Raw genomic sequence first — 69,237 nt, 5'->3', positions numbered from 1 at the left:
AGATTTCTTTTTATACCTTGGGTGCTCTGCCCGGGTACACCATGCCTTGGGGATTGCACCAGCCGGGCGTGCGTGTGTGTTTGTGTGTGTGTGAGCACCACGGCGGGGGGGGGGACGACACATTTAGCAGGAGATGGCTACACATGCCGCGGTCAAAACCCAAAGCGCAAAACTCATCAGAAGGCACGTTTGCATCTTCGGGCAGCTCTTAATGTAAAAATAATCTCCCAGCCATCCTCAGTTCTTAGGTTACAGCCAGCCGTGGTTACCTTGTGACTTTCCTTGGAGAAAGCGGAGCTGGAGGAGGGAAGGAGGGGGGGAGACGGCTGGGATTAGGCACCCAGCCCCCCGGGGCGGGGGGGGGCACCACTCCGGGCCCCCACATCGTGCTTCGCACCTGCCGGCCACCTTTCGCTCACGTATTGTACACATTCCCCAGCCTGCCAAGCCTTGGCCAGGGGTGGACGGAGGAACGGGGAGGGGGGGGTGTTGGAGGGGTGGGTTTTATTATTATTATTTTTGATCTCGCCTTTTATTTCCTTGGGCTTCTCCTCCTGGATTACAGAGAGCAGTGGGGAGGACTGGGCGGCTCGATCTGGGTGTTTCTAAGGACTGCGGGGCTTGGGGGTTGTTTCTTTTTTTTTGTTTGTTTGCTTCTTTTTTGTTGTTTCTTTTTCTGTTTCTTTCTTTTTTGTTTCTTTTTTCTTTTTGGTTCTTTTTTCTCTTTTTGCTTCTTTTTTTTTCTTTTAGTTTGTTGGTTTTTTCCTTGGTTCTTTCTGGTTTTGTTTCTTTTTTGTCAGTTTTTCCCTGTTTTTTACTCTTTTTTTTTCCTTTTTAATTGTTTTTTTTCCTTGTTTTTTACTCTTTGTCCCCCTTTTTTTGGTTTGTGTCTTTTATTTCTTTTTTTTTTTCTTTATTTCTCTTCTTTTTTTGTTGTGTCTTTTGGGGTCTTTTTTCCTTTGTTTTCCAGAAAGGAGTTTCCACTGTTACTTTCTCCCCCCCCACCCCACCCCAAATCTTAGGCGGCGGGTTTGCGGGTGGGCAGCCGGTCCTTGCCACGCGTGGGCGGGCACCCAGTTGTGCCCCAAATGAGGGTCTCCGTGACCCCTCCCGGGGGTCTGGGGGGGGGTGTCCCGGCGGCTGCGGGAGCCCTTCCCCGCCGCATCTGGTTCCAATGCTGCGCTCGGTAGTTTTATTCCTCCTCGGCGGTAAAATATAAACTCTGCTGTTACACTATGCGCGGCGCAGCCCGCGTCCATCCCGGGCTCCCCTTGGCAGCTTCATAAAAACTTGGGATTTGAAGAAAACTTGCCCAAACCCCTCTGATCTGAGCAAGGCGGGGTGGGGGGGCAGTTTGTGGTCCAGCTCCCTCTCCCCCCTCCCCAGTCCCCTCCGGGAGGGGGGTGCAAGCTGTTGACATGACTCTCCGGGATGCTGTGGTCCAGGCTACTCCTTTATCTTGTCCGAATCCCATGACAGCGGCGGTATGTCACATTTATTTCCTACAAGGAGCTAAAAGAAAATCACTTTCGCTTCATCCCATGTCGCCTGCGGGAACGGGGAGGGAGGGGGACCGGGATGGGAAGGGGGTGCCACCAACCCCGCGGGGGCTGGGACCGGTCAGCGGCTCCGGAGCCTGCGAAAGGTGGAAGCGAAGAAACCCCCCCAGGTCCCCAGCGTGTTCTTATTAAAGGGGTTTTAAAGCCTTTGTGTCCGCCAAATTTTCGGTGTCTGTCTCCAGCTCCTGGCGCTGGGAAGGCTGGAGGAAAGCGGGGTGGTAATGGTGAAGTTTGCTGATGCTAGGAACTGATTATTTTATTTAAAAAAAAAAAGGGGGGGGGGGAGGGGGGAGCTTTCCTTAATTATTATTTTAAGCGATTCCATCTAATTTTGATTAAAGCGAACGTTGTAACAGTTCAATACAACCTCGTCTCATCTCTTTAATAGCTTTCAGAGCGTCTGCGGGGGAAAGATACCTTAAGGAAGTTAAAGGATGTCAAGATTATTTTTCATTACTACAGTTTTGTATAGTTAGAGAAGCAACAAATACTGTTAATCTGGTTCAGTGAGGGGGCAAAGCCTTTAACTACAGATATTTTTTTTACTCATTAAGTTCATTTGTGCAAAAATTCTTGCAGTGTAATTGCATGTTTATACTACCTTTGCTCGTTTTCCTTTTCTTTTTTAACCCCCATCGAAAAAAAATCACTGCTGCTGAAAATCGCTGATTATCCTGACACATTTCCCCCCCTCCTCCAGTGGAAACGGTGATGAGTTGAAGCACGGGGAATAGGAAATTCTGACGGGAGATCTATTGTTTTTAAGAAAGGTCTGAACAATAAATGTCATGTAAGGCTCTGCGCCTGTATATGTGTTAATTAGAGGCTGTATAAAGAGATGCACGTAGGTATATAAGTAGTTTCCTTAAGTTTGCAGAGCTGGGCTATAGATTATGTTACGAACAAAAGAAAATTCAGGGTTTGGTGTGGGGTTTGTTTTTTTTTTTAATGCCAGCACATAAAACCTTCTCACTTTTCCCAATAGTGCCCATCCAGCCCTTCCTGTCTCCCTTTCCCTCTCCACCCGCCCCCCCCAAAAAAAAAAACAAAAAAACACCCACAAAAAAACAGGGAAAGGGGGGGGTAAGCGCGTTGCCTGGAGAGTTTGGGATAGTTTTAATTCCTCCCCGCTTCCTTTACAGCCGAAATTCCCGCTCCGGAGCCCTTCGCACAGCCGCGGGGGAGGAAGGATGGGGGCAAAGCCCACGCTTTTCCTTATTACCTGGGAAAGGAGAAGGGGGGGGGGAGGGGGGAGTCCTAGCCAAAGCGGTTTTGGGGTGGAAACGCTGAATTTTGGGCTGTCAGGGTGGCACTTTTCTCCCTTTATCTCTCCCCCGCCTCCCCGGGGGGGTTGGGGGGTGCGGGGACTCTGTGTCCCTCGTCCCACCGCCCGGAGTTTCCACCCCACAGCCGGGCGTCCCCCTTTCGCACCAAAAAAATAAAAGCTGGTTTTGTCCTAGAAACCAAACCGCCTGCCGCAAAATAAATAAAAAAAAAAAAACCCCAACCCTTGGGATGAGGGACCCGTCGCAGCCCCCCGTTTCCCACCTCCCGCAAGTTCCTATCGATTTTATTCCTTGCCCAGAGCCTGCTACAAAATCGCATTTACTGGGGTGTTTTTCCCCCGCGCAGCCCTGCGTATTGTCACTCAGCGGCAGAGCTCCCTCCATCCTCTCCCTCCTTTTGTGTCCTTCCAGCCCTCTGCCTAATTGTATTCCCAATTGCATTTGCTTTGATGGATTTACTTCCTTTTATAATTTCCCAGTTATGGACCCTGCTTTTGCCTTCCCAACACTTAATGTGGAAGAAAAAAAGAAAAAAAAAAAAAAAAAGTCCCTTCTGTGCTCAACTTGAGGGGAAATAGCTGGCTTGGAAGGTCTCTGGGAGGATGTATTGGGGTTTTTCCCCTTTTTATCAGGCCTTGATGTTTCCCCCACCCCTCTTTTCAGCCGATCTGTTGTGTCTCCCCGCTTCGTGCTTGATGGTTTTCCATAGTTATAACACACATAGTTATAACAGACACACACCCCCCCCAAAAAAAAAAAAAAAAGGCAGTGAAAGCCTTGAGGAGAAACACGAGGAGAGAGTGCGGAGGAGACTAAAGCAAAGTCCAAGAGTTATTCCAGGCGGAAAAATGGCAAAAACGGGACGATTTGCCACTCGCTGTTGTGTCCCCGCACACGCGGCTCTCCCTAGTGCTTAATGCATAAAATATATTGTTATGTAGAGCGATGGGGACGGGGGGAGGGGGGGGTGCGCTCGCCCTGGGCGCTTAGAGAACGCGAAAATCCTGCTGTGGATGGAACGAGTTTAGGGATTCACTAGGCCGGGGGGCTGGGGGCTGGCGGGGACCGGGGGGTGTCGTGTCCATCCCCTCCCCGGGCTGGGGGGAGCTCCGTGAGGAGGGGCCGTTTCTCCCCGTTTCCCCCGGAACGTCTCCGGGGCGAGTCGCCGGGAGCATCCCCAGCCCGCGGCCGCTCTCCCCGGGCTGCCGGGGGGGGCAACACCGCCTTAGGGCTGCGAGGAGCGGGGCGGGGGAACGATAATCCCTTAGGAGCCGAAGAACCATCGCCCCTAACGCCGGTGCTTAGGAGCGGCAGGCCCTGCGCGGCCAGGCGCGGAGCCCCGCGGAGCTGGGTTAGCGGAGGAGGAGAAGGGACCTGCCGGCACGGCCTGCCCGGGCGGGGCGACCCCGCTGCCGTGACCTTGACTGGGCTTGTGGGTGGGTGGGGGGGGGGTAAGGTAGAGCCGGGGCCGACCTCCCCCCGCGGAGGTTCCGCTCCGCTCCGCGGGCGAGGAGTGTTTTCAGGCCGCTAAAAAGCACTTTGAGCGATTTTTGCCCCGAAACTTCCATCCCTGGGAGGAAGGACTGGAGCGCTTTGCTCTCCAGAGCCTGTCCGTGGGGCAGCCCCGCGGGGGGGGGGCAGGACACGGGGTGCGGGGTACACGGGGATGCGGTGAACACACACACCCACACCCCCCCGCCCATAAAAGACCCGAGTGCCAAGGGGCACCAAACCCTTATTCATCAGGGAGGGCCGTAGTTGAGGGGGGAGAAAATCCCCAGGGATGGGAGCGCTGGTTATATGGGAGCAAGGGTGCCGGGGGGGCAGAGCCCCCCCCCGGATTCAGGCGGCTCCGGGCGGGGGGAGCGCTCCTCTCGCTGCCTCGGAGGCGACGATTTCGTTTGCGTCCCCGAGGAAACAGAGGTGTGATGCTCGCTAACCTGGAGATAGCGGTTCTTCTGCTGCTTTCCCCCCCCCCGTACCGGAGAGCGAGTCGGGGAGCGGAGGTGGGGGGGACACCGCACCCCCTTGGCCGTGGTGAGGGCGGGGGATGCTGCGCTTGTGCCTCCTCGGAGCTGCTGCTGCTGCCTTTTCTTTGCTTTTGGGAAGATGCCATTTCTCCCCCTTCTAAGCCCGGTGCCGTCCTGGTTTTAAACATTTACAACATTATAAATCCGAGACCTTTTTTTTTTCTTTTTTTTTTTGGGGGGGGGGCTGTTAGACGCGGGCTAAACTGAGATTAGCGGGGAGGGCGATGCAGCGGGAGGAGGCTGGGGGTGCCCGGCTGCATCCAGGGTACCGGAGCCCATCATCCTCTGCCCGAGCCCGGCTCCCAGCCCGCTGCCGGCTTCTCCCAGCCTGGGGAGGGGGGGGCTCCCTCCCCCCTCAACTGTGGCAGCGGCCCCTGCGTGTCCCCCGGGCTGGCAGAGAAGGCTCGAAGTGAGCCTTAGTGACACGGGTGATGGGCGGGTGGATTGGGATGTTACTAGGGCTGGGACTCAAAAACGGTAGAGAACCACCAAAAAAAGCGGACCTGGGGGGTAAGGAAGGGAGACGCGGCTGCTCTGCGGGTTGCTTGGGGCAGGGGGGGGACATCTCCGCGGGCGCGGAGCGGCTGCTGGGCTCACAGGCGGCTCCCTGCGGGGGGAGGACCGGCAGCAGGAGCAGAAAAAGGCAAAATATTCCCTTCTCTCTTTTTCCCTGCGGGTCCCCTGTGCTGAGCGGGGTGATCTGGGGCTCGGAGAGGGGTGCAGCGTTGTGGGAGGCGGGGGGCTGAGCCCCTTTACCCGCTCTGTGTCCTCCCCCCCGATTTCACGAGTTCATTCGCAGGCGGAGGTGGATGCCCCGATGCTTGGATAAAAATGTAAGAAAAACTCCATAAGCAGCTTTTTTCCTAAACTCACTCCCTTCCCTCTTGGGTGAGCAGCTCGGGCAGTGGCCAACCCACCCCCGGTGAGCTCGTATGGGAGAAAAGGGGTCGGGAAAAGCAGGGGGGGTGAAAGGTTATTGAGGCAAGAAATAAATCCCAACACCTTGTTCCCCCCATGTCTCTTCTCCCCCCCCCTCCATGTATCAACAACAACAATAACAGGCAGGCTGACACTCCAGCTGTTTGGAGAACAATCCTTTTAATCGGGCAATAATCCACAGGACACTTTAAAGAAAAGATGGAGCATTAACCCTGTGCCCCAGTATAATTCTTCCAAGAAGCATCTGGTACTTATATCACACCGTGGGATTAGCTTTCTCCTCACAAGTACACAAGATCAAAGGGGTTTTCCCGTGCTCTGTGGGGACCTTCGCGAGGTGTCCCCTCTCCTCCTCGTCAGTGGCAGGCGGTGCCCCCACCACCTGCGGGACGCGCGTGGGTTTCTGCGAGGAGCAAACAAACTGTGGCGGGCCCAGCCGAGCTTTCTGCGGGGGCAAAAGGGAGGTTCAGGTCTTGTCTGGGTGGGGAAGGGGTGCAGAATAGTTGGGGGTTTGTTCCATCCCCTTTTTTGTGCTGCCACGAGTCTCTTCTGGGCATCACGGCCCCAAATTTCGCAGGTCTCTCCAGCCCGTTGGGGATCAGGGATGGGGAGAGCAGAGGAAGAGCTGGTCTTCTTCGGTCCTCGCTCCCTTACTCATCCTGCTCTGCCTCCAGTTTAGGCCTCACCGGTGTTCCTGGGCTGGGTCGTAAAAAGATTTACAAGACACTGTTAAACCAGCAATAAAAACAATTAACTTTAATGGCACCTTGGTTGGGGTTTTTTTCTCTCCTCCTTTCCCCCCAGAGCCTGCAGCAGGCCGAGGGCAGCACCGAACCTGCTGCTTCCCGGGGACAGAGACGCAGGGGGGGAGGGAGGGAGGGGGCAGCCGGCACCCAGCACCCTGCCGTGGGTGTCTGAGGAGGGCAAGTCGGACAGCCTGGGTTTTGGGGAGATTTGGGGTTTCCCCCCGGCTCTGGCAGCCCCAAAGGAGCTGCTGAACGCTCCCCGCCGTGGAGGAAGGACGCAGGAGATGCTTTACAGGCCCTTCTTGGTCGAATACCTGTCGAATGCCCCGCGGTCCTGGGCTCCCTTCGCAGCCAAGAGGGTATTTTTCTTTCTTTCAAATAAGGGAATTAATTTCGAAGAAACTGGAAATGTCAATGGCAGATATAAATCAGAAGCGACCAGAGGATGAACGTTATCCAAAGCGAAGCAATTTAGTAAAATCATCCCTTTCCCTTCGTCTTTTCCCTCCTCCAATGAAAATCAAATTATTAGCCTAGCAGTATAAATGATCGTGCGGCACCAGTTAGAGATGCTGTTTGGGGTGAGTTCATTAGATAGATGGCATAGAGAAAGATTTACAAAAACACAAATAAAAATTGATGTTTACTTCTGCTGATCGCCAAGGGCGGGGGGGGGGGTTATTTGTTAGTGATGCGATAGCAACTCGATTTCTTGTAATGACAGAAGAGAGGGCCTTCTTGTCTTGGAATGCTTCTATATTGGTATTTGAACATCTGGACAAATTGTACAAAACGTTCTCTGAAAACGGCATTGCTTCGTTGATCTCAGAAGTTATTAAAAATAAAAGAGCTGGCAACAGAAACGAATCATAAGGTACATTTGGATTTCATATGAAATTTCCACCCCTGAAATAAAACTAGTATTTTACCGAAGATGAGCGATACTGACCAAGTTCGGCTGCATTAAAAAAAAAAAAAAAAAAAAATCCCAAACTCAGCAACCCAAAGGTTTCAAATATTCCTAAATAATTCGCTTCTCCAAAAGCTTTGCTGGTGGAGAAACACGGTTTGGGAATGTAAATCCCTCCTGGGCACTGCTGGAGCTGGCGTTCCCGTCCCGAAGCCTTGCTCTTACGTCTAAGACCCCGTGAACCGCGTGTTGGGAGGCTTCAGCCCCGAGTTTCGCCTGTGGGAGGTGGATAAGGGAGGCTTTGACAGGGGACGGGTTGACTCGGGTTGGAACCCTTCCTTAGCGGGGACACCCGTACCCCTAGGATGAGCGGGGACGACGTTTGTCATCCGCTCATCATCCTGCTTTTTTCCAAGGCCCAGCCGGCTGATTTCTCACGCTCTCCCCGGCGGAGGCATCTTATTAGCACACAGATGCCACCAAGCAATTTGCTTTAGGTTTTGCGCCTCCAGCTTCGCCTCCGTGCAAATGTCCAGAGAAAGGGAAGTATAATTATCCGGCTACGGCTCTGCTGACACAGGGGCCGGGCCACGCCGACAAGCCGCAGCCTGTCAGCTGCTCGGCAGTAACTGTCCGTGGAGCTGCTCTTGCCCCATCCCGAGTGGGAAGTCACCCAGAGCAGAGCCTCCTCCTTCCCTTTTCACCCCTCGTAGCTTTTTCTGCCTTCCCCCTTTCCTAAGAAATATTTGTCACGCTTCAGAAACGCTTTGGAGGCATCGCTGTGAAAGAGGTAGATTAAAGATAACTATAGTTTTCCCCGGAGTTGGCAAACCCCTCGTCTTCGAGAGCCGTAGAGCTTTGTAGAACATCTTTGGCAACGTAGAAACTTTCCTCTGAAATGAGGATATTAATTCCTCGCTTATTTATTTCTTTTTTCCCTTTGGGTGTCCTTGCGCCGCGTGTGGAGCAGAGAGCGGCTGCTGCAGTCGGCTCCGTCTCACACCCGGGGAATAAAAGCAGGGCCGGGTCCGTTGTGTGCAATTAAACACCAGGAGTTCGCGCTTATCAGTGGGGCTGCCGTAACCGGCTGGGCGCCTGCTCTTGGCGTGCTCTTGGCCCAGGGATTCCCGATTCCCGTCTCTGCCCAGCCCTCTAACACTTTGCGTTTGCCCCCCCCTCCCCCCCCCCCCCAACTGGGTGCGGATCGCCAAGTTAGTGGTTTAAACCCTGGTGACAAGTGGTTTGTTTTCCAGTTCCCTTGGCAAAACCCTCTCCGAAACCAGCTTTTACGCTCTTGAGGCTGGAAAATGCCGCCCCAGCCCGTTCCCGATACAAATATAACGAGTTTGCCCCGAGTTTCTGTAGGGAGCGCGCACGCCGGCAGTTAATGCGGTTCAGCTAACGAGCAGTAACTCGTTAAGTTTCAGTGACTTAGTCCTTTATGTTTGCCTGTCTATAAGGGAGACCACACAGGAGCAGCAAGAGCAGCCGGCTCGCCGTGGCCCTGCTGGCCAGAGTCAAGGGGGAGGTGATAATTATTTGTTTGAGCTCTCCTGGTTTAAGGGGGAGTCGCTGTTTGTTTATTTTGAAGCTGATGGAGGGGGGGGCTGAATCGTGTTTGCCATGTGGCTGGCGAGAGAGCAGGAGCATCGCCGGCGGCGGGGGCTTCGAGCAGCACGGCGGGGCCAGGAGCACGGAGGGATGGACGGGATGCGGGGACGGGACCGCGCTGGGAGTCGTCCGGGAATCTCGGCTAACGATAATAATGGTGTCTCGGAGGCTGGGGAAGGCAAGCGCTCCTAACCACTCTCTCTCAAGTGGGAGGGGGATTAGGGGGTGGCTTTATGGCATTTAAGGGCCCTTTTTCCCTAACTTCATGACAGATAGCTAAAGGGAATAAAAGGTGTTCTGTTTCCGCGCGCTGCTGGCGCTGGAGCTCTCAGCCAAAGGGAGACAAAGCCCAGGCTTATCTCCTAAGCGTTTCCCACCACCTTGCTTAGCTCTTTGGCTCCTCTAATTCCAGCTGTAGCCACCCCACCCCCCCTAATTCTCCTCCGGTGTTGTAGATGGGGCTGGAGACAAGGCCGGCCACTTTGCAGGACCCCACGGCTTGACCCATGTCCCCATCTCCCGCTCCCACGGCAGGGACGTCCGCATCAGGTGGGGAAAAAGCTGGAGCCGTGGATGAGGCGCGCGGCTGCTCCTCGCTAGCAGGACACTCCGGGTTCCCTGTCACCCGCCCGCTGTTCCTGCCGGTAACTCGAGCCCAAACTTTCTTATCACCTCCCATGGGAAGGCAATAGCGGCGTCATACATAACTCCTTGGGGCAGGGGAGCGACAACGTTGAATCCCTACTTTAAAAAGCCGGTCGCGAGATAACGCTTTTCTGCTTTTCCTTGGCTGGTTATACGAGCACTACTTAGTGCGGGGAGTGTGGGGGGGGGAAACCCCCACACGTTGGAGACAGGCTTGAAACAACTGCACTCTGCTGGAAGAGCGTGCGTGTGAGATACGGAGTAGATTACAGCTTGACATGGCACGTAAAAACACTCTTTCCTTTTAACACCTTTATTGCAAGTTTTAAAGGGTAATCAAAATATGTTCGTAGCTGTTTGCTTCTATGCTATAAAAGGACACGCGTACCTGTGAAATCCTGTGACCTACAAATAGTAAAAATTGTGTATTTTTTTTTTGCGCTGGTGACCTTTTGAGTGAGGCTACATCAATAAAACGTAAGCGAAGTGTTGGAGATGCGTCGTGTACCAGGAGGGTGGTGGGGAACAGTGCTGGTTTCTCCCAGAGTGAGTGAAAAAAAGCGTCATGAGCATTTGATTTAGGAAAATGAACCCGGGCCCGGGGTAGCGTGGTTTCTCCAAAGTCAGTGGAATGATGCCAGTGTGCGTTTGGCCTCAGAGAAATGCGCAGTCCTGCTCGGAGGAAGGCACCTGTGTGCGCTCTTCGATCCTTTCCTGCTTCCTAAAATCTCCATCCCAAGGTTTTCTTTACTGCTTTATCTCCGGGAGGTCTGGGTAGATGGATTCAGATCTGCTGGGTTTAGGAAGGAGTAAAAGAATGGGTGGAAATCAAAATATATATACATATATATATATGAAACCCAAATGACTGCTACTAAGGCTCCTGCCACCACGGCCCCTTGGCTGCAGCCGAAGGGAGGTTCCATCCAGCAGGGAGTTGCAGTCCCCCCCAGTTTGCCCATTCCTGCTTCCCCCCCATGCCCTGCAGAGCCCCCGCTGCCCGTCTTCCCGGGACAGAGCCTTTCCACGGTGGGCAGCGACAGCTCACAGTGCCCCCGCCACCGGCCCCCCTCCGGGCAGGAGGGAAGGGCAGCGACATTCCCCTCCCTGCAAACTCCGGTCCCTTTGGTATTATTTTCATTCCTGATACTTTGTGCGTTCGTGGGTTTGTTGTGGGTTTTTTTGGTTTTTGTTTTGTTTAGTTTTTTTTTTTCCCCCCTGAGTCAAACTCCATGAAAGTCTGAGAATGAAGCCGAACAAGTGAATTTTGTGGCCTTGCCTACACGAGGTCATGAGATTTTGCAAGAGAGCAGGGGCTGGAATGCCTCGAGCTCTCGACGGCAGCGCCGCGCTTTGATTCCTCAAGACCCGCCGCGGCTCGGGCGGGTGGTTGGGAGTAAACAGGGCTCGTACAGGTACCTGGCCCTGCTTGGAAAAAGGTGCGGGAGCGGTGGTAGCACTGGTTCAGCCGGATGGAGTCTGACTCCATCCCTCTGTCTGGAAACGAAGCAAATGCCTCTGCCCCCACTATCAGCTCTGCGCATCATATGATTCATGCTCGAGGAGTCCCAGAATTACAGCTGGAAGGCACATTGTGTTTAGGCTGGCTAAAATCATTCTGTCATAAAAGGGCTGGCCTTGTGGGCGCACTGGGGAGGGGAAAAAAAATAAAAAATAAAAAAAATAGAAAGACTGACAAAGACGAGGCCGGCAACCAGCCATCTTGTGCAGTCAATATTCCTGCAACCGTTTCCTTGCTGGGAGTCCGGTTCTTTTAAGATGCCAAACACCTTCTCGCTGGGAGCAGCGTGCCTGGCTCTTCCCGGGGGCACGGGGAGGGCATGGACCCAGCGGGAGCATCCATGCCGCCTCTCCTGCCCGTGCACCAGCCGCATCCGGCCTTTCCCTTCCCTCAGCATGCCTAAAATGGATCAATTTTCATTTGTTTCTAAATTATGCCGGGATCGCATGACTTGATTAAAGGCCACTTGAAACGTACAGTGCAATCTGGTTCATCTCCACGCTGCTGGTTTTTTTTTATTTTTAATTTCTGTGGATAACAAGGGGCTGGACTTGGTGCGAAGGATCTTTTTTCCGTCTCGGAGCAGAGCTGCTGAGGTGGGGGGGCAGCCAGCGTGCGGGAAGCATCCCGGGTAGTCGATGTTTTCCCATGTTTGGGAAGTGGGAAAAGAGCATTTCACCATCATCTTTTCTACATCTGTTTTGGTGAAAGACGCCTCGAGTTTGTTCCTGTGCCACCTGCAGAAGCTCGACATCTCCTGGCATCGCGCGGGAGAACGATTTCGGTGCCAAGTAAATCCCCATCCTCGCTCCTTGCAAAGCACTTTTGGGCTCTGGAGGGCTCCTTGCCCGAGCTACGGGCTGGCCCCGGCCGGCTGAACAGCCGAGGGCTTGTGGGGGCTCCTTGGGGGCAACGGGAGCAGGTCTCAAGGTGGCAGGACCACTCCTCTCTCATCGCTTTCAAACTCAGGAGACTGACTTAGGAAAGCCTAGTTTAGGCTGATACCTAGGTGCTGGTATCCCACCCTTCCATATAGTATTCCTGGATCCCCCCAGTATTTGCAAGAATTCTCACCTGGGCTTGACATAACTAAATAGTTTTGATTTGCCGGCGGAGCACGCTGCGCGCTTTCCCCCATGGGTGTTTCTCAGGCTGTGGGTCGCAGCTCAGGAGAGGCAGTCGGCGCAGGGAGGGAGAAGTGAGGGGGAGGGAATCGCTGAAAACTTTATGACAACCGAAAGCCAAAATAAAAAATACTGCTCCTCCGCTTTCCCGGTGCCAGGTATTCTCTGTCAGGGCGCTCTCGAAATGTCTGCCCGCGGAGGGAGGGAGTGTGGGGACGGCGAGGTGTCGTTGAAATGTTTCTGTTCCTGCTTTGATGGGGAACGAATGGGAATAATCACGCTTCTTCCCCCCCCCCACCCCCCGAAATAATCAAAAAAGACGGATGGGTGGTTCTAGATCAGACTCTTCTCTGCAGCACACGCAGGCAGTGGGTATGGGATCGACGTCGTTAGTATGCTTCTGTTTATTATTCTACCAGGTCTACTTGCTATTAGTCATAAAGTCATGCTACAGTTAACCACTTTCCAAATTCATCCTGGGGACACCTCTCCTAAATTATTTCCATGCTGGTCATTTGCCATTTATTTCCTTCTCCTCTGTTTTCTGTCTCAACAAGTTTTTAATCTATGACAGCACTTTATCTCCCAACCCCATGATTATAAAATTTCCTTCAGAGACTCTACCGAAGGGCTTTATCAAAAGCCCTTTGAACCTCTCCATAAATTAGAATCTCTGCTCTCCTTTTCCTACTATTTTGTTAACTCTTTCAGGGGTTCATAGGGATAAGGAAGATTTAATTCACCTTTACCAGCACCGGATTCCGCTCCCTCTTCCTTTACTCACGGCAGTTAATTTACATCGCTATTTTGGCGTTATTTTCTATCACCCCTCTCTCTCCCTGCCCCACACATCCAGATCCCTGGCTCGGAACTGCATGTTGGTGCTCTTGGAATTGGGGTATGGCCTTGACAGAGCTCACAGCTCCCCTCTCCTCTGCCTGGCACTGCCGATGGATAACGCGGGGCCGACCCTGCTGGTGCTCGATGAGCAGAGCCCTGGCTGATGGGGGACCGTGCTGACGTACCGCATGCGACACCATCGTTGTTTTTTTTTATGTTGTTGGCGACAGACCCTTCATTCTCATGAGTATTTGGCGTTCTCAGATGGTCTTCTCTCGGTATTTCTCCATTTGTTGCTCTTTGGCTGCTGCTTCTGGGTTTGATAGGAGGTGGCCCTTGCTCCCTGGCGTGATGAAGAGATCAAAGGGGTAGGTAGGAGCAAGCTTGTCTGAAGGACAGAGCGTTGGGCTGGCGCTCTGGAGTCTTGGATTATTTCTCCCTGCCTCTATTCTTGACCAGATAAGTAACCCGGGGTGAGTCAGTTCAATTGGCCTTAACCCTCCCATTTTGCCTCCCACACTCTTTCTGTCTCTGTAGCTTAGGTTTTAATATATCTAGTGCAGGAAATTGTCTCTCCCTGTGTGTTGGCCTATTGCAATGAGATCCTGGAGGAAAAAATTATAAGTCAACTTGGAAATCTCTGCCTTGAATATCTGAATCTCCTTTCCTTCTTTGATGGATTCTTTCCTGCAGCTTCTTCTCTGGCTGTATGTGGATAATACACAATTATTCCTTTTTTTTTTTTTTTTTTTTCCAGGCAGTTGCTAAGAAAAGGAGGTTTAAGTGGCTTTGCCCTTCCCTTCCATCCCCTTCCCCTTGTATCTTTTGAATGCAAATGGTGGTTTCACTCCAAGTTGACCAAAGGGTGAAAGTTGTCTAAAACGTTTGTGAAAATAGACGGCAGCAGGACAGAGGATGATTCCCACTAAAGCAGTGGGTATTACAGCAAGCACTCATTTCAGGGTAGAGGCCTGAGGATCCGCACTGGGGACAGCTGCTTGGTACCCAGAGTAGGTGATAAAGCTGTTACTGGTGTCCAGGCGTCAGTCGACGCTGGAGAAACCACTCAACAGAGAGTCCATCCCTTGTGCAGAACCCCTGGGGCCCAAGGAGGGTTGAATTCATGCCTGAGCCTTGGTGTAACCGAGTTAAAAGGGGAAATCAACCATGGATGCAGATCTGCTGGAAACCAGGCCGTGTTTGTTCTGTTCTGGCGCTCCTGGCCCGACGTGCTGCTTGCAACAGAGGTGTCTCCTGGCGAGCGCGGGCACCGAGCTGTTTGGAAATACCTCCCTTCCTCCCACCCTTTGCCCACACACTGAGCTCTCGGGCAGAAGAGGGGGAAGATATTAACCTGCTTTGCTATTTTCCCCTCTAGATATCTCTTCAATGGAAACGCAGAAAGGTTGAGATTCGGGACTCATTAATAACACACCCTATTATCAGCGGAGTGTAACAAACCACCAGTTTTGGATGCCCTGATTTTTTCTGAGTGGGTGGTTTGGAAGATGATGGAGTTGACTTTCTGGAGCGCTGCAGAATCCTTCCGCCAAATATTTGGCTGCTCAGCAGCCCTGAATACTGAAGCCTTTAGGGCATTTTTGAGTTGGGAGTGTGGAAAACGAGGAACCCTGAATGAACAGACTCGTGAAAATTAGAGGTTCCTCTCTGCTGTGCCTCAGTTTACTCATAAGTAAATTGGGCAAAGTAATCCTTGGGCTTTTTGCCTCAGGGGCCCCCGAGTCAAAATTCTTCATGCTTCAAAGTCCTTGAAGGCACTTGAATGAAAGACTCCGGACCCGGTAATTACAGAGCGTTGTGCTTGCATGAGGCTATGAGATAGGGAAACCTTTGCCAGGCGAGGTTTGGAGGAGAAAATCAACCTCGAGCTGCCAAACCCTCCGAGGGGAAAAATGGCAGATTTACTGTTGCGAGCGTCAAAATCAGCTGTTGTCATTTAAGGCCATTGCAAATGGATTTGCGGCAAGACTTTTATTTGCAAAAAAAAAAACCAAACCCTGGCTACCAGGAGGAAAAGAGCAGGCCTGCCAAAGCGAGACTGGTGGCGGTGGGATTTGCATAGGAGCAGGTCGGGAGGCAGCGCCTGCCTGGCCAAAGACAGCTCTGCGCATTTCCCTAAGCTGGATTTTTTTGGCTTCTTTCCTTGAAAAACATCTTCTCCGGGAGAGAGAGAGAGAGAGAGAGAGAGAGAGAAAGAAAAAGGAGGTCAGCTGTGTCAGAGGATGTTTTGCCTGTCTCCCTTAGGACTCGGTTATGGATTTAACAAGAGATTTCCTTAAAGCCCTGGGAAAAAAAGCAGGCTTCAAATTGTAGGTCAAAGCTGTGATTCACCCCTTCATTTCTGCTTTACTTCGGAAGGGAGGAGAAGTAATTTTGGGCAGTTCTGCCCTCTGCGGGGGCATCTCCATGCCGTGCTGGCTCCGACCGGGCCGTGGGATGCGGGAAGGAGGTGGGAGTAGGGCTTTTCTGCCCGCACTACTGCGTCTCATCCCTCTTGCCCTTGAAGAGGGAGATGTGGCCCTCAGAGGTTGCTTTTCGCCCCCTGTGCTGTGCCTGCCATCGGAGATAGACTAGAGAGGAGAACGGAGGGTGTCCGATATTGTCACTCTTGCCTGTACAAAGGCACATAAAACATTCCTCGGGTCTTCCCTTTGCTTGACTGTAGGAAAAGCTACAAGACCCCTCACAGCTCATTCCGCTGAAACCTCTTTTAGAAGTGCCATTCAGAAGCTTTCTGCATCAAGGAAGGTGTCAGCGCAAGATGATAAATGACGAGGTGCCTGCGTTATTGCTGAGGGCCCATTAAAAACGAGACACCTTTGAATTCGCGGGGTAATAACAGGCACGGGGTATGGGTTATTGGGCTCTTTTTTTCCGCGGAGAAATGATAAATGTTCCTGTGGAAAGAAGTGCCACACCCCCTCAAACAAGACACCCCTTCCCTCTCCCATCAAAATTCCTAGGTCAAAGGAAAGGATTTGATTTCACTGTTAGCACTCAGCCACGAGAAATATGTGCGAGGTGCGAAAGCCACCTGTTCTGGGTGCAAACCTGGCAGGGGAGATGTGCAAAGAGCGGAGGCTGCGAGGCAATTTGGCTGTCACTCATCTTCCCGGGAACTCGGGAGTGAGGGGTGTATGTGTGCGGACGTGGATGTGCAAGGCACACACACGCCTCTAGGAAAACTATCACTTGTGGTGAAAAGTGCAAACAGCTTCTTTCACCGTTGCCTTTCTTTAAAAAAAAAAAAAAAAAAAAGAAAATCGAGAGTTGCCTCATTGCAAAAAAAAAAAAAAAAAAGAATTTAAAAAATCTTGGGTCGATATTTTTTGGCCCATCTACTTGCAAGGGGCTGAGCGTGGCCCTTGGAAATCCCACCGCTGATGACTTTGCTCAATGCTAATCTCCAGGTCTTTTGATCTTTATACATTTAGGGCTTGACCTGAAGTCTGGAGAAATTAATGGGAGCCTTTCTCTCCCTCTCAGTGGGTATTAACTTAGGGACTGATTAATTGATTTTTAGGTTTGTTGACTGTGCCTATATCATGGACTCAAAGTACACCATGAAAGTTTAATGAAATATTAAAATAGGATATTTGTTGACAAGAGTGACCCTGTGTGTCATGCAAGAAAAACTGCACGTTCGGAAGTGTCTTCTGAATGTCCTTAACGTCCTCCAAATCTGATGTTTCCCAGCCATGTGCTCCATCTTCAGGGCTTCTTTGGCTGGACAAAACTATCTGATCGTGGCAGGTCTTGAGTAGGCTTAGGAAATGTCTGAGGCTTCTGAGCACACCCTTTTCCGTGCCTGGAAATTATGCCTGGGCTGAACGCATCCAGACTTCCCAGACGTGGTCATTGCATATATGCAGATAGGTTGTGGCTGGGAGAGATGCAGCGAACCCGGCACTGCTGGGATGCCTCGGATGTGTTGCCTGTGCTCTGCAAGAAGGGGAGCAGTAGGAGGAAGGAAATGCAGCATGTCTGGGATCTGGCAGGGCAGAAGGTGCACGCCTTCCCATCTGGGAAATCCTTGATGGAGAGAAAAAAAAAAAAAAAAAAAAGTGGATTTCCACCAGGAGGTGACCACGTCCAGGCTTTGGTAAATGGAGGTGAGAAGTGGGTTGTCTCGCTGAGGGCCTCTCGCCGAGCAAAGCCTGCTGTCAGCACTCTCCCCTTTGCAACCTCCTCCTGGTGTCAGCTCCAGGGCCTTCAGTCATCCCAGCATGCGGGAGGGGAAGTGGTTTCTCTGAGAGGCAGGGTCCAGGTCATTTAAAGCAATGAGGACTGGACCTTGAACTTGACTTTGTGGTTGACCCGAGATCACTGAACGCAGGTGTAACGCACCCTCTGTCTGAAATTCTGGCCGGCAATGGCTGAGTTTGTACCTCCGTGGAGAGGTGCACTGCGGTGTCTAACCCTTGCGTGGTCACGCACCGGGATTGATGCCTCCCTTCAAATAGTCACCCCAGCAGCTCCAGAGTGGCTGGAAAAGAGACGATTCAAAATAGCGTTGTATTCCGTCCTCTTCTTCCCCGCCTGCTAATCCCAAAGAGCATCTCTGCCTCTTCCCCGGGAGGCATTTACTCCACAGAGTAGTCATATGCAAATGGCTGAGCTGAAGTATTCACATCCCAAATGAGAAACCAGCCACGTTTCTGCTCCTCTGCTGCTGCTCTGCTGACGCTGTTACCTGGGCATGGGCTCATGCCTTGGGTTGTGCTCGTTGTGCCACGCCTGCAAAAATGGTATCCAGGGAAAAAAAAAAAAAACATAATGGAAAAGTAAAAATCACCCAAAACAATTTATTTTTTTTTAAATTTCCAAAGGATATTCTTGGCCTCATCGCTTCCTGCCATCTCTTCGTTGGCAGAATCATCCCAGTAAGCCTCAGCCTCCGAAAGGGAATGCAGCAGGGAGAGTCACCCCAGCTCCTTCCAGTCTATAAAAGGCTTAAGTGTTCTCCCCTTCCTCCATGCCCCCTCGTGATATCCTCGTCCATCTTCTTCACTGGGGTGAGTTTTACCATGGAAAATATTCTCTCGTGGTTGCTGCACAATAATGGTGTGTATCATCCCATCCCTGGAGGGGTTCAAGGCCAGGTTGGACGGGGCTTGGAGCAACCTGGGCTGGTGGGAGGTGTCCCTGCCCAGGGCAGGTGGGTTGGAACTGGATGACCTTTAAGGTCCCTTCCAACCCAAACCATTCTATGATGCTATGATCATTGGTGAAATGGTGAGTTATTAATCTTGATTACCCTGGAGAAGGCACTCCGAACTTGCACAGCCTATTTTTCTGGCCAGAGAATCGAAACTCGGCTATTAAGAGGAAGCAAGCTGTGAAATCTCTCTCTAGGCATCTGAAGAAGCCTTAAGAGATTTTCAGAAGTGCCGAACCCTTAGATGTTGCCAAAGATTTTAAAGGAATCTCGAGTGCTTGCCCCTGGCTATAACCCCAGCCCGGGGCTTAGGGCTGTCACCATGAGCAGAGGGACCTGTTTGCACATCCCCACACTTGCCTCATTTGGGTCAGGTTCTCTACACTTTCCTACCCCCGGGGAGGCAAGAGTCCTCCTGTGAGGCATTCCCAGTCTTTTCTGTTGAAACCGTGTAATTGGGAAATCATCACTGGAATGAGCCTAAGAATAGGCACAGGGAGATGAGAAACTTTCTCTGGTTTTGATTGGGGTTTTTTTGTAAGAACGGGTGACTTTGGCTCCGTGTCCTATTGCAGGAGAAGGATTGCAGATGGAGATCCCGAGCTGAATATGACATCTATCAGACTTCAGATGAAGATGTTTAGAGCTGTTTAGGACCTGGTGTTACTTCTGTGCAGGGCATCCTGCATCCTGTGCATCCCATGTCCAAGCACGTTGTTGCCCAGGAGCTCTGTCCTGGGAACGTGGGCACCTAACATGGGCAGGTGGGATCCATCAGGAGACCTCAGTGACGTGCTGCCGTGTCGTGTGGCTTTTATATTTGGCTCTTAGAATATAACTTGAGGCACCCGTGCTGGAAGAGAGCATCCAAAAGTCCTGTTAAGTGATGTTTGCATGAGGTTGGGTGATGAGATGTTGGGCTGGGTTGCTTGCTCGCAAGATGTTTTTTGACTAGGGGTTACCGAAACTTGTTCCACCGATCTGCGGAGGGGACGGGACCCTTGGCAACAGCCCCCAATGCCCTCAGCCTGAATGGCTGCAGGCAGCCCTACGTCCAGGAGTGCTGAATGCCGGACTGAGTGGTCCTGGCTCCACCAGACGCCACACTTGAGAGAGCTGGCTTTGAGGAGGGCTTTCAGCAGGCACTAGGAGGTGGCAACAGGCCCTTGGGCTGGGAGATGGGGAATGCAGCCTTTGTCCTCTCCACAGATGAAGATGGCAACCGGGTCCGGCCAGATTCCAGAGGCATCTGGACAGACTCTGTCATCGAGGTGGGATGACTGGGGAGGGGGGGGACAGGACATAAGGGGGGTTATCTCCCCTCTGCCTTCTTGGCTGGGAGGGGACAGCTAAGAATTGGAGGAGGCCAGCGATGAAAGGGCATCGCCTGGCTGTCTCCACAGGTACAGCGGGGAGGCTGTAGTGTGGTGGTCGTGGAGCCTGGGCACCTTTTGCCACCAAGGACATGCCAAGAAGGGGCTCCACAATATTTGTCCTCCTGGGGCAGGGGGTGGCTGGGGGGAGCGTTTCAGCGGGGGCAATCTCTCTGTGCTTCACGTCGTACCATAAGAAAAAGGGGAAAGGGAGTAAAAAGCAGGAGTGGGGGGTGGAAACAGAGAGGGAAAAAAAAAACAAAAAAAAAAACACAACAAAAAAAGCAGAGTGAACCTGCTGGCTTCCCCAGACTGCACGGCACCACTGGTCATTTCTGTAGGCTATAGGGGTTGTCAGAGTAAGCTGTAAGGACAGGTGTAAATCTGTCCTGTCATTCCACCCTTCCAGCGTCTTCTCACCTGAAGGGCTCCCATTTATTGCAGAGAGCAAGCAAATAAACCCAGCCATTGCTTTGACTCGCAGAGGGCATGAAAAGACGCCCCATGCCGCCAGTTAACCTCCGTCCTCTGCCTTTCCCCTCCCGTGCGGGGCTTTTACAGCCAGCCTGAAAGTAACCCACCCCCCCCCCCCCCCCCAGCCCCAGCTGTTTGTTAAAGCAAAGCAAATAAGGGCTATTGCAGCTCAGACCAAAATCCACTTGTTTGCAGTCTGATTTTTAACTGTCATTCGCAGCAGAGAGAGGGCAGGGGGAGGGCTGGAGGCTGGCCCCAGCCCAGGGCAAGAGGGGCCATTTGTCTGCCAGGAGGAGAGGGGTTTCGGCAGCTTCAGGGCGCTCTGGGGCAGGCGGGGAGGGATGCTACGGGCCTTTCTGAATCGGGGGAACATCTGCGAAACGACCCCAAAGTGTGTGTCAGGTGGGGACGTGACCTCTGGATGCGGTTTCCCTGCTCGACCGGGCAAAGTGGGTCCCTTCGCCCCAGCTCCCTCCTCTCCTTCTCTTCTTCCCTTTGCAAATTGTGCCGTTGATTTTTGTCCTGAAACCTGGAGCGAGGCTTTTCTCTCCCTCTTTAAGAAGCCATCCGCAGCATCAGTCTCCCCATGGTTTTCATTAAGAAGGGGATGGTGTGTTTCCCATCAAGAGCGACTTTAATCTTGACTGAGTTCTGAAAGCTAAAGGTTTGCAGTTTTCTTCGGCCACCTTTGATTATTACTTCTTCTTGTTTTCCAACTCAATATTATAGATCCTCCCTCCGGGCTGAAGTCCTTAATGGCCCGGTCCATCCCCACTCCCCCAAATACCCATTCTGTGGATGTAGCAAACTCTAATTAATTATAACTTATCTCATGACTTGTCAGCATCACATGTTTGATCCTGTTTAGAAACCATATTCCCAGGGGACGGAAAGACTCGGGAGTAGGTTGATGCTACTCAACGGTGATTTAATGGACGCATTAATGCCGAGACAGATAACTGTGTAGCCATGTTAAGTAATACATCAAGAATCTTTCCAGAGAGGCAACTTTACAGGTCACTGCAGAACTGCTAACTGATATTAACCCGCTTTGCATTGTGCTGTGCATATGGGCGCTGGGAGTTCACACACTTTCTTTTGTTTGTTTTTTTTTTCGAGCAGCCTCTTCCCATTCCCCCCTGGAAGCGATGGAGATATTAGACGCCTAATGACAATGTTTCACACGCGGGGGTGGGGTGAGGAGGACAACAGGCTTGTTAGCCGGGTTGATTTTAAGCACACCCAATTACCGGCCCGGAGGAGGCCGGGAGCGGAGGCTGCCGCCCGGCCGCGGAGATGCTCCGGGCTGTGCTGGCTTGTCGCCGGCCCCGCGGTGACCGCACGGGAGCTGTGGGAGATGAAGGGCAGCTCCCGGGCACGGACCGGGGACGCCGTCTTTATTTATTTATTTTTTTTATTTTTTTTTTTTTTTACAAAGATTCTCTTTCCTTCACCCCCGGGAGGGTTCCTCTCTCCCCCTCCTCCGGGAGGGATGCCCGGCGCAGCCCCCCCGGGGTGCTGTCACCCCTCTTCTGTCAAGCTCCGTCTCCGATGACGGGGGACGACGGCGACTTGCCCCGGTGGCCCTGGAGGCCTGTGAGCTGGCCGGGAGGACGGTAGCAGCGCCGGGGAGCGGTTGACGTCCCCGGGGCCAGTTCTTGCTCAGCCCCGGAGGGGGGGTGCGGTGTCCCCGGAGGACGGGGCTGGCCCTCTGGTCCCGCCGCTAGCTACAGCAGCGGGGTGCGGCGGATTTTATCGGTGGGAAAGGTCCGTCTGTCCGTCCCTCGGGCTCTCCCAGCCCTACGCGGGATGGTAGGGTGCCTGGCCCCGAGGTCCTACCGTAACCATCTCCTCCCTGCCCGCCAGAGTCCCGCTCCCCGGTGCCTCCCGGCCCGGTCCCTCTGGGTTACCGGAGCCTGGGACACGGAGCGACCCCCCGACAGATGTCCACAGAGACACCCCTCGCTTTGCCCCCTCCGTCCGGGAGGGAACAGCGGGGTCCCCTCCCCACCTGAGAGCACGCAAAGCGGCTCGGTGGGGGGGGGACACACACCCAGCTGCGAGTTCCCGTGGGCTGAGGGCTCCCCCTCTCTGCTCCCCTCGCTCCAGCCCGGCCAGGCTCCGCGGTGGCCCCGGACAGCACCGGGGGACCTCGGCGTGCGGCTGCCGCCCCCGGAACCACCCGTGCCCGGGGCACCGGCACGGCGGGGAGTAACGTTTGCCTCCGATGCCGAAAGTTTTTCCCCCCCCGTAAGGACTCCTCTGCCGCGGCTGGAGGGAAGGTGCTGCGGATCCCTCGCTCTTTCCCATCTCTTTTTCCCTCTTCCCCCCTTCTCGCCAGCCGGGACCCTTCAAGGGCAGACGGTAGAAGGAGGGAGAGTGCTTGAGTATTCACCTTGCTGAGGGCGAAGGGAAAAGCCCCTTTTCCAGCCGGGGTGACGCCCTGGCGGGGGCTCCGCTGGCCCGGGCCCACGGGATTCCGCGCCTGCCCGCCCGGGGAGCCCCGCTCCCGGCCGCGGGGACCGGGGGAGCAGCGGGTGACAGAGCCGTGACTTCCTTAGAGGAAAAGCAGGCCGGGGAGGAGGAGAAAACCAGCCGGCCGGCCGGTGCCAGGCTTTCGGCGGGGCGCGGCGGCCGAGGCTGCTCCGCGGGTGGGCAGCGGGGGACCGCCCCGTCCGGCTCCGCGGGGAAAACTCCCTCCAGGCACGGGCCCGGCTCCTTCCCTGCCCTTCCCTTCCCTTCCCTTCGGGGAAAAACAGAGCCCGGGGGAACGTGGAGAACCAGCCCTTCAAACACAACCACGGGTGAAGCCACACGTGTCCGGCTGGGGACCAGCTCCGGGGGCGCTCCGCCGCCGCCTCCAGCTCGTCGGACGGTTTCACCCACTCAAGAAAGGGGGTCTATTATCATTATTATTTCCGCCCCCCCGCCCCTCTTTCGGAGCGGCGTCTTGCGCCGGCGGGCCGTTTGCAGGGCGGAGGGAAGGGAAGGTGGTGTGTGGTTTGCCCAGGTTGCGAGGGGAGGATTGTGTGCCACTGTTGATTAAACGCTCTCCCCGAAAGATGGTATCCGACATGAGATAATGAGGCTCTGTGACCGGCCCCAGGTTCCCTTTAAGTTTTCCCATGGACTCGAGCTGTCGCCAGTTCACAAAACGACAGTGTAAGACAGCACCACGCTACTCAGATCCAATTTACGGCGCACAAAAGCTGATCCCCAAATCCCCACTAACAAACCGGGACCCGCAGACAATTCCGATAATGTTTAGTTTTTATTCATTTCTCGACTAATTAACTGGAATCCCACCTCCTCTCCCCCCCTCTTGACAGTGCCCAATTAATCCGCAATGTATGTCAAAGGTCTGGAACCCACTGTAAACTGGTGAACCTTTGCAAAGATTTGTGTGTCTCTATATTGATCTGATTAGGACCGGGATGCTTTTTCCTCGCTATTACTGCATGCAAGATAAAAATGTCGCGCTTTTTTTTTTTTTTGTCCTAAAAGCTTTACTTTCTTCAACTCTAATAGGATTTCTCCAAGGCGCCTTCAAACCTCCCTGGGTGCTCATGAAAAGGCTTGGGTTGCTTTTTTTTTTTTTTTTTTTTTTTTTTTTTATCAGGGGCTCTAAAGGGAATCAAGCGAAATGAAGTTATCTGCGAGACAGGAGGGGAGCGTGTGTGATGGGGAGGGGGGGTTGATTCAACGTGGATTCGCTGCGAAATGGCTCGTCTTGCGAAATAAACAGGAGCAGGGAGGGATGGGAGTGGGATAAGCCTTTTTGGGGGGGGGGGGATAAACCTTTTTTTCGGGGGAGAGGCTCGGTTGGTGCCGGGGTTTGGGGAGCGCGGCTGCCGCCCGCCCCGCTCCGCTGTCGCTGGGGCAGCTCGTTTCTAATCTTCGGAGGGAGCGAATATAAAAGAGGAATTTATTAGCTTTCAGGCCATCAGAGGAATAAACATTGATTTTATTGACCTAATTATGGGCCAAATGACTCCTTCCATCGATCACGTAAAATACTTCATTTGGAGAAAAACAGGCGCATGGGCGCCCGGAGGCGGGGAGGAGAGCGGGTGGATGTGCTGAAAAAAAAAAAAAAAAAAGGGGAAAGAAAAGCAAAAGCTAGAAAATGTATGGAAGGGTTTTAATGCAGTTAACGTGCCCGTCGCGCTGGAGCTCAAGCCCTGTCTCCCAGACGTTACAGTGCGGATGTTTTGCAAACTAAAGCTTTTATGTCGAATTCCAATCCGGCCAGTCAATTTGGCTAAAATAGCATTAAACAAATGGACAGCGGCTTATTTATATTCCCCTCCACATACACACACACACACTGTATTTTATAGACAGAGAAGAATTACTTGAAATGTATTTTACAAGCACAAGACAACACGTCGTTTCAGCCCGAGAGCACCGATTTCTCGTAATTAGAGTAGGCTCGACACTAATAAAGAAGCAAACAGGCTCTTTTCTCTGCTTAAACCCAGCTACTGTCCCCAGCGCTTTGTTGGGATCGTCGTTTCATAGCGAGGAGGGGGCGAAGGGCGCACCTGAAGGCACCTGCCCGGGGACGGGGGCAGAGGGGGGGGCTCCGGCGCCTTTCCTGGTCTTGCCAGGATGAGCAGAGCTCATGAAACGCGATTTTTTTTTTACCCCCTTGCTGGCGGGTGGCAGCGAGATCTTGGATTTATGTGCTTGAGATGTTTTTTTGGGGGGGTGGTCACAGTATTTCGGGGGAGGAGGCGGTGCGGGACGAGAGACGCTGTTGGCAGGGTGTTTGCTCCCTTCTTCTGTCACCTGAAATATTAGATCTCGTACACCTTCACCCAGCCTTAACTCTTAAGGAGGGGGGGGGGCGGTGGATATTTTTAGTCGAGCTGTTTTGCAAGGCTGGATCTTTCCCTTCCCGGTCCCTAAGCTCGGTTTAGCGCTTCCCTTGCCCCCGCCGCGTTATTCCTCGGGGGCTGCCAACTCTGACGGCCAAACTCTCACCGCCGGGATCTGAACTCCCCCGATCCCCTTCGCCCCCCCTTCACTCTCCTCCCCACCACCCACCCCCGGGACCGGTTATTCTTCGTGACCCGCGGTTCCCCGGCGGAGGCAGGGATGCTCTCCGCCGTGGCACGCATTGTCTCTCAGCCCATAAACGCCCGGCTGTCACTTCTAATAGCTCTTTTATTGCAATTCGTTAAGATGAGCGGTGCCACTGCTCCAGCCCCTACCCCACATCCGGCCTCCCAAGCCCACCCTCCCCACCCCGGGGGGCAGAGCCGGGGCTGGGGTCCCCCGGGGGTCGGGCCGAGGGAGCCGGGCCGCCCAGGTGAGCCCGGCTCCGGCAGGTGAGAGCGGGCGGCCCCGGCGCCATCCCGTGGCCGGAGCCCACGGAGCGCTCGGAGGGGCCAGCCCGACCGTCGGCAGGGCGAGTCCGGCCCTCGACGGGGCCAGCCCGGCTCTCGGCGGGCCCTGGCGGGGACCCTCGAACCCTCTCCCCGCCCGCGGTGGGAGCGCGGAGCGCTCGGTTCAGCCGGCGTTCACTCTCTCCCTCCCTCCTTCCCTCTCTCTCTCTCATTAAGATAGGGCTTTATGCAGAACATCTGTAAGGGAAGGCAAAATAAATGACAACACTTTTACACCACTTCCTACTTAACTTTTCTTTTTATGTGGCTGCTCTGGATTTTCCGACGCTTTGTACTGCTCGAATCTTGTTTGGATGTTTGTACATGTAATACTCTGCCCACTTCAGCTCTTGGGACGGGCTTGTCTTGTATTTTCTTTCTCTCTCTCTCTTTTTTTTTTTCCCCCCTCCTTTTTTTCCCCCCTCTCTCCCACCCCCGTCCCAGCCTTGCAGACAGACTCTTTCACAATCTGCTCCTGTTCACTTTGCTGTCGGGGGAGGGGGGAAGAGCAGCAGGATTTGTGCTGCCTCTTGTAGCCTGCGCCAGGGCAGGGGCAAACGGCTGCACAAGTGGCGGGCATTAATCACGCCTTGTCTTTGCCGAAGGTGAGCTCCGTGCAACGGGGCACCCACTTATTCCCTCTTAAAATCCCCCCTTCTCCTTCTAGCCCGTCGCCTTCCTGTCTCCACTGAACAGCATTTTTCCCTGACCTGGGATCCGGACAATTGTCCTAATGGTCTTTAAAGAAAACACGGATTAAACATTCATTAATGCTTTTCTCCCTTATTTAGACAGTAACCTCCGAAGCTGGGGTGCCCTGTGCGCGGAGCGTGTGTGAAGCCTCACTCCAACGAGGAAAAAACTATTTGGGGGGGTAGGGAGGTGGCTCCCACGGACCCCGAGGTGATTTTGATGTACTTTAAGAAGGTAGAATGTACTTTTAAAAGGGTAAAAATATCTTTTTGGGCGCCTGGATGCACTTGATGAACCGGGAAGCACTTTCTCGGCTGAGTTGAAGCTCCCAAACCTCCTGAGAACTGGGACCAAAGTGGTGAAAAAGTGCCTGTGCTCTCCGGGAGCGCATCCCCCTTTTTACCCAGAGGATCAGAAGTGATGTCCTGGCTCCCGCCGTGTATTTTGTCTTCCCCCATCTCCCGTTTAACAGGAATAAATTCCCTCCGCCGCCGCTTTTCCGAGACCGCCTTGTGAGCGTTTTAGCTTCCCTTTAAGTCCTTGCTATTAAAGAAGCGGCCGCAGCGACAGGTGAGCGGGGATTTTTCAGGGGTAGGAAGGTGGTGGCCGGTGGCCCCCGGGGGGGGCTGCGGGCATCGAGCCGCCCAGGCGCGCATCGACCGCGGGGAAGGATGCTCCGGCGCCGGGGTAAGCGGCAGGGGCGAGCCCGGCGGTTTTCCAGCAAAACCCGCTGCTAGAAAATAAAACCCCCAGACCTTTCTAACCCCGGTTGTAGGCTAGGGAAGGATCCGTTTTGGGGAAGCGGAGCGAAAACTTGCGCAAATATTGTTTACACCTGCGACGCGAAGCTGGCTGTATTCTGCTGCGCTCGGCTTTAATTGGAAATCTTTTCCGTCTGCCCCAACTCCCGGATCATCTGGGTTTAATAAATTTTCACAACACCCCTGCTGCTCCAGAGAAACGCTGTGGCAGAAGTCGGCTCTGCCCGTGTTTCTGAATCCCAGCAGAAGAGTAATTACCGTAGGAGCAAGAGTGGCCTGGGACTTGTTTTAGGTCCAGGGGAAAGGGTTGGGGGGCCGGGGAGAGAGAAACCTGGCCATGAAGTGGGGGGCTGTAAAGCTTATGTACGTGTATACACACACATACGTATATATAGAAAAGCAAGGAGCAAGTGCAAGATCGAAAGCAGAGCCTGTCTTTTCTGCAGCCACGTGTGCCATTAAAAGCAAATAATTCAAAGTAGTTTTAAACTATAAAAACATGGGATCTTTCCCCTTCTGTTAGTTTTGGGTTTGGGTTGGTTTTTTTTTTTGGGGGGGGGGGGAGGATACAGATCCCGTCTCCCCTTCTCAGATGACCTCGAAGGACCGGTTTTTTCACTTTCCCATGTGTGCGCGTTTGCGCTTTCCGGAAATCAATCTAAAGTTTGTCCAAAATACGAAACTAAAATAAAACAGCGCTGCAAAACCTCCCACGCCCTACAGTCAGAAAGGAGCCCCCATATTTTTTTTTGCCTTTTTTTTTAAATTATTATTATTTATTTCCATCTCATGCTCCCCACGGAAATGATCTCCGGAGGGTTGTTTTTTTTTTTTTGGCTGGATTGTGCGTGGATGTGTGAGCTTGTAGAGAAAGGAGGTTTCTGGTGAAGCGCAGCGAGCTGCCGGTGCCCCGACGTGCCGGAGGGCCGGGGGCTGTCGGTGGGGCTGCCCCCGGGGACGGGGGTGAGGGTCTGGGCTGACGGTGTCGTGTGTCCACTCACCCCACCCCGGCTCCACCACCGGCTGCCCCCGGCCGGCTCAGCCCCCGCGGGGAGTTTGTCCCCTGGCAGCAGGGAGAGTTGGAAGGCGGTGGGGAAGGAGGAGAGAACTTTTCCTCTCTCCCGGAGCGCCGCTCGGACGGAGCCCGCAGCCCCCTCCCCTGCACGTCGGGGGTCGGCTTTAGGCTGGCCGAAACGGCCAAGTTCTTCAGCGAAGCTTGCCGCTTACCCAAAAGTTTCCCAGGGCTGAGCCGGCAGGTTTCGGCTGCCTTTTTGCAGCCCCCGTACGAAGACAGGACGGGTGAAACCCTTCCCTCGCGGATGCCAGGGGTCAAACATACAGAGAGGAGCTGCAGGGGATGACAAAACCTCTTCCCAGCCGCCCCGAAACCTCCTAACTGGAGCACTGAAAAATATTAAAGCTCTTCCCTCCTCCCCAAGAAAATCGGTGGGGTTTTAAAAATGTCGTTCCCTGCGCTGGGGATGGTTTGGGCTCTGTTTCATGCGGGAGGGAAGGAGTGGAATGAAATTACTGGGGACACGGTCACGCCGTGGGTCCCCCCACCGCAGCCACCCCGGAACTCCTCCGCTGCCCAAATGCGTCGGGAATATCCACTTTTAACGGGTTTTTTTTTTGAGTCCTGCAGCCCACGGCGAGAGCTGCAGCCGGGGCGGGGGGGGGCAGTGGACGGAGTGGTGGCGGTCGCGGGGTCCCGCTGCCGCCCCCCCGGGGACACGGCGCTGCCCGGCCCGGGGTCGGGGGGAATTCGCTTGAGCACGTCAAGGGCTCGGGGCTGGTGACAAACGTCGCGACCAGACAGGAGTTGTCCGCTGCCTCCTCTTCTCTTTCATGTATCTGCCGCCTTGGGGTGTGCGTGTGGGGGTTACAGCTCTTTTTAATTGAAACCTAGTAAGGAAAATAGTAATGGATACCAGGCTGCGATGGAGAATACGTGTCCGCGGCTACATGATGAGTGTTAGTTCAGCAGACTTAAGAAGCCGATTCTTCTTCTCTGTCATTTCGCTATTGACAGCAGCCCCTATTAGATTTACCATGTCCTTTTGCAACAGCTGGTCCTTCCCCCCCCCACCATCCCCTGCCCTCCCCTCCCCCGGGCCGAGGTATCAATCGATGGCCGGGTGACTTGGTGGCATCTTGAAGAAAAGGGGAGCAAAGTGCGTGTCAAGCGTCGGTGCCGGAGGCTCCCGGTTCCTCTCCTTGCTCTGATGCAACCCGGCGTCTGCCGTGTGCCCGCTGGGGGCTCAGCACCGCCCGGGCTCCAGCACCGCTCCGCAGCCCCCCGGGGGATGCTGCCCGCCCACCCCCGCGGGGAGAGGGGCGCGGAGGAGACCCCGGGGACGGCGGGGGGTGGTGGTGGGGGAATGGAGATGGGAAAAGCTTCGTCTCTGGGTTGTTAAAAGAACACGGCTGATGGTCAAAGTAGATAAAATCGGTTACTTTGCCGTGTGCTCTCGAGTGCCTTGTTCTACTGGGTCTGCAGGGAGGCGGGGGGGTGGGGGGGCGATGTCGCATCTGGAGAGCTGGAGGGCTGCTGCGGGAAGAACCGGCCCTCCTCGGTCCTGTTGTTGTGTTGTGTGTGTGTTTAAATAATTGAATAAACGTATCCACTCCTTCTCTCTTTCCCCCTCGCACGCAGGCACACACACACAAAGACAGCATTGAAAAGATAGATCTGTTTGGCTATAGGAAACGACAATTAGTGCTACTTCCTGAGCGGCAAAACTGTATGTATATGCCCGGCTATTTTAAGAAAAAAAAAAAAAAACCCTTGTCCAAATAGTGAACTCTATTTCTGCTCGGCCAACGGTGGTGGAAGCAGAAGGATGGGTGTAGAGAGGGTGAGGGAGGGAGCGGGGCTTTCATTTCGCCTCTGCCAGCGACACACCGGTGAGAACAAGACCGGGGGGGTGTGGAAAGGGCCGTCGGGGCTGCGTGTGCAGCGGGTGATGCTTTGTGGCAAGGAGAAACCGAGTGGTACAAAAACAGCTCGAAAAGGGTAAAAGGGATGCGAGCTGGGGAGGGAAGAGGATCGGCCCCAAACCGTGCTGTGCCCCGAAATGCCCCGGTCGGTGAGGCCGGGCCCGGCCAGGAGGCGGAGGGGAGAGCTGCGGGAGGCGGCTCTGGGTGCTCCTTTATTTTCTTTTCCCGTGAGTGGCAAAGTGGAGGCGACTGGAGAGCGTCAGAGCCGGCTGGGGACGGGGACAAGGTGAACACATGTCTTGCTGTGGGGAGGGGAGGAACTGGGGCAGGAGCGGTGATCTGATCACGAACGATGATTTGTGAGGGGAGCAAAAAATCATAATCCTGGATGTTAGGGCTCCCACCAGAACCGGCACCCGGTAGGAGCCAGGAGCCAGGCCGGGGGGGAGCTCAGGAGGAGTGCGGAGCTGGGGGCTGTTTGCGGCAGAGGCAGGCAGGGAAGGACAGCTAACTGCCAGCGCTGCGGAGACCCCAGGCTGGGGGGACACGGCTACCTGACCCTGCAGCGGCTCTGCCACGGTCAGTGCCACGCTGCTCCCACCGGGCTGGGATGAGCTGTGCTGGGGGTGTGGGCAGCCTTTCCCAGGGGGACACATCCCAGCAAGGGCTGGAGGGTGAGAAACCTCTCCAACTGCTGCTTTTCTCTGTTTTTTTTCCCCTGTGCTCCAACAAGGCATGTGTAACACTGTCTCCAGGCTCCCCCCAGCCCTTGCAAAGCCCTGAGCTCGGCTGTGCTGGGAAGGGGACCTGACCCCCCCTGCTCCCCCCCTCTACTTCTGTTGGGAGAGATGGGAACAGCCCCTTTGGTTGCGGTGGGACACGATGGGGCCCAGCCTCCTCAGAGAGAGACGTGTGTTTTTTTTTCTTCCTTGCTATTTCTGCTGCCTTGCCGTGCTTTTTTGGGCCTGGACAGATTATTTTGCAAAGTTTTCGGGCCAGGCGTTCCGTGAAATTCAACTGTCAATTGGAGGAAGGGCTCTGCTAAAGTGAAAGGTAAAGAGCTGCTGTAGTGACCCCCCCTCTCTCTGTAGCAGTTTATGTAGTCTGAGTATATAGACTCGCTCCCTAAGGGTCCCGTTTCATTACATTTGTGGCCTGCAGTGCCACTCTGGGATGGAGCTGCGTCAACACGGCCCTCGTTTACTGACACCTTTTGCTGGGCCTGCACAAGGCGGGGAAGAGTTTCCCTCGGAAGAAGCGTGTAATCGCCGCTCACCAGACGCCCCCCCGTGCTCCAGCCAGTATTTACTGCAAACCTGCCAAAGTAAACCAGCCCGCTGCGTTTTATTTCGGATAAACACAGCGCAGCCACGGTGGGGTGTTGCCTTCCGAAGGGCTGGAGACGGAGCAGAGGCTGCGGCGCCAGGGGAAAGGGAGGGAGGAGAGGGATGGATCCGGCAGGGTGCGGGGCGGCTGGCAGGCAGGATGGGCCCAGGCCCCTGGGGATGCTTAGGACCAGCAGCGTGATAAGGAAATGCATAGATAGGATGCAAAACCCCACTTAGGTTGCGCACGTTGGCCCTGCTCACCGGGCCTGTCCTCTCCTGCAGGGCACCCAGCACACGTAGGGGGTGCAAGGGACACCTCAGGTTTTGCCGTCGGAGCAGGGATTTGCGATGTACCCCAGGGCACAAATCCCTCCTGGTTGCACACACCCACGCAGCATCTCCACGTACGCACACAGAGGCCGTGTAGCACACACACAGCCCCTCCACGCACGCACGCCTCGGAGCTGCTCCCGCAGGCCTGGGAGAGGACGTGTGGGCCCGAAAGCTGCGCTGCCTTTATTTTTCTCTTGCCTCCTTCCTCCAGCTGGCTGTTCAGGCCACCGGGAGAGAGCCAGAGCCTCTCTCCTCCCACACCTCCAACACACATGCATGGGGCAGGCTCGCTGCACGCCCCGAGCTCTCGTGCAAACGCTAAAAGTTGCTTAGGAGGGTGAAATCTGAGCAAGCGGGGCTCTCCCAGCCGCTCAACCACCAAAGGCCCAGGGTCTGGCCAGCTCCGCTTTCCCCCCGGCCTGAATTGAACCAGGGCAAAACCAGCGAGGTGTCGGCAGTGGCGGCATCAGGGAGTGGAGGAGAAATGGGGAAGGTGGGAGCCGCTACCCCCCCCCCCGGCCTTTGGCTCTTGTGCTCTGAGATTAGAGAGCCCCGGCCTGGCCGCTCTCCGGGGAGACAGCGGAGACCTTTCATGCCTCTTTGAAGAGCCAAGATAGTGTCGGCCTTGGTGCAGCCCAGCCTGCAGACGGGCCGGGAGGCGCGGGTTCAGCCGGCTATCTTAGCGTGCTATCACCCTGCCTCCCCCCCGCGACCAGCCCCATTCCCACCTCCACCCCGCTCCCCGGCCCTTCGCCATCGGCCGCTCTGATCTCCTCTTCTTTTTTTTTTTTTTTTTTTTTTTTCTTCCCCCCCCGCCCCCCCCCCGCCTTCTTCCCCACTGCTTTGCCGTTCATTTCTGCCGGCCTCCTTATTTATTTATTTCTGCTCCTCGCTTATTTATTTATTTCTGACCAAGAGGCGGCTAACAAGTAGCTGGAAGCACTGGCCAATATTTAACTAAGATGGCTGGCCATCAGGTCCCTTTTGTTTGCTTGCAAATTAATCATCCAGCGCGCAGTCGGCGCCAGGGTAGATTTATCACACACAGAAGGGGGAATGAGGCGGCCGAAGGGAGACAAAGACTGTTCGCACCTTCCCGCTTTTGATCTTAGATTAGTGCAGCCTCCCTTCATAATACGAGTCTCCAGGGGGCTTCGTCGGGGAGGTCACTCGGAACTGGCGGAAGTTTGCACGCCATTAGCCAGACGCCGAAATTGGAAATCATAAGCGGCAAACATTTTATTTTCCTACGCGGGCCGCTGCGCGGGTGGGTGCCGAGCGCGGTGCAAGGTGCGGGGCAGGCGCGGAGGGCGACAGCGACTCCGGCCTCTGCCGCGGCGCCGACGGCGCGCACCGGCGGGGCGGGCGCGGGGGCCGGGGCGCGGCGGGGCTGGGAGCGGCTGCGCTTGTCCTGCGGGAGCCCGCGGGCACCTCCTGGTTCCCGGGAGAAAACGGCGGCCCGGTTGGGGCAAATTGCCGCAAACTTCTCGAAGCCGCCGGGCGTTTGTTGTGGGCTCTGTTTAAGGGGAAGGTATTAGGGTTTGGGGGTTCTCACCGCGGCGGCGGCTGGAGGCAGGAGCCCGAGAACCGGTTCCGAGCAGAGGTTGCAGAAAAGACTCGCTCCCTCCGTTGATAACTAGCTGAACAGCCCAGCCGAAGCTCCTGGCTTCGTGAAACATATCAGACTTCCCCCCTCCCCGTCTTCCCCCCCCCCCCAATCTTCTTTGAACGCATTACTCCCGCTTCCTTTCCTCCCTCCTCCTCTTTCCTCCATCCCCCCCCCCCCCCCCGGCCCCCGCCCCTGACCAAAGGGGAGATATTTTGGTGAATGCAAAGCGATCCTAGACGCTGGTTACTACAGGGACTTCACCAAGCTGGCGCCAAGCGCTCTTAACCATGTGCGTCAAAAATGCAATGTTAGAAGAGCTAATCACTTTAGAGGTTCCGCTCCCATCTGCGCGCAGCCAGCGCCGAGCCCCCGCGCTCCGCCGCTCCGCTCCCGCAGGATTATCTTCCCCCTTTCAAACAGGATCGGGGGGTGTCGGGAGATCCCCCAGCCCCCCCCCCCCCCCCCCCCGGGGGACTTAGAGGGGATGATTCGGCACCTCCCAGCGCTGGGATATCCCGCCTGCCCGCCCCCCCCCCCCCCGCCCCGTGCCCTGCATGCCCACGGCTCCCACGACACGCACAACCGCCAGCCCCCTCTTGCCGCCCTGCACTGTCACTCCCCCAGGAATATGTCTCCCCAAAAACTTCCCAACCGGATCCCACCCGCCTCTTCCCTCTCCGTGGGGCCGGCGCAGACCCACGCGTGATGCCTTCCCCGGGGGTGTGTGTGTGGTGGGGGTGGCTGGTTCTATGCGAGCCCGGGCAAGGGGGTAACCCGGGGATGGGCCCCCCCCTCCCCGCCCCGGCGCTGCCCCGGCCCGGGCGCAGGGAAAGCCGCACTTCCCGTCTCCTCCCCGCGCACCTCATGGAAGAGGAGGGGTGTGGGAGCGTAACCCTCTCGGCGCCGGTGCCAGCCGAGTGGCCTTAATCCTCAGCGCCAAAGAACGGGAGAGAAGAAAAAATAAATATATATATAAATAAATAAGTAATAAATAATTTCCCATTTTCCAGCCGCCCCACACACCCCTATCCCTCGCCCGCCGCGATGAGCAGCCGCCGGCCCCGCGGCTGAGCCCGGCGGCCCCCGCTCGCCCCGCCGCAGCCTGCAGCCGCCCACGACAACAATAATAACGGCGGCCGCGGCCGCTGGGGCAGCCGGAGCCGAGCCCCGAGCCGGGGGGGAGACCCGCAGAGCCCCCTCTCGGGCCGGCTCCCACCCCCCCCGGGGCTCGCCCCCAGATTTGCGGGTGGGGGGGGGGAAGGAGAGCTCCCGGCCCCCTGGCCTGGAGGTCCTGTCTCGTTTAAAGAAAGCAACTTTCCCGTGGAGGTGGCGGGGGGGCAGAGGAGAACCGGGTTGGGGGTGTGTGTGTGTGTGGTGACACCAACCCCGGCGGCAGCCGCGACGCGGCGGGGATGGGCGTGCGGCGCGGCGGGCCCCCGAGGTGGGTGCGGAGCTCCGGGGGGGGGGGGGCGCGGAAACGCAACCGGGGTCGGCAAGCGGCTGCCGGGGCAGAGCTCGCAGTGCCCGGCCCGGGGTGTGCGGCGTGGGGATGGAGGGGCACGCAGCTTCGGACCCCACCATCATGCGTGGAGACATCCCCCCCCCTCCCCAGCCCTCTCCCAGCGCCCCGGCCGCCTCTCCGGGGCTGCTTTGGAAGCTCCTACCGGGGAAGGCGGCCGGAGGAGAGCGCACTGGAAATGCCCAGGCTGCCATCTCGCCGGGGCCGGGGGGCGAGGCGGCCCCCAGCACCCCCCCCTAGAGGCGGGTGCTCCCGGCCGCCCTCCCCGGCGCTGCCTTGCTCCCTCCCCTCTGATCATGTTGACATATTCACACGGCCCGGAGTACTAGTGATGCTTTGCTGCAGCGTTACAGTTTCCGACACCTTCTTTTTATAACTCGGCTCTGTCCCCCTTCCACTCGACCTGTCAAAACCACGCCTATGGAGCCACACAATTGGTCCGAAAGCGTCAAAGAGCCAATCAAGGAGGCTCCAGCTCCCTTGTAACCCACAACACATCCATACAATCTGGTGCACGCAGAGCACAGACTCACAGGGAATTCTCAGAGCTGAGAGGCTCCTTCTCCCTCTCTCTTTCTCTTTTCCTCTCTTTCTCCCCCCCCTCTCCCCTCCTTTTTTTTTCCCCTCTTCCTTTCTCTTTCCCTCTCTCTTTCTCCTTCTCTCCTTTGCTGGAGCGGAGACAAGAGTGTAATTCTCCCAGATTTTTTTTTTTATTTTTTTTTTTTTTAAGGCAGAGTGAAGAGAAAGAGAGGGGGGAAAAAATAAAAAGGAAAAGGAGGAGGGTGAAAGAAAGAAGAGATCCTGATGGAAATCAGGGCACCCTGACCAGCTCCTGCTTGGAGAGGGGGAAAGGCGAGGCGGAAACGAGATTTCCCTACAAGTTTTTGCTGCTGAAGGTTGCTCAGGAGCCTTCCTCGGTCGGCGAGGGGGGGTGGGTTTGTTTGCTTCTTTCTGCTTTCCCTCCCTTCCCAGCCTCTGCTCTGCAGCCTGACCGTACGGAGGAAAGGTGGAGGGGTGGGGGGGAGGGGGGGGGGAGAGCCAGCCACCCAAAAAGAAAACCCAGCTTCCAGCCGTCACCCTCCACCGCGAAAGAAGAGAAGGGGGATCGAGACTAAGAGAAAAAAGAAGAAGAAGAAAAAAAAGGATCTCGGCTTGTCCAGCCCTTCTGCGGCAACAGGAACAGACAGCGAACCCGGTGGATTTTTTTTTTTTTCTCCCCTTCTTCGGCGTTTCTTTTCCAGCGCAAGGACTTCCACTCAGGAAAAAAAAACAAACCCACAAAACAAACCTGCAGAGACCGAACACACAAAAAAAGCAAGACTAATAATGAACAATCCTGTTAATCCGCTGTCCCGAGGGCTGGGGATGTGCCCCGGCTCGGGAAGTTGTAGGCTGTAGAAGTTCTGCCTCTCCCCCATGTACTGTGCTGTCTAGAGCTTGTTTCTCCCCACCCTATTTTTTTTTTTTATTTTTGGTGCTTTATTGCTGTTATTGTTATTATCTTAATTTTTCTTCTTCATGATGTGCTGTTAGAAACCACTCCGGGACTACTCCAGCAGTAGGAAGACCGAGGAGTGGAGTGGATGAATATACCGATGAGAGATCCAGTAATCCCTGGGACAAGCATGGCTTATCATCCTTTTTTACCTCACCGGGCACCGGACTTTGCCATGAGCGCTGTGTTGGGACATCAGCCTCCCTTCTTCCCGGCTCTGGCTTTGCCTCCCAACGGGGCAGCCGCCCTCTCCCTTCCTGGGGCTCTGGCTAAACCCATCATGGATCAGTTAGTGGGGGCTGCAGAGACTGGTATCCCCTTTTCTTCCCTGGGTCACCAGGCGGCAGCCCATCTGAGGCCTTTAAAAACTCTGGAGCCAGAAGAAGAGGTGGAAGATGATCCGAAAGTGCATCTGGAAGCCAAAGAGCTTTGGGAACAATTCCATAAAAGAGGCACGGAGATGGTGATTACCAAATCGGGAAGGTAGGTCTGGGTCGGGGGTTCGTGCCTTTCCCCCCACACCCCGCTTCTCCCCCGCTCCTCGGTCTCTGCACCCCACCTGGCTGCTCCAGAGCAAGGCTCTTTCGCCGGCAAATTCCTCCTTTCACCTGGAATTATGGAAAGTTTTAGGCAGCTCAAGATCCGAGCCCGTCTCGGGCACCGCTGAACCGGCCCTGCTCAGCGTGTGTGGGGGGCGAGGGGGGTCCCTTCATGGTTCAGTAGCTTAATACTTTCTGGAGAGGACCGGGAGCAGAAAGAAAATAATTTGGGGTTGGAAAAGGAGCTGGCCTGGCTTCAGCCTTGCTACGGGTAGTTTTTCTTCTTTAAGAAAAAGAAGGGGGAATAAAGGAAAGGATTATTTGGAGCGGTGTGTCGCTGCTGGTGAGGCAGGAGCTGCAGATAGGCTCAGTTTATCAGTTGCTTCGCTTGTGCCTATCTCGCTGCTGGGATGCAGGCTTGCATTTGTGCTGACTAATTCTATCTGGAAACGCACAAAAAGCTGAAAAAAACCCCCAAACCAACAAACAAAAAACCCAGCCAGCGGTCCTGCAGCCGCTGCTGTAGTGGCAGGGAAGGTTTTGCAGCTCCGCGCTGCCTGTCCCTGTATTTGTGTAACCTTCACCTGGGAATGAATGAACGCACACGGCGCGTCCACCCTCGGCGTCGCTGCTTTTTATGGGTTTACCCATCCGAAATCCCCCTCCCTGCGCGCTGCTCGCCCGTCTCCGTGCTCTTTTACAACTCTCCCTGTTGCCGCGATGACACGTAGGGAGAAACCCCCTTCGCAGCCGGGTGTTTTGTTGGTTTTTGTTGTGTTGTTTTTTTTTTTTTTTTTTTTTTTTTCTCAGAGACTCTCTTAGAAACCTCCCAAACAATTCGCGTGTAATTTGCCAGGAGAATAACTCGAGGAAGCCACTCCTGAAAAGTCTTCTTAGATGGCCTTCAGCTGCCTTGCTGGAGCTTCACCTACTTGCAAAGCTCGTTGCAGGCTCGGGGGGGAAAAAACAACCCCAAACTTAAGTGCAGCAAGGAGTGTGTGGGGGGGGGAATAATAAATCCCCTCTCCCATTTTACTGCTTTCCCGGAGTTTTCCCTGTTAATTGTGGTCAAAAGTTTTTGCGCGTAAAGCCTCGGCGGGTATTAAGCGCTCTTCCATGTTGCAAAGTCATGTGTTTCCTTTTAAGTTGAGATTGCTGAATGCCAACCGCTCGATATAATAAACAGCAAATTTGTGGTATCCTGTTGCAGTTTGGAGCTGGACTCGGGAGCGGAGGGGAGCGGGCTTTGCAGGGAGCCCTCTGCACGAATGGGTTATCACCGGGAGGCTGGAGCCCTGGGAAAGCCACGGCGGCCACCCTGCCCTCACTCCAGGGTTGTTTTTGGGGTTTTTTTTTTCCCCCCTCTTCTGCAAAGTGAAAAACTCCCCTCGCCGCTCTTCAGGGGTGCAGTGGGTTAGAATAATGCGGGATATTTATTTTCTCGGGGTGCTGTCTCTTCCCGTGTCTTTGTTTAGCGGGGGGGAAAGGAAAGTAAGGAGAGAGCTGAGAGCCCTAAGTGAGGCTTTGCTGTTTAGGAATGGCAGAGGGAAGGCGCCTGCTGATTTCTAGGGAACACGCACCTCTCCCATCCCAGGGACCATTTTCTCCTGAAACTTTTAAGCGTCTGAGAAACCTTTTCGCTGAGGGTGGGGGGAAGCCTTTTTTGCTGGGCGGGACACACACACACACACACACACACACGACTTTTCTGCTTCTGAGAGCTGAAGCTATTGCTTGGTGGACGCGCTGCCGAGATTCAGGAGCTTATTTAAACGCTGTAATTAATTTTATTTTATTTTCGTCTTGTCTTTTCTTTACACATCCCCCCCCCCCCCTTTCTCTGCCCATAGGAGAATGTTTCCTCCATTTAAAGTGAGATGCACTGGACTGGATAAAAAGGCCAAGTACATTTTATTGATGGATATTGTGGCGGCTGATGATTGTAGGTACAAATTCCATAATTCCCGGTGGATGGTAGCCGGCAAAGCTGACCCTGAAATGCCAAAGAGAATGTACATCCACCCGGACAGCCCGGCCACCGGCGAACAATGGATGTCCAAAGTCGTCACCTTTCACAAGCTGAAGCTCACTAACAACATCTCTGACAAGCACGGATTTGTGAGTGCCTTTTACACCTTCCTTTGCCCCCCCCACCCCCAACCCCTTTTTCCCTGCTCGCTGCCCGGCCGGAGCGGTGGGTCCCGGCGGGGGGGATCCGCGACTGCTCGGCCGGAGCCGTGTCTGCAGCCCCGGCCGTCAGCTCCCGCCGGCGGCCGAAGCATGGGGAAAAACGGGGAATAAATGCCCCCCTCCACGCACAGGGGGATGTGCATGTGTCCGGTTTATAGTATTCCTTGATATTTTTTTTTTCCTGTAACTGAGGTCAAGAGTAAACACTCGAGTTTATTCTGTAAGCTCTCGGTGCTATTCAGCATTAACTTTAGAGATATATTTCCAGCGTTAGTGCAACTCGATATTTCTAGGAACTGTGGTGACTTTATATATCTATATGTATTTTTTTAATAAAGTCGATCACGCTTTTTAAGCGTAGGAAAATGATATGCATATGTGTATAAAGGGCTTAAAGGCCTAAGTACGCAAACATTTAAATATATATTAATCTGGATAATGTAAAGCAAGCCGGAGTGAAAATAAACAGGGACCAAAATCAGAGGTCAAGTTGCCCATTCATGTCTATCCACTCCTTTACATTTACTGGGTGTGCAGAGATAAAAACTTACCCTAAGAGTGAAATCAAACAAACCCGCTGATAAGTGCTCTGACGATCCTTGTGCCATTTCTTTCTATTCCTGGGAAAGCCTCCGCCTCCGAGCCGGGGGTTGCTGGTGGTGGCCGCGGTCGGGGGATCTCTAATGTGCCGAAGATTGCATTTGCTGCCTGTGATTTGATTAGACGATACATTTTTGCCTTTCGCAGAAGGCCTTAAGTGGATTGGGGCAAGCAATTAGCTCTAGCCAAGGCTCTCGTGGTGGTGTTGCTATTGTAGCTGCTGCTGTTTGGGGTTTTTTTGTTTTTCGGTTTGGTGTTTTCTTTTTTTTTTTTTTACTTGATTTTAATTTTTTTGAAATCAAAAAGACATTGCGGCCGGAGCCCAGACAGCTTCTCCCCCTCTCCTAGGAGAGCTCTGCTGGGATTTTACACACACCCCACATCCCTCCCCCCCGGGAAAGGTCCAGCGGAGAGCCTAACCCCGGCGAGCTGGAGCTGTCAGTGCTTTTTGTTGGATGCTGCAAGGCGTGTGCGTGTGTTTGGAGTGTGCTCGGCGGGGAGGAGGAGTGAGGGGAGGAAGGAGAGGGGAAGGCAAATTAGGAGGAGAAAGTGCCGATGGCTGGGGGAAGTGCGAGGCGGGGGGTGCTGCTCCAGCTGACCGTCTTCTTTCCCCCCCACCCCCCTCCTTTGCCCTCTCTGCTGCCGGCCGTTGCCCCCCCCCCCCCCCACTCCCAGACCATTTTAAACTCCATGCACAAGTACCAGCCCCGGTTCCACATCGTCCGAGCCAACGATATTCTCAAGCTTCCCTATAGCACGTTCAGGACCTACGTTTTCCCGGAGACTGAATTCATCGCAGTGACCGCATACCAGAATGATAAGGTAAGGAGATTAAGAAAGGATTTGTTTTACGTGTTTTGGCTTTTAAGAGAGCTTTTACTCTGCATTGTTCCCTTAAAAAAAAAGTCACGAAGCCCATCCCGCTCCTCTCTCTCTCTCTCCCCCTCGTCTTTCCCCCCAAAACCTGCTTGATCCAACTTCGGGAAGGCGCCGGGGGAGGGGGTCGGGCACTCTCTTAATACCGACCTCAGGGAAGGCAATTAAAAGGGAGATCGGGGTGTGTGTGGGGGGGCTGTTTAGGGTTTTTTTTCGCTCCCCGGTATGGAGAAGGGGGTAGGATGGGGTGGGGATCGCTGTTCTCAGTGTGGATTTAATCTAAGACGCATCAGAAACAAGAAAAAAAAAAAAAGAAAAAAAATCGGCTCCGTGTGTCGAAAGACAGAGGGGGGAGAGCAGTGGGGCTGGAGATTTTGTAATTCTTCCTGGCCTTTGTGCTGTTTTAGCTCCTTTAACAGCAATTGGCAATAAGGCTGGAGCGCACGTCTGGTTCCTATTATTATTATATTATGATTTTTTTTTTTTTTGCATCCTGCAGTGTTTTATTATTTTTTGTGGTGCAGAAATATGCTCTGATCAGAGAGGGGTATCTCACTTGAATTTAGCTGGAAGGTCTGAAAGAGCCAGTGTGAGAAAGTTTCGCAGCGCTGCAGACGCTGCCTTTCCATTTCTGCTGGTTTATTGTCGCTTGCGACGAAGGTGGTATATTTGGGAGAGTGGCAAATGGTGAATTTACGATAATTAAGTCAAGTGGAAGGAAGCGAAGGAGCCAGAAAAGGGGCTTTGATTTATTTTTTTTTTTCTGTCTATAAATTATAACTTTGTGTGCGTTGAGCGCAGAGGGTCTGGATGTGCGGCGCCCGCTCGCTGCAGCTTCCCCGTGCCTCTCTCTGCCCCCTCACATCCTTCTCTATTAAAAATTAAGGGATGAAGAGGAGGGGTTGGGGGGATCCTGCACCCTTCTGCCCTCGGTTTCCAAAAAGCCACTTCTCCCGCGGGGCTTGGGCTATTTTCCTCTCTTTCTGCGGCCGGGTGCTCGCAAGGAAACGGAAAGAAAAATGTGTGTACAGAGAGTAGACTTTGCTTTGGGACTTATCAGCAGGGCTGTTGGCTCCGGTCTATCAGCTGGGGCCGGCTTGGTTGAAGGACAGAATGGAGCATATTTGTCTGATTGCCATGAAATCGGCTGGAAAGCGGCGTGCGGGAGCGGCGGGGAGCCCTCGGCTCCGGCGCTGCGGGAGCTGCCCTGCCGGCAGGTCAGAAGGCAGGGCCGGGATCACCTGGATTAAAAAAAAATCCTGCTGGTTTTTAGCAGTGGGTTTTCCTGCTCTTTCCTGGTCCCGCGTGTGCGGCGGCGGAGGTTGGGGGGGGTGGAGGGTGTAACTCGGGAGCCGGGGCCGGTCCTGCCCCGCACTCAGGGTTTGCTTTTCGGGGTCTTGCTCTCCTCTCAAATCGGAGCGTTGCGGCGCTTCCAGCCCCATCCAGGACCGGGAGCTGGGGGGGGGTGAGGCTGGCAAGCGGCATCCCCGTCCCCTCCGCCCGCATCCCCTTATAGCGAGGGGAGCCCCCGGCCGGGCTTTGAATCCGCCTCCGCGCATGGTACGCGCAGGTACGGGGACTTACAGGGCGCCCCGAACTCCCCCCCCCCCTCCCCTCCCCATCCATCCAAACGCAGGAAGAAACAGCCATTCCCTGCGATAACCCGAATCCCGAGGAAACCTCCAAGCGTTCACCAAAAAACTTACACCCCCCGCACCCCCCAAAAAATGAAATTAACTGGCTCCTGGCACCCCCGGCGCCCCAATACACACGCACACGCAGAGCATAACGCCATTATATAAAGTATTTTATTATAGCAACGGGGTGGGCATGATTCCTTTGCGGTTTAATTATGGCATTTAAAGAGTTTTAAGCGCAGGCATAACTCGCATGGATCGCATTGCACGGCTAAATTAATTCCGATGCGGTGGCAGCGACACGGGGCTCTTTCATTGCCACCACAGCCCCGGTCACCGGTCGGCCCGGACGGAGCATTGGGGGCAAGCTGCCTCCAAACAGTCGGGAAAACACAGAGATTCACCCCAAAATGAGGGACCTTTGCCCCCTGCCCTGTCCTGCTTATGCTGGGGTCCTGCCGGTGCTGGGGGAACTGGGGAGAGAGTTTATTTTACTGTTGTTTTTTAACATTAAATCTCCTGATTTCTGCCCCAACACCCTGCCTATTTTTTTTTTTTTCTCTCCATCCTCTAGATCACTCAATTAAAAATTGACAACAACCCCTTTGCCAAAGGTTTTCGGGACACCGGGAATGGAAGGAGGGAAAAAAGGTGAGTCTGGACAGATTATATATAGGCGCCTCGTTTGGTTTTTGTGTGTAAAGCTCTGAACGTGAGCAGAGGTCAAAAATCACCTCGCCTGGCCTCCAAAATTCATAAGGATCTTGTCATTAATAACGCCAAACTGATTGCAGGGGAATTCTGTTCTGCTTGCCATGGTTATTTTTCACATCGGAGGGGACGGCTGGCCAAAGGGATGGTGGTACATTAAGCAATTATCACTAGAGAAAGAAGTTTCCTTCAAAATTTTGAGAGGAACATTACATTATAGTGCGTATCTGGGACTAAAGAGGGAGAAGTGAGGGCAGCGCTGATCGCTGGTTGAATCTCCTCTGGCATTTTCCTGGGGACTGTATTGAAAAGACTAAAGTGTGGAGGAGAAACATATAAATAAACTGTTTTGACAGAGGTGTCTCGTGAATATGGAAGTAATTAATGATAGAAGATTCTTTATTTTTTCCAAAAGCAGTAGGATACAGTTTGTACCCCAGGTAGACAGAGGGAGAGAACTCATTTTAATGCGACTCCCGATTTTTATTTTTTAAGAATGGAGAAAATAGAGAAGGGATGATTATTATTTTTTTTTTCTTTGATGGGGGATACGTCTTTGCTTTGTTTTGTTACAGGAGAGAGGATATTTTAGCTATTTGCGCTTGGGTTTAGATAATGAATAAATCTGTTCCTGTCTTTTTTTTTTTTTAACAACAAAAAAAAAAGGGGGGGGGAGAGAATGTAATGTAAAACAAGAGGCCTCTCTCCCTGCACAGCACTGAGCCCAGCACACACACACACCCCCCAGCTCCTCTTGTCCGTCAGTGTGAAAATAAAGCCAACGCTGGAGCCACAGGACGGAAATGATTTCTAATTTCTCTCTAAATATAAATAGATTTTTTACTCCGGGTTAATTGTTGGTGAAAAGATTACATAAAGTGCCTAACAAAATAACCACTTCCTAGCAATCTTAGCAACCATTAAGATGGCTCATATCTCTGGAACATCCTCGGGTTTTAAAAGCTAATCTCCAGGGAATGCTTCCCTCTCCCCTCCGCCCCTTGTCTTTAATATCTGCCCTTGCTGAGGAGCTGCTCACGCTTCCAAGAAATCTCCTCTCATTAGCAGCCAAGTCCTGCCTGCGAGAAACGCCTTCCCCCCTCGAGGGGACCTTGGCCCTTAATTCCCTTGCCCCAGCCATCCCCAGCCAGGGACTCAGGAAGGGATGGGGGGGTCTTGGGGGGGGTCCTGGGGGCTTGCTGGGGTCCGCTCGCCTAGCGGGTGCGTGTGCCCGCAGGAAGCAGCTGACCCTGCAGTCCATGCGGGTGTACGATGAGAGGCAGAAGAAGGAAAACCCCACCTCGGACGAGTCGTCCAACGAGCAGACGGCCTTCAAGTGCTTCGCCCAGTCCTCCTGCCCCGCCGTGCCCGCTGTCGGCACCTCCAGCCTCAAAGGTGAGACCTGTGGCCCCCAGACCCTGCTGTGTCCCCCCGGGGAGAGCCTGGGTGCCTGCTCTGTGAGAGGACGGATCCCGGCCTGCACCCCTGTCCACTGGCACCAGCGTTTCTTCCTTCCTTCCTTCTTTCCTTCATCTTTCCTTCTTTCCTCTGTCCTCTCTTTGCGCTCTCCTCTTGTTTCTTTCTCTTCTTTATCTCTGTTCTTTTCCCCTCCCTCTCCGGCCTTCTTTCCCTTCTTTCTTTCCCTTCTTTCTTTCCCTTCTTTCTTTCCCTTCTTTCTTTCCCTTCTTTCTTTCCCTTCTTTCTTTCCCTTCATCTTTCCGTCTCCCCCTCTTTTTCTTTCCCTTCATCTTTCCGTCTCCCCCTCTTTTTCTTTCCCTTCATCTTTCCGTCTCCCCCTCTTTTTCTTTCCCTTCATCTTTCCGTCTCCCCCTCTTTTTCTCACTCTCTCCCTCTCCCCCTGGCCTCCCTCTTCTCCCGCCGCACGTTCATTCCTCCCCTCCTTGGTTCAGAAAGGAGCCAGCTCCGAGTCAAGGGAGCAAAGACAGACCACGGGGCAAAAGTTCAAAACTGGAGTCACTCCATTAATATTCCTCTCTGAATCTGTTATTAGAGGAAGGATCTTTCCCCTGGATACAGTCCCGAACTTTGTTATAGAAAAGTCACCCTCGATTTCTCTCCGTGCAGGGTTGGGAGCTGTCTGCAGTTCTCTCACATGTATTAATCCATCCAGAGGCGGGGGGGGGGTGCAGGGGGGAGGAGGAAACAACCTCTTTTTTGTTGCTGCTTTACTCGTTTGTTTAAAGTCCTGCCGAGCTGAGGGGAGGGGAGCTGGGAGGGGACCCGAAAAGCAAACCAGAGCTTCGCACCTGGGGCGCTGAAATTAGGAGATGAAGTGCAGAGGAATCCAGCGCAGCCGTGCATGCGTTTGGGGAGGAGGAGGAGGAAGGGGGGGGGGGTCCAGGGGGTGATGGATGCGGGTGGTGGTGTGTGTGTGCTCAAAGTTTGCCCGTCGAAAGGGCTTGAAAAACTTTGGCAAAGTTCTTAGGAGAGACATCCCCGAGGCCTTCCAACCCCGCCGGGAGGAGGCTGCTGTCCCTGCCGCGCCCGGGGAGGGGGGGTCCCGGGGGCTCCCCGGCGGAGCGCAGCCGCTGCCCCCGGGCCCGCCAGGCTGTGGGGGGTGTCGCTCCTCCGGCCTCCGCTCTCCTCCGCAGCCGGTTTTGCTGCGCTGTGTAAAACTCGAGTCGGTTTGGATGGGGCGGGCAGTGGGAGCCGGGGTTGCAATTATTTATATAATAATAATAAAAAAGGAAGTATTTACATTCAAATCCCTGGCCGGCCAGGAAGCTTCTCTGCCCCCTCTCCCAGCCCGACGGGGGTTTTAGGGACGTGCAGTGCCGGATCCCAGCCCGGGGCTCCCCTTTGTCTTGCAGATCTTTGCCCCAGCGAGGGTGACAGCGATGCGGACAGCAAAGACGATCCCTTGCTAGAAGCCACCGAGTCGGGCAAAATCAGCACGACCACCGCCACCACCACCCCAGCGCCCGCCAGCTCCGCCGCGGCGGCGGGAGACGACCCCCGGGAGAAGGGGGGCAGCCCCTCCAAAAGCCACTTCTTCCCCGGTGATTCGGCGGGGAGTCGGAGCCGAGAGAGGACGGAGAAAGCCCCTCCGGACTCCCGGCACAGCCCGGCTACTATCTCTTCCAGCACCCGGGGGGGAAGTTTGAGCGGCGAGGAACTGAAAAGCCCCCTCAGGGATGGGCCCAAAGTAGATGAGAACCGGCTGCTGGGTAAAGAGCCCTTCGCCCCCCTCACGGTGCAGACCGACAGCACGGCCCACCTGAGCCAGGGACACTTGCAGAACCTCGGCTTCCCCCCTGCCCTGGCCGGCCAGCAGTTCTTCAACCCGCTGGGGAACGGGCACCCGCTGCTGCTGCACCCCGGGCAGTTCGCCATGGGGGGGGCTTTCTCCGGCATGGCCGCGGGTATGGGGCCACTGCTCGCCACCGTCTCCGGGGCGTCCGCCGGTGTCTCGGGACTGGACAACACGGTGATGGCCACGGCGGCGGCCCAGGGACTCTCGGGAGCATCGGCGGCTGCTTTGCCTTTCCATCTGCAGCAGCACGTCCTGGCTTCTCAGGTACAGCATCCCCCCCGCCCCCGCTGCCGCTCCGGAGCAGGGAGGGGTCCGTCCCGGGAGAGGGGAGGGGGGGAGCAGCGGGGCACCCCCCCCTTTAGCCTCCCTGCTGTGGGTTCCCCCCCCGGCTCTCTCTGCAGGCGCCCATTTGGGGGGAAGGTCGGAGGTGGGAAAGCCCCAAAGTGCGTGTGTGTGTGGGCAGCTTGAACTCCCAGAGCTCTTCCACCCGCCCCCTGTCCTCTGCCTCCTGTGCTCCCGGGGACATTGTGCTGGGGCCAGGCCTCTGTGTCGTGCCCCCCCCGCCCCCTCCGGGGGGTCTTGGCGACTCCCCCGGGGCAGCCCCTGCCCGCAGCTCCGCGGTGCGGGACGCGTCCCAGCCTGTGGAGCGGAGCCGCCGGCCGGCGGGGGGGCGGATACCCAGGGCTGCCCTGCGCGGGGGTGGTGGTGGCGGTTCCTGCAGGGAGACAGAGTTTCCCCCAGCGAAAGAAAATCTCCCTGTGGAGGAGAGTAGGGGGAGAGACACCACAGCCCTAATTTAATTTTGCCCCCGTTGGGCCACGACCCCCGCCCCCAGCGAGAGGGGGTCCGGCTGGATGGGGGCCGTGCAGGGCAGAAGCCTCAGCAGGGGCTGCCTTGGGGGCGGGGGGGTGGGTTGTGTGCTCCGTGTGGTTTTGACCTCGGCACCGGGAGGACGGGGGTTCACCCCCTCCTGTGGGCGGCTTTCGATGTGCGGGGTGGGGGGGGAGGGTGGGTGCCGTGGAGCATCCCCCGGTGTGTGGGGAGGGGGATGTGCAGGCCGGTAACCCTTTCTCTCTCCTTCCCTTCCCCTCCGCCCCCCCCCCCCGCAGGGCCTGGCCATGTCTCCCTTCGGCAGCCTCTTCCCCTACCCCTACACCTACATGGCGGCGGCGGCCGCCGCCTCCAGCGCCGCCTCCAGCTCGGTGCACCGGCACCCCTTCCTCAACGCCGTGCGGCCGCGGCTCCGCTACAGCCCCTACCCGCTGCCCGTCCCCCTCCCCGACGGCAGCAGCCTCCTCACCACCGCCTTGCCCGGCCTGGCCACCGGTTCCGGCGAGGGCAAAGCCGGGGGGTTGACCACCAGCCCCGGTTCCGTGCCCCTGGACTCCGCTTCGGACCTCACCAGCCGCTCGTCCACCCTCTCCTCCGGCTCCGTCTCCCTCTCCCCCAAACTGGGAGCAGACAAAGAGGCGGCCACCAGCGAACTGCAAAACATCCAGCGCCTGGTCAGTGGGCTCGACCCCAAGCAGGACAGATCCCGCAGCGGCTCCCCGTAACCCCCCCTTCTCCCCCCCGGCCTCCGGGAGCTCATTTCAAATCAGTCTCGCAGTGCACTTTGTTTGAAAGAAACCACATCCTTCACCCGCGAGTTGTTTTTTTTTTTACCCCCTCTTTTATTTTATTTTTCTTTCCCCTTTCTCTTTTTTTTTTTTTTTTTTTTAATATAAAGTCCCCCGGCGTTGTGTGCGCTCTTATCAGCAAAAAGGTATCTGGCGAAGCAGGGGCGGGAGGGAGGGGCGGGGGGGGGGAGGCGTGAGGGGAGGGAGGGGGTCGGGGATGGGGGAGCGGAGCCGAGGTGGGAGAGCTGGGTCGGAGTAGACTGGCCCGGCCGGGTCACCCGTGGGGCTGTGGCATCCTCCTTTCCTTTTTATTTTTATTTTTTAAACTGTGTAAAAACGAAACAAAACAAAACAAAAAAACACAAAAAAAAAAGGAAAAAAAAAAACACCTTAAAAGCAAAAATAAAACAACGACAAAAAAATCAAACAAACGTATGAATAAAAATTCAGTAAGAGAAGTGACTTTTTTTTTTTTTTTCGTTCCGGAAGAAAAGTGTGTAAGTAACTCGCATATCGGTTCTTCAACAGTTGTTTCCTGGGTGGGTTGTTAACGACACCCCCCTTGGTCAATATTAAGGGAAGCTGTGTGTTTAAAATATTATTGTGATGTCTGAGAGCCAGTCCGTGGCTTTTTTTGCATGTTCCATAGTAGTCTGCTTTTTTTTTTTTTGGGGGGGGTGGGGGGTTAATTTTTTTATTTCGGTGGGGTTTTGTTGTTTATTTTTAATGCTCGTTTCAAATCCCAGGGAAAAAAAAATATTATTAATAATAATAAAAACAAAAATAAGACCCTCGTCCCTCTACCTTAAACATCCTTCCTGTAGCAACAACGGTAAGAAGTGTAGTTGGAAAGGAAAAAAAAGAAAAAAGTGAATTTATTTTATCTACAAACGTCTGTAGCTTGACTGTAGGTTTATCACAGCTTTCCCTCTTTAATTGTATATGCAATAACAAGGTTTAAACATACTGAGAAGAAGAAAAGAGCGGACACTATTATTAAAACAAAGTATTTATGTAATTATTTGATAACTCTTGTAAATACGTGGAATATGAATACTCGAAATTAAACTTTAATTTATTGACATTGTACATATCTCTGTAAATACGACTGCAGCTGTCTTTTTTTTCCCCCCCTTCTGTTTTTATTTTTAGTCTTTTTCATTTCAAGTTCGTAATTCCTTTCAACATACACCCCGACCCAGAGGAGAAATACCCCCATTTCTGAGGGCTCGCTTTTAAAATCGGAGTTCACCCCAGAAAAACCTGCCCACCTCCTTTTGTAAAGGAGCCGAATGCAAAAGGCAAAGCAGAAACAACCAAAATTAATCAAGGACCTGTAAAAAAAAAAATATAAAAGAGAGAAAAAGAAAAAGCAGTGTGCCATGGTAGCTTTTAATCCTCGATTTCTTCAGTGTTCCAAGTGCTACTTTCCGTATAAAATGTCAACAAAAAAAAAATTATATACGTTAATACACGACAACAGGCTTCTCCAGTGGCTTGAGAGAAAAGAAAAAAAAAAATGAAGATTCTAGGATTTTTCTTTACTTTGTATTATTTTTTCCCCCGTTTCCTTGGTGTGTCAAAAAAAAAACCAACCCCAGCCCCACGATGGAGTTTTACTACTGTGCTTATTGTTGTCTTTGTTTGAGTGAGTGCATATTTTCTTGGCTTGAAAGTCAGGTGCTCAGAGCTGGTTCAAAGGAAAAAAAAAATAATGAAGGTATATTTTGTGTTATATAAATGTTGAGAAGTTCTTGATTTTTTTTTTTCTGTAATTTTTTTTTTTCCCTTTTAAAAGTCACTGAAGTTTCAATAAATTTTTATTGAAATGTCTTGGGCGTCCTGTGAAATGCTTTCACCCCCAACCCTCCCGAAAGCGCCTGGGAGGATGGAGGGGTTGAAAGATATATATCCCTCCTCTGCCTTTCTCCTCCACCCCCCATCCCCTTCCCAATATTGAGATATTTCCCCTGGAAGGAGACAGTACGAACCAGTCGGGATGGTGCCGTTTGAATTGTTGGTGGGGAAGTACGAGTTTTAAGCGAGCTGTTTAATGTACCTTCTCCCTCTTCATCCCTCTCGCTTTTAAAGTCGATCCAGAGGCTACTAAGTCACCTCTTTTAATGGAACAATATTAAGTGGCGTTTGAAAAGTTAATGAGAAAGGCTCAGCTATGCTTTTATCTGTCATAAATTAATAACGCAAAAGTGAAGAATTAGAGAATAGATCGGTTAAAGTTTAATGCGCAGCCCTCCTCCAAAGTTTCCAGGTAAAGTGCTCAGGAGTTGATGCTGTTGCTGGGATCGTTTTCCCTCCCGTCCGGGCAGAGGAATTGGCTTTTCCAGTTATCACCTGGAAATACATGGGGTTTGGGTTGGGTTTGGTTTTATTTTTTTTTTTTTCCCCCTTTTATCCCCCCCCTCCTCCCTTGGAATCGCCCCTTCTCGCCCTTGGGCAGATGATACGTTGAGATTAAGCTGGAAAATGGCTGAAACGGGGCCAGGCATCCAGGCTGCAAGGCTGGACCAGTGGCCCGAGAGGTCACCGAGAGGCGAGCTAAGGAGAGCTGGCAGCCCCTGCCTGTACCTTTGCCAGTCCATGAGCACATCCTTTAGCAGAACATATATATTTCTCCTTGTTAAAGAGATTTCCCCCCCCCACACCGCTTCTCCCTTCAACAGCTAGTGGCCCGTATATTGGAAAGTGATTCATCCTCCGCCAGTAATAAATATTATAAGGATGTACTTCCAGCCTGTATCCTGTTTTATACTCTGCCTGCCCGCGGCCCCCGGCTCCTGTGCCGGCGAGATAAAGAGAGGTTTCAGCGGGTAAAAGTGGCGATGAAGCCTTTCCCCGCCCCCCCCCCCCATTTTTTAACAGGTTCCCCAGGGGGACACCCCCGCACACACACACTTCATGCGCATCAAACCCTGCTCAAGTCCCCTTCATAGCGGAGGGGACCCTTCCCATTTCAGCTCGGGCTCTGTGTGTGTTTGTATTTTAAATCCACGGCGCTTGCAGCGAGGGGAAGGTTTGGGCTGAGCAGGAATTTTTCTCTCCCCCACCCCCGCCTCGGATGGCCCAAGGTGATGGCTGCTGGAAATGTCACTTTAGCTGATGCTGGCCTGGGCGAGGTGGGGCTTTTAGGGACAGAGGTGGCGTCGGGGCTGGCAAAAAAAAAATATTTAAAATTAAAACCACCCCAAGAAACAGGCAGCGTCTGCAGCCGCCAGCCCCCGGGCTGCAGCCCCGCAAGCCCGTTCCCACCCGGATCCTCGGAGCTGGTGGGAGCTGGGGGTGCTCCGGGAGGGGGTCACCCGGAGCCAGAGGGGGTGACCCAGCTCCTGGGGGGTGGGTCAGAACGCTGCCAGCCCCTCCGGGCTGCGAAACCATCCTTCGCTCCGCCGTTCAACTTTTTCCCTTGCGCTGAGCTCCGGCCTTAGAGGCAGCGCAAAGGCACATTCCCGTGGGTTGCAGTCCCGTCCCCCCCCCACCGCCCAGCTCCAGCCCTTCGCTCTCGTTTGCTTGGCTTCAGGAATGATGGGGGAACCTCTGTTTCTCCCCCCCTCCCCGACTGCTGCTCCCCAAAAACTCTCTTACAGACGGAGTGCGGTTACAGTCTGTGCGGGGGGTGCGTGTGCGATTTTCGTAGTTGGCGAGAAAATTCGCTGCTGATGTTCAGTGGAAAGCAAACACCCCCCGACACCAACACCCCCCCCCCCCCCCCCCCTCCCGCCTGCCTTTCCTGCCGGCCCAGCAGCCCGGTAGCCACTCCACAGGCCCAGCGGGCACCGACAGTCTCGGAGCGCCGCAAAACCGGAGCTCACGATTTATTTTCTTTTTGTTTTTTTTTTTTTTTTTTTTTTTTTTTTTTTTAAGGCTGAGGGTGCAGCCTGATTGATTTAACCAACACCCCCCCACCCCACCCAACACACACGGGCCTAATGCTGACCTCCCCCTCCCCATGCCCTTGCAAGAAATCCATGTACCGCAGGTGTAACTCTGACTTGCAAATGGCTTTATCTCTTGTGTATCTTATTTGTATATAGTAACGTTAATGAGTAACTCTTGTGGCGCTTGTGGATGGAGGTAAACAGCGAGCAATCTCTCTGGATTATCCTGTCTATTACTCACCTGGCGCCTGTCTTGATATCCTCAATGGTTTTATGGCTGATGCAGGCGACCCGGCGCTGGGTGTGTGTGCGTGTAGGGGGGGGGTGTCCGGCGACGGAGGCGGGGGGGGGGGGGGTCCTGCGGGTCGCCGGCGCCACCTCCCGGGCAGCCCGAGCAGCGCGGAGCGGTCCCCGAGGGGACCCACGGGCCGTGGGAAGGGGGGGCACGATACCCACCGGGGGTTTTGGGTGGTGGGAGTGTGTGGGGGGGCGGTGAGCCGGAATCCCCCCCCTTCCCCCCCCCCCCCCCCATATTCCCGACCCCCGACTGGGAAGCGCGGCGGAGCTATCTGGGAGCAGAGCTGGGTTTTACCCACGGGTAAAAAACCCCGAGTCCAAAGTCTCTGGAAAAGCGGGGCAGGAGCGTGGGTCTGGCGGGGGGGGGAGACCCGCAGCGGCCCGGAGGGGGGCACACCAACACCCGGGGAGAGGGGGAACACGGACACTGACACCCCGGCGGGGCGACCGTCCGCCGCCGCCCTCCTGCCGGCCCGCTCGGCCCACGCTCCGCTATTAGTTAATTATTGATTGATTACAAGTGAAAATTTATGACTCCCCCCTTCCCCCCCCGCCGGCCCCCTCGCACGCACACACGCTCCTGCCCTCTGCAAACACTCCGAGGGAGGCGTGGTGTTGTTTTTGGCCTTGGCAGCTTCCAGGAATATGAAATATTTAAGCCCTTCGGTCGATCTCCCGTACCCTGCCCGCCCTTCTATTTTATTTTATTTTATTCTATTTTATTTTATTTTTAAATTTTTTTTTCCTCCCTTCCCCTTTCGCGTCCCGAGGGTTTGTGTGTATGGGGGTGGGGCGAGGGTCCCGCGGCGGCCGGGCCCCCTCCCCGCACACAGCCGGCGTGCGGGCTCGGAGCACGCCAGGCCTCGCAGATCAAAGGGACCTCTCCGGCCTCCGCACAAGGGGAAAAAAGAGGAGAGGAAAAAAAAAAAAAAGGTTAATTTCTTTAACGATTGTTCGTAACAGTCTTGGAAGCAGGGACCATCCCGCCTCCTCTCTCGCCCCGGGCTGCAGGATTGCACCGGGAAACGATTTTTGGGAAGGCAGAGAAGGGGGAAAAAAAAAAAAAAAAAAAAAAGAAGAAAAAGAAGAAAAAAAAAAAAGAAAGGAGTTGCTTGAAATTTAGCTGCCGTGTGTCTGCGGAGCTCACACAGCCGCGCCGGGTGGGAAGAGCGCGGAGCCGCGGAGTTTGCGCGTCCCGGGTGGGCAGCGGGGCCCGGGCCGCGCTCCGACGGGCGCCCCCCAAAATGCCCCCGGCAAGAGCGGGGCCGAGGAACACCCCGCCGCCTCGGTGTGCCCGTGGGTGTGCGGGGGTGGGGGGCAGGCAGAGAGCACCCCCAACCCCGGTTCTGCAGCTCCTGCTGCCGGGAAGCCCGGTCCGAGGGTCCGGTCACCGGAGCTCCGCGCACGGACGCGCATTGCTGGGAGCTGGACAGACGGACCGACGGGGTGTTTGTTGTCTCGGGAGGGGCAAGGGGCTGATGTGGCTCTTGCCTTGAGGCGCTGGTGCTTGCCACGGCGGTGGCGAGCAGCCGTGGCACCCTGCGGGCACCGCCCCGCTCCCTGTCCCTGTCACCCCGGCCCCCGGGGGGAGGGGGACAGCGGGGGCAGCCGGGCGGGCGGATCCATGTTGGAGGCGCCGGGACGGCGGGGTTGGGGGTGAGTTTGAGAGGAGGGGGAAACGGAGAGGGGAAAAAAAAAAAACCCACCACCCTTCCTCCTTCGGCACCTACAGCCGTCTTGCAAAGAAAAAAAACCTCATCCCCGGGGGCACGGTGGCACCCCCAAACCCCCACCCCTCCTTACACACTGTACACACACCTCCCCAGGGGGGCAAACAGCCCCTCACAGGGACATTCCAGCCCGCATGGCGTTATGGCCTTGACACCCCCCCCCACCCCCGACCTCTCCCCGCAGCCAGCCCCTCCGCGCATCCCTCTCCCCAGCGCTGCGGGGGCGGCCCTTCACACCTGAACCCTGCGGACTGCGGGCGGAGAGAAAAACCCAGCGGCTCCCAGTGAGCCAGCTCCGGAGGATGATGCGTGGGGTTGGTTTGGTGGCTTGTGGGGTTTTTTTTTGGTTATTTTTAGGTTTTTTTAATTTTTTTTTTTCCAGCCGGCCCCAAACTTCCCACGTGCTTCTCCCCAAACCCCACATTATTAGTGAACAATTAAGGCGTGTAAAAACATGGCGAGGCGAAGCCCTGAGCTTGAAGTGGCCGTTCAAGGCGCTAGCGTAGCTCCCGGCTCCGGCTCGGACGCGGAGGGCTGCGGGGGGTTCCCCCCGCCCGCTGCGGGCAGGGTGAGCCCCGAGGCCGGGTGAGGGGCTCTGCGGGGCTCGGGGGGCTGCGCCCTCCTCATCTGCCACCGCTCCTCCTTGGGAACTCAGCCCGCAACCACCACCTTTGGGTTTTTCACTTTTCTAATCCATCTCTTTTAAAAAAAAAAAATTTTTTTTTTTAAAATGATTTAATCATTCTGGAGAAAATACTTTATTTCTTTTTTTAAACGTTCTCAGCCGAAACGGAGTTCGACCTCTAGCGCAGGTAACTGCGGCCGTAATTCCAGCTGAATTTCACGTTGGGCTCACTAAATTTAGCTTCCCCTCATCCCACCAAAATAAAGCCTTTCTTAGACAAGGACGCTTTTCAACATGGCATTAAATAAAAAAAAAAAAAACAAAACCAACCCAAAACACCCTGATGGCAAACGGGCTGGGCTGTGCCGAGCCCGACCCGACCCCACGGACACCCCGACCCCCTCCCCTCCCGGAGTAGCCCCCCCCCGCCTCCGACTTCTCTCCTCTCCGAAATCCTTTCAAGCTTTATTTCCTTGCAAGCCGTCAAAGCGGCACTGACAAAATAAAGTTATCAAGGAAATTAGGTCGCCAGAAAAAGCCAGGGGTGCTTTATCCCCCCCGGATCTGCTCCTTCCAGTGAAGGTACGAGCGGAGCGGCTCCAGGGAAGGGGGGGGGACCAGCCGGGGTGTGTGTGGGGGTCCGGGTTGGGGCATCCCACCGACCGCACTGAAGGCTCGGTGAAATAAGGAGCCTTTCTTGGGGCAGGAGGAGGCGGCTGGAAGGGTTTGCTCCAAGCTTTTGTGCAAAACGTGGAGTCCCTCGGCGGGGGGGGGGGGGTTCCCGCCGCCGCAGCCCCCCCGCCATCGCGCTGCCCCATCGCGCTCCTTGGGAAATTTGTCACCGCGATATTCCGCCAGGATTATTTCCCTCCCGCCGTGGAACTTTTCCTAGGCACTCTCCCATTTATTTTTCACAGGTTTCTTGAAAGTTATTGTTATTTAATTTTTTTTTTCCGGCTTTCCCTTGCTGACCATTCGGGGCCTTCCCCGTGGATTTTTTGAGGGGCGCTTTTTAACTCCTCCGCTCTCCCGAGTCCTATTTCAGACGGTTTCCATTTCTCCCGACTCCGAGCTTAAAAAAACGAAGAGGAAAGAAAAAAAACCCAAACCTCTCAAACCTTAAATACAAATGTAAGACAGGTCAGGAGGCTCCTCCGCTCCTTTTGCTGGAGCGAGTCGGGGGTAGGGGCTACCCCTAGGAAAAGTGAAAAGCTTGTTTTAATGGGCGGTCATTGCTAAATCTCACCTTAGGGCCAAAACGACTCGCGACCCATTGCCCTCCTTACGATGTATTTATTTGTCTCAGTGGCACCAGCCGTCAGTCATTAGTGGGGGGGTTAACCCCAGAGCCGCACCACGGTGGTGGTGGTGGTCTTGTGGCTTTTTAGTTTGTTCTCAATATGATTTCTTAACAGGAACCCGTCCAGAAGCGGAGGAAAAACCTGTCCCAGGAGGGTTGCCCGGTGAAACACGGAGAGGGGGAACACGCGTGGGAGCGCAGAGAGCGACGACTCCCCCCTCTCCCAGTCCCCGAAAAAAGCGGCTGATTTCTGTCTGAGAAAGCGGGGCTCTGGTTTGCACCCCGAAAGGTTTGCTCCCGGGAAAAGCGGCTCTCGGGCCAGCAGAGACTTTATTTAATGAACCTGCTTCTTTTTTTTAATTTAATGAACAATTTTCCCCCGCAATGTTCTTAACAATTACGGAGGGGAAAAAAAAAAACAAAACAACAACAAAACCCAAAAGAAGCCCAACAGCACCGGCAGCCGCCGGAGCCGGTGGGGAGCGGGACGAGCTGCCGCCGTCCCCGGCGGGGAGCGGAGGGTGCAGCCGGGCAGCGGCTCCCGACACCCGCATCCAGCGGCTCCGCTTTCACGCAGGCATTTCTGCCATTGCAGACATACCATGTGCATAGCTCCAGAGCCTCTCCGTAGCCGTCTATGACTTTATTTAGATACAGCTCTCTGCCTACATAATACGTCTAAAGCGCTAAGCAGCTTTATGTATTTCAAATATTTATGTAGTTCAAACACACGCGCATATATATATATGTCTCGTTATATAAAGACAGTGAGAAAAGATGAGGCTGTGGGCGCATTCCTTTCACTCCGCACAAGCCGTGTGCGGTGTGGGACACCGGGGACGGTGTGTCCCGGCCCCCGCAGCCCGCACACAAGTGTGTGTGTGTCCCCCCACCTTTCCCCGAGGCTTTCCCAGGCTCTGTCCCGCCCGGCCGAGCGCAGCGATACTCCCGGGCTGGGGCCGGGCGGCTCTGACCGGTGTATTTGGTGTCTGTGCCTGGGTTAGTTTTGCATTATCTTCGCCGTGGCGTGTCCTGGCTACATTCAGCTCCGCAATCACCACCTCGCCGAGCAGCTCCGGGCTCTCTCGCCACCCCCAGGGCAGCTCTGGGGGATGCGGGGTGTCCCTGCCCGTCGCCCCTCCGGCAGCGGGGAGCATGCGGGAGTCACCCCGCTCGGCTGCCGGCCCGCAGCCCCAGTGCTTGTGTTCACATCCCTTTTTACAACCGGCTTTTTGGTTCGTTCCCTCTGCCAAATGTTGAACCGGGGGCGGGATGGGGAAAAGAGATAAAACATAAATTTCATCCTCCTTTTTTTTTTTTTTTTCCCCCATCCCAATCCGGCATCCCGCGGCTCCAAATTTCTGCTGTCTGGAGGATGGACGGGGGGGTGCGAAAGGGCTTCCCTTGACCCCGGTTTGTCCCCGGGCTCGTCCCCGGCTGGCTCCGGGCAGCGGGCAGAGCGGTGCGGGCAGGGAGCCCAAGCCTCGGCCCCCTACGCCCCCCCCCGCCCCACGCCGTCCTGACCCCCCCAAATCGCCAAATAATGAAATGAAGGACTGATGAAATCACGGCAGCAGGCAGGACCTGGATGCCCCGCACCATCCGCCCGCATGTTTAGGAGGAGGCGAGGAGGGTGCCTTGCTGCGGGGGGTGTCCCCCCCGGCCGGGCTCGGGGGAGCCAGGGCCGGTCCCTGGGCCGTGTCGCTCAGCCGCTCCTGGAGTGCCACCTGGTGGGGACAGCCCGGCAGCACGGGCAGGGCTCGGCTCTGGGGGTCCCCCGCAGCCGGCCGGACCCCTCCCGGGAAGCATCTCCCTAAGGCTGGCAAGGGGGGGGGTGTATGGGACTCTGTGTGTACAGGGGATCCCCAACTGCCTGGGCGTGACAAGCGCTGGGGATGCCAGCAGCAGCACTAAAAAGGAAAAGATACGAATTGAAAGTGTTTCTTCTTCAGCGCCTGAGGAAGAAGAGCCTCTCCTGGAAATCCTACGTGCCCACCTTCCTTCTGTCGGCTTATAATCATGGCGGGGGCGGGGGGGGGAGCTGAGAGCACGCATGCAAGAACGCCATCAACACCGACACGACGGCTCCTGGTTATTTGAGTGAACTCCGAATGAGAACCCCAGTGCTGGGCATCCATAGGGAAGCGGCATCAGGCCTGGCAGTTTTTGTAGGAAACCTCCCAAAGTTTTACAGGGGTGTGTGGAGCTGCGCTCAGAGCAGGTGGGCTCTTCAAATGAACCCCCGCCCTCCCCCAGTTGCACCCATGGGGTGGGTTGCATGGCACAAGGCCTGTTTTTCTTTGTCCTGTTGTGTGTCTGTTGCCCCCCCCCCCCCGCCCCCTCTCACATCCACATGTACCCAGCTATTTTGCTGCCATGTTTTTGTCTTTTCTCATATGCTAGCCTCACCGCATGTTCATTCATGCACATTTCCAAATGCGCACACAGGCACAAACCCAATCTTTTTACATTTTATTTCATAGTTATAGTCATGCTCTTCCTATTCGTCTTACACTTTTTGCTCTCTTAAACACGCACAGAGCTATTCTTCATCGGCATTTTGTCTTATTATACCCTTACTTCTGTTTTCTGTCTCCTCCCTCATGAGAAAAGTATTTTGCACCAGAAACTGCCATTTCGCATGAAACCCTTCGCTCCGGGACAGAGATCAACTTGCTTTGGTGGAACTGGGACGGGGGTGGGGGTGGGGGGCACTAAAATGTGAGAACAAGGATGTAAAAGCAGGAAGACATGCATCAAACTTCAGGGTAAACAATGGGAATGATATTGATTGCCTTTTAATGTGCAGTGGTCACACAACGGGGACGAAAGCCTTCCCAGGGACAAAATAAATAAATAAATAAATAAATAAATAAATAAATAAATACATAAATAAATAAAAAATAGACACTTGCCCCCCCTTAAGAAACTGGTAGCAGACACATATGTTTCTGTGAAACTTCTGGACCAGAGCAAAGAGGACCTTATCCCGGGGCTCCTGGAGGGAAGTGGCTTTCCAGGTCCAGCCGAGCTTCCAAATAAAGTGCTGTCCTACTTTCCGACTGTCTCTGACGAGTGATGAGAAATGCCTATTGTCCCTGCCCAGGCTGGGGCGCGCTCTCATTAAGGCCCCTGAATTGTGTGTGTGCACGGCGGCGGCAGAGCTGTTTGGCAGGGAGGGAACGGGCAGGGTTGCTGCCGAAGGTAATTCCTGGCTTCCAGCCGCCTGAAAGGTTTTTGAAAGAGTTAAACCCTCGGAGTCTCAGTGATTCCAGGAGCGACGGGTAGGGGAGACAAGGATGATGGTGGTGCAGCCGCACAGCAAATGTTTAGTGAGGCTGTGTGAGCGGGGCTCGGGGGGAATTCACAATTGCCAGGGCAGAAGTTTCGCTGGGAGCAGAAGGATTAATTTGAGATGCATCGAAGTAATCCCACTTCGCTCCGTGTGTGCCGGGTTGCGATCTGCATTGACAGGGGCTAGGTAACCTGGAAAACAGCCTTCCCTGCCTTTCCTTAATGAGTTATCTCAAGTCCAAATCACTTCGTTTTCAGCGAGGATGGTGTAAAGCACAAGAAAAAGTGTCATGGAACATGAAGGCACAGCTGCTCCTTCCACTTGGGTAGCTGCGAGCGGTTCGGATAATGCATATTCTGTTCAGCTCCTTGGAGGGGGACTTTGTGAGTCCAGCTCCTTGCTCAGAGGAGATATGCTGATTTATCATTTATTTATTGGATTATAGCCCTGTTTTAAGGGTAATCAATTGCTGCTTTTTCGGCTTCCTCTTAAATCACATCACCCCGGTGCAGTCAGGGGGTGAGACCACTCCGAGTGCACAAAGGTTTCCCTTCGAAAACTGTTTCCGTCAGAGTTGTAGGTGTTAATGTGAGCAGCTGATGGAAGAAATGACAGCCAGGCTCCGATTTGGCCGTGTATTCTGGGCTTGGGTGAGCACCTTCGTGTCCCCTGCCCTGAGGACGCAGGGACGGAGGGTGATGTTTTCCAACCTGCTCTCACGGCTTGGGGACCTGGGTGCTTCCCCCAGCTCTCCCCCGAGCACCGTGCGCATCGGGGCTCACCCCACTCTCCTGCGTTGAAACGAGCTGGGACAGAAATGACACCCATTCTGGGGCTAAACGCTCTTTCTCACGGAAAAATAGTGGGGGGACACGACGCTCTGTGGGCTCAGACAGCCAGGGCTTTGAAGGCCGCCCTTTATTCCTAGAGTATCACTTGAACATCCCCCCCAAAATGCTTCCCCAGCTGTGAGTGGGACCTGACAAGTCTCCGGCCGTGGGCCCACACAAAGCTTCGCCTCGGGGCCCCCCTGCTGCTTCGCTGGCATCCCTGCGAGGCCCCTCTTGGTACGGTGTCACCCCTCGTGCTGCAGACCTCGGGCTTTGCACCAGTACGAGCCATTACCCAGCAGGAGCAACGGGGACCAGCTGCGACTGATAAAGTGCAAATTAAGGTGTGACCTTGCTGCAGGGTGGAAGAGGGACCCGGACTCTTTATAAGCTTGGCCAGGGATGAGGAAAGGTCTTTTCCAGAAGGCTGTGGTGCTGGAGGAGCTGTGAGGTGGGAGAGGCTGGTGAGAAGACCTGTGACGGGGAGCTCTGGATCTGCTCTGGAGGTAGGAGGCCGTGTGGGAAGCGACGGGGGTTTGGAAATGGCTGCTGTGTGGTTTCTTTGCTGTTCTGGAGAGCTGGGAGGTGGGTCTTCTGCTGGAGGAAGAACTGCTGGGTTGGATGTGTCTCTCCTGGAGCTCAGAGGGCTCCAGGGACTTGGCGCTTCTGGTTTCTGCTTCCGTGAGGACTGAGCATTGACACAAGCAACGTGATTTACGTGGAACTGAAGCTGCTCTGTGCAAATCTTCAGTCTGTGTGTATGATAACCTGAGGGGGTGTGGGGGGGGGGCGCTGGCAGAGGCTCCCTCTAGTGCTGCTGGATTGCTGGGTCCTTCAGCTGATACTGGGTCTGCTGGCCTTCACCTCGTGGCTGTGAGTGCCAGTTGGGCAACGTGTCAAAGAATAGCAGGGGGTCCAGGTTTTTCCATGGTGCCTGAGCAGATATCTAGCTAGTGTTCCTCCCTGCTGGGGCTCTTCCAGACTTACCTTTGCTTGTCTGTGGGACTCAAGCTAAGGCTAAGCAAGCCCAACCTGGTTTTTGGTCCCCAGGTGCCAATGTGTCCTCGCAGAGGGATTGTAGCCAATCTCTTCTGCACCTGAAAGTGGATGTGAAAGGATTTGAGTTATACATGGGGTCCTGTAGAATCAGTCTCTTGTGCTCTTTGATTTTTGGAGTTCCTTGGCTAGACAACAAAGGAGGCGGCCTGGATTTGGGGAGGATGTTGAAACTCAGGGATGAGTGTGGCAAAGATTCCGCTCCAGAGTCAGGAGCGTAGCTGGAAGGGAAGGAACTCGATAAACGAGTGACACATTGCCTCTAGCTGGCCTGGCAGCCTTTTATCATCCTGCATGTATCTGCCAGCCTGGCTGGTCCGTTCAACACCTGCTTTCTTATGTGAGAAGTCCCCAAACTACCTACGGTGTTTCTTATTTTTAAGGACCTCAGTCAGGTAAAGCATCAATGTGTAATTTTCCATCCTTGGTGAGGCACACCCCGGTAAATCTGGGGCAGTCAGCTGCTGATAACGATTGCCACTTGGGGCTGTGGGTGCTCTGGGGCAAGTGCTGTCAGTAACCAGCACCCGGGAACATGGCAGTAGCTGTGACAGGAGCTTCTGGGTCTTACTCAACACTGTGGTCTCGTGTGGTCTGGAATGGAGTAGAAATAAAGATTGTTTTTTAGAAAAATTTTAAGAATGATTCCCAGGGAACTCTGATCTTTTGACTTAAAAGCAACATGTTGCTCCGCAGAGATTTAATGTAACAAAATGAAGAAAAAAAAAAAAAAGCTTGGAAGGGTGTGGAAGGAAAGACTGGATGAAGCCATCTTATTTTTCTGGTGTCTGTTTTTGTTACTCCCAACTATTCTCTTATTATAACATGCAGCTTTGGCTGAATATCCCGATGTGCTGCTCTCCCTGTGCCCAGCTTGGAAGCTACACTTTCTGTGATGGGAAGTTTAACTGCAAAATGGGTTGGGAACTAGGTCAGTGACTTGTGCAGTGCCTGAGTAGAGACTTGAATCAAGGTCACCAAAGCTGGGCTGTTCAGTTTGGGTTCTCACTATGCTGGTTGTTGATGTGTCTGACGGCCTCAGTTTCCCCCCTTCTCATCGTGGTGTGCTCAATGGTCTGCAAAACTGAGCTGGGCAGCCCAACTCCATGTCCTGGCTCTGAAGAACATGGGGAAATAATCATGAGGTCTCCTGCTAGAGTTATTAAATGAGGCTCTTGCATGAGTAAGACCTGTTTCTGTTGGCTTTACTGAAAATAAGCCTTATTCCTGCAATATTTTTGAAATCTACCTTTTCCTGAAGATACTAGAGGTTGGATTTGGGTTTAGCTGTGGATTCTGGTTAAAAACGTGTTTGCTTGGTGACTTGTGCTGTGGTGGAAGGAGATGCCCTCCTGAGGGAGGGTTCAAAGTGTCCATGATCCATACTCACTGACCACAGAGGCTCTTGGGGCAGTGGGGCTCCTTGGCTGTAGATACAACTGTGAGTGATCTGAAGCTTGTGGGGGGGATCTGAAGGTGTAGTGAGACTTTGGGAAGGGCTTTCCTCTCCCAGCACTGCAGAGAACCGGTGGTGTGGGCATGAAAAATGCCAGTATCTTGGATCAAATGATTAGGCAGCTTAAAAGCACGAGAGTGTGTGCTAAAGGATGGATTCCATAACTTTGGCTAAGATTTTTTTTTTGCTCAGATCCCTTAATAGCAAAGCTTCCTGGGGGTGGGCACTTCTCCCACCAGCTAAGCCTGGTGTTGCACCAGCTGTTGGTTGTGTTAGGAGCCCTGGACTTGGAAAAATCTCCTTTCCTGTGGGCAGCATGGCTGCATCTGACTCTTACAGCTTGTGCACAGATGTGAGCCTTGAACTGCAGATAGAGGGGCAGAGGCTTTATCTGGGGGCTTCCCTGCAGGTCTTGAGGGTGATCAGCCTTTAACGGGTCCAAGAGGAACAGAAATGTTGTGTATGTTGGATGTGCTGTGTCCCCTTGGCTGTCTGTGTCCAACAGAGCCCCAAGACAGGGCATGTCTGGTTGTTTAGAGTCTCTGTTGTATAGGCTGCCCCTCTCTTTGGTGCGGAGAAGGTGATGGAGGTAGCACTCCCTCAAGAATGTGAAGCTTATTTTGGCTGGATGACTTGGTTCAGGCAGGCCAGTCCAAATTTCTGCCATTTGGGATTAGCAGAAGGTCTGCCCAAACTCAGGGAGACCTGATCTTGAACCTGAACCTAGCTCCATCAATTAACCTGTTGCCTGGTGCTGGAAAAGGGATGGGTAAAATCAACCTGACCTAGAGTAGGGAACCTTCAAGGGTCAGGAGTATGAGACTGGTGGGTATCTCCCTGGGTGGTGCTTGCTCTAGCTTGTTGTGACTCACATTAGTTACTCAGACACAAGATGGGAAAAGCTGGGCTTCAATAGCCTTGGTGTTACTCCTGGAATTGTCTCAAACTTAAGACCTGCATTATATCCCCTTGGGAAGGCATTGCCAAGAAATGCTTTTGATTTTAGCAAGATTTTTCTAATCTTGCTCAGGAGCAGCCCTCTGATGGGAGCCCTGCTGCTGGTGTACCTGCCTGTGTCAGGAGAGGAGGTAGCAGTCCTGGAAGAGTAGATCCCAGCCCGTCTACTAGCAGGAAAACGGCCAGGCTGCTGGAGCATCCTGAGCACCAACCTCACTTCACAAGTCCTGGTCCTTGCTCCTCTCCCCGTGCAGTGAGGGAATGTAACTGACAGGATCATTTGATCCCTTCTGGCTTTGTTCTAACCTGACCTTCTGTGTTATGGGTTGTTCAGCTTCATTCCGCTGCTCCTGTTTAAGCCTGATCAAGATCTTCCGGAGGGCCATCCTGACTTGATATTAAGACTGTAGGAGATACCCTCACTTATCTATTCTGGTAGTTAATAATCCCTCTGAAGGGTCTCATTTGCCACTGCAATCTTCAAAGCTGTAGATACTGCTGTGTGTTTTGCCTTTTGTCACTGGGCTGCAGAATGTGCTTATCCTTGCCACAAGGCAATACCAGATACCTGATCACTGGAGGAAATAAATATGTATTTTTTTTCCCGGAAATATAATGTACTGGATTCATTCTTCATTTGCTAGAAAAATGAGAAGTTGTACGTAGGAGCGAACAACACAACTTTCTAGGCTGTGTTATGTTCCCAACAGTCTCTGCCTACATAAATGTTGGTGAAGACTAGAAGTGTAATAATATCTTCTGTCTTTATGTTAGGGCATGAGGCAGGAACAACACACCTGCCCCCAATCCATTGTATAAATGCCGGCCTCCTGATGGCTTACTGATGACCTATCAGTCCCAGATGGAGAGGGGGGGAGTTCATTATGGACATGTCTTACAGCTGAGGGCTGAAGAGCCATTTACTGGGTTTACAAAGGGTATATAGTCTCAAGACCTCTGCCTTGGCATTGAGGGAGCAGAGCAATGGGAGGGGGTGAAGGTCACAGCTCTGGCTATTCTTGGGCTCAGAAATCAATCTCCTCTGCTCTCTGAGAGGTTGTGCCCAGAGAAATGGTGTTGCTTCCCCTGGTGAGCCAGCAGTGCTCTGCAACTAACTCTTTTCCAGTGTCCGCTGACATCCCTTCCTGTATATAAAGGGGACAACTGGCCTGAGTCCCTTGTTACACAGCTGTGACCTGTGTGCAGGAGTAGGGCTGCCCTTGTCCTCCTGGTTCATGCCATGTCAGTGACTCAGATTTGTTGGGGCTGGCTTCTTTTGGGGCCAGGGTTTGCAGACATCAGTACTTTGCTCAACCGCTGTGTGTGGGGGAAAACCATTAGCATTTAGAATCGTAGAATCATAGAATTGCTGAGGCTGGAAGGGACCTTTAAGATCATCGAATCCAACCTTTAACCTACCCTGACAAAAGCCACTTCTAAACCATGTCGTCCCTAAGTGCCCCATCTACCCTTTTTTTAAACACCTCCAGGGATGGTGAATCCACCACCTCCCTGGGCAGCCTATTCCAATGTTTAATAACCCTTTCAGTGAAAAAATGTTTCCTAATATCCAATCTAAACCTCCCCTGATGTAACTTGAACCCGTTTCCTCTTGTCCTATCACTTGTCACCAGGGAGAAGAGGTCAGAGGTCATTTCACTGATCTGATACTGGTGTAGCCTCATCTAGATTTAGGAATGCTTTTTCTAGTCTTGGATGGGATTTGTAGGAATCTTTTGTTCTGTTTAAATCGCTTTAAGTGGAAGGAGGTTATTTTTGATGCAGGGTTTAGCGTGCAGAAATGGCTATATATGCATTATGTGAAGTGTAATTTGGAGAATGTCTGCTTTAACAAAAGAATGGATGTAGAGGTGTAGGTGTTGAAGTCTTTAACTTTGAAGGAGAAAAAACTCTTGGAGTTAGTAGTCCTGATCCTTCTGACCTGGCTGCGAGGTGCCAGGCTGGGTGACATGGATGGCTTTCTCACAATTAATCAGCCTGCTGCCTTGGTGAAAGCATCTTTTTGGATTAAGAAACCTTATATGCTCTGTACATAAGGATAGTAAATAGAGGAGGAAAGGGAGCATATGCTGCTCCTGGTTTGTCAGAGGAAGGGCTTGGTGCTGGCAGGCAGCTGGGGAGCCAGTGCTGGAGGTGGTGGCTGTGCTAGAGATCCTGGTTTGTGCTCAGATGCAGAAGGACACACATCAAACTCTCATCGAGCCCATGTTTGCATAAACCCCAGGTGAACGTGCTTATGTTTTAAGGAACTATATTAAAATATGCCACTAGATGGCCCCAGGAAGAAGCCGGTTGAGGCTGTGGGGCCCGAGGGAGCGAGGGGAGGGCAGCCTCCACCAGGCACCTGGCCGGCCATCGCACTGCTCCGGGGAAGGGCTGGGGTTGGCAGGGGCCAACTGCCGGAACACCCTTGCTGGGAAAGAACAAGGGGAGCACCCAGGGCTCCCACGCGGACTCATCTTTCACAGCACCTTCTGTTGGGTCTTGTGCCATGGGAGCCTGCTCCGGGGCGCAGGCAGGTGCGGTGCCTCCTCGGAGGAATGGCGTGAGTTGCCCTCTTCTAGTGCCATGCCCTATAGGAATGGCGTGAGCTGCCCTCTTCTAGTGTCATGTCCTATCTCAGCACCTATTGCTGAAATGGGTGGCAGCCTAGCAAACCTGGCACATGCAGGTGGCTCTGTATCCTGGATGGAGGTCGTGTTATCTGAGTGCTGCAGTCCTAATCAGGTTGGAGAACTGGCCAGATTTCTTGTAGTGCTGGATAACCCACAAACAGCACCTTCCATCTAAAACCAAATTAGCAATTACACCTGAAGTCAATGTTAGGGTCAATGACACATGTGGCCCTGTGATGAGTAGACTCCTGGTGCCTGCTGGCCTGAATGGTGGGACTTGGCTTCAGGGCTGCTCTTCAAGGGACTGTCTTCTAGCTGAGATGCTGAAGCAAGGTGCCCTTCCTTTCTACCACCACTTGCTTCGTAAGGGGACTTTAAAGGCTGACTTTGCAAGGGGACAACAAATGTCTTGTGTCCTGGTTGCAGTTATGGTTGCTATTTCAATTAGAAGTAGGATCCCAGCCAGATATAGAGGTCCCAGTATAACTAACTCCATGTTATCTGGAGGGAAAAGTGATAGCTGTGCTTGTTTCTAAGGGTGCAAATGGGTCTTATCCCAAGGTTCTGAGGGGACTGTAGAGCCCACAATGTGCTGATGGCCCATACTTCCTGGCCCTCAGTCTCTGCGAAAACAGGAGGGATGGGAAGCTGTGGGTGATTACAGCTGAGCAGCGCTTCTCTGGGGTGCCGCTGAGCTCCTGTGGAGGCTTTAATGAATGGAGCTTCACTGATGGATGAGATAGGAAAAATCACTAACCTGCGGAAGTGTAAAACAGTGACTGGGCCGTGCCGTGGCGTGAGCCTGGCCTGGTGGTCCTTCCGCAGGAGCTGGCTGCCGCCGAAGCCAGTTAGGAGGGGAATGGCGGGCAGGGAAGGAGCTGTCTGGAGCCGCCACAAATTCAGCTTTCTGGGATATGCTGGCACAAAAGTCTGCACTGCAATGAGATCTCGGAGGCTTTGCAGTGCCGCGGGCTGGGCGAGCGCTGCCAGGGAGGGCTGCAGGGCAGGGTCCCCCAGGGGCTGCCGAGGCTGCTTCCCTGCCTCGCACCTTGCCGCCGGCCGGGGAAGTACCTGCTCTCCTGCAGACAGGGAAGCTGCATCCCTCTTCCCTCTGATATGGACTGCATGTGCAGCCCGAGGCGAGCGGCGCTTGCTCTTCCAAGCCAAGCTTCGCTCCCCAGGCAAACTGGAATGGGTCCAAGGGTTTGTCTGGTTTCCTTTCTAGGTTTCCTCCCCTGTTTAGTGGGATTAATAACACCTAAGGGTGTCAGAGTTAATTACTCATCAGGTTTCAAGCGCTCTGAAAAAAACCCTTGTGCAACCTATTGTTTGAATCTACGAGACGCTGCTGCCTCCTGCCTCCCAGAGCGGTGGCTGCTGTCGAAGGACTGAGGTCCCTTGAATGACTCTGCTTTTTGAAGGACACAAGCTGGGGCCCTCAAAAGAGCCTAAGAGCTGGCTGCTGTGCCTGCTGGTGGCAGCAGCAATGGGTGGTGCACAGGAGGGAATCCCCATGATCTTAGGAGTTGGTCAAAGAGAAAGGATGAAGGCTCCTCCACAAGACCCCTTGCTCAAAAGAGCAATGTTCAACCTCCCAACCTTTAGATGGAAACCTCAGGACAAGCTGCAGTTTTGTATGTGGCCATCAGTGGTAACCCCCTAGGACAGGGCTCAGGTCTTTCAGGTGAGAAATGCAGCTTTCATCCCATGAAATTCATCCCCGTGCTTGAACTGGAATAACTGAACTTAGTGTTTTATCCAGATTTTTAGCCACAGGAGAAATATCCCTTTTTTGGTCTTGATGCAACCAGCGTGAGCTGAAATAACATCTGCTGGGAAAAGAGGCCCTGGGTAGCCATAGATGCATCCAGTTGTGCATGGCTTGGAAAGGGATCGACAAGCCTGAGACACCTGATCTCTGAAAAGCTTCATCTTGCCCCTGCCCATCCCCAAATGACAATTCAGAGCCTTTATTTGCTGCCCCCAGTACCGTTTCTAGAGAGCATCCTGAAAATTGCTGCCCACTGGATAAATTTCCTCTGTGACAAACTGAAACCTGCTAGGGAGCCCTTCTGGTCTGGGGATTCAGCAAAGCTGTAACGCTTTGGATTTTGCTGCTTTTCTGTCGGGGAGGTTTAGTTCCAGCTGAACCATAGCAAGTACCTGCTGAGTCAATCTGTCTCACTGCTGCTGTCTTTGATGGGAAGTGCAATGCGCTGCCTGACACCTGCCGAAGATCTCAGCCAGGATTTTTCTACCTGTGGGAGGAGGAATTTCTGGAAGGCGAAAATGCAGAAGAGAAGCAGAAAGGATTTCCCGAGCGTTTGGAGTCGAGCTGAACCTGTTCTGTGGGGTGCAGGTCCTCGCTGCAGCGCTCGAACGTTTGCTCACATCACTAGTTTTGTGGGATTAGGCAAGTGAACCTACCAACACATCGCTGGGAGGATTTTACTCCCAGACTTCGTTAGTCTGGTTGCTGCGGAGTTTATTAGGTGGCAGCGGTGGTAGGTTTGGATCCCTTGTGATCTAGGCGCTGGGCGAGATGTGTGCCATGAATTCACCCAGCTAATTGCACGTTGCATCTTGAGGCTTTTGGTCTCTTGAATTTCAGGCCTTTTAGCAATGTGGGGAATCGAGGAGTGTTTTGTGGTGTGCGTGATGGATGCAGGAGGGGGAAGTTGGGTATTCAGTGGGCCCTTTGGCATGGAGAATAGAGTGGATGGCTGTGCCTGGAGGAAACTGGGGTGGTGTTGCCTCAAATGGCTCCTTTTGGCCTTATATTCTGTGTCATTCGCAGAATCATAGAATGGTTTGGGTTGGAAGGGACCTTAAAGATTGCCTAGTTCCAAACCCTGCCCTGGGCAGGGACACCTCCCACCAGCCCAGGTTGCTCCAAGCCCCGGCCAACCTGGCCTTGAACCCCTCCAGGGATGGAGCAGCCACAGCTTCTCTGGGCAACCTGGGCCAGGGGCTCACCGCCCCCACAGTCAAGAATGTCTTCCTAATATCTAACCTCAATCTCCCCTCTTCCAGTTTAAAACTGCTCCCCCTCATCCCATGGCTCCCCTCCCTGATCCAGAGTCCCTCCCCAGCTTTCCTGGAGCCCCTTTAGGGACTGGAAGGGACTCTAAGCTCTCCCCGGAGCCTTCTCTTCTCCAGGCATTCCCACCCTATAGTACCAGCATGATGACAACTGTGTCTGGTGTCCACTTTTTCACTGCCAGGTTCATGGGAGCTCTTGGAGGTATCACTGCAAAGTGAAGAAGAAACTCTTGGGAGGACAGGAAAAAAAAAAAGACAAGATGTGTAAATACTGACAGGGCTGCACGAAAGGACCCTATTGCAAGGCTGTTCGGGCGTGGTGCTGGGGTTTCTGGTTGGGCTCACTGGGGTGGGGAGGTGTGGGGCGG

The 69,237-nt window shown here is 54.1% G+C and overlaps 1 protein-coding gene across 3 annotated transcripts; it reads left to right on the top strand.

Annotated features, from left to right (window-relative positions):
- The first annotated feature begins 35,157 nt into the window (after nucleotides 1-35,157).
- TBX3 (T-box transcription factor 3) lies at nucleotides 35,158-47,910 on the top strand. Of its 3 annotated transcripts, XM_054219753.1 has the most exons (8): nucleotides 35,158-35,742; nucleotides 36,345-36,789; nucleotides 38,696-38,963; nucleotides 40,311-40,457; nucleotides 42,723-42,799; nucleotides 44,097-44,254; nucleotides 45,691-46,397; nucleotides 47,243-47,910. In XM_054219753.1, exons 2-8 carry the CDS (start codon nucleotides 36,395-36,397, stop codon nucleotides 47,687-47,689), a joined length of 2,199 nt encoding a protein of 732 aa, XP_054075728.1. In that variant the 5' UTR covers nucleotides 35,158-35,742; nucleotides 36,345-36,394; the 3' UTR covers nucleotides 47,690-47,910. The 3 variants fall into 3 exon arrangements, with proteins under 3 accessions (XP_054075728.1, XP_054075727.1, XP_054075729.1); XM_054219752.1 differs by lacking the exon at nucleotides 35,158-35,742 and having other exon boundaries at nucleotides 35,853-36,789; XM_054219754.1 differs by lacking the exons at nucleotides 35,158-35,742; nucleotides 36,345-36,789 and adding an exon at nucleotides 37,805-38,179.
- Nucleotides 47,911-69,237: the final 21,327 nt, after the last annotated feature.

This window comes from Rissa tridactyla, chromosome 13 (assembly GCF_028500815.1).
Source record: "Rissa tridactyla isolate bRisTri1 chromosome 13, bRisTri1.patW.cur.20221130, whole genome shotgun sequence".
Classification (NCBI taxonomy): Eukaryota; Metazoa; Chordata; class Aves; order Charadriiformes; family Laridae; genus Rissa; species Rissa tridactyla.
The sequence above is the reverse complement of the archived record's forward strand: the minus strand, read 5'-3'. Positions and strand labels throughout refer to the sequence as shown.

Coding starts and splice junctions, on each gene's coding strand:
- TBX3 (XM_054219753.1), top strand. CDS start 36,395: ATGAATATACCGATGAGAGATCCAGTAATCCCTGGGACAAGCATGGCT. Junction 38,964..40,310: donor TCTCTGACAAGCACGGATTT/GTGAGTGCCTTT, acceptor CCCCACTCCCAG/ACCATTTTAAACTCCATGCA. Junction 46,398..47,242: donor AGCACGTCCTGGCTTCTCAG/GTACAGCATCCC, acceptor CCCCCCCCGCAG/GGCCTGGCCATGTCTCCCTT.